The sequence below is a fragment of the Triticum urartu genome, chromosome 5, assembly GCF_003073215.2.
Source record: "Triticum urartu cultivar G1812 chromosome 5, Tu2.1, whole genome shotgun sequence".
In the NCBI taxonomy this organism is placed as follows: Eukaryota; Viridiplantae; Streptophyta; class Magnoliopsida; order Poales; family Poaceae; genus Triticum; species Triticum urartu.
Genome location: NC_053026.1, coordinates 302,082,413 through 302,152,858, shown reverse-complemented (window position 1 = coordinate 302,152,858; position 70,446 = coordinate 302,082,413). Strand labels below are relative to the sequence as shown.

The 70,446-nt window shown below is 45.7% G+C and overlaps 5 protein-coding genes across 10 annotated transcripts; 4 read left to right on the top strand and 1 right to left on the bottom strand.

Moving 5' to 3' along the window:
• Positions 1 to 32,798: 32,798 nt before the first annotated feature.
• LOC125508709 (protein NUCLEAR FUSION DEFECTIVE 4-like) lies at positions 32,799 to 38,053 on the top strand. Its single transcript, XM_048673486.1, has 3 exons — positions 32,799 to 33,311; positions 36,340 to 37,220; positions 37,314 to 38,053. Exons 1-3 carry the CDS (start codon positions 32,949 to 32,951, stop codon positions 37,810 to 37,812), a joined length of 1,743 nt encoding a protein of 580 aa, XP_048529443.1. The 5' UTR covers positions 32,799 to 32,948; the 3' UTR covers positions 37,813 to 38,053.
• Positions 38,054 to 38,488: 435 nt separating this feature from the next.
• Positions 38,489 to 39,654, bottom strand: LOC125508714. Of its 2 annotated transcripts, none has more exons than XM_048673496.1 (3): positions 39,513 to 39,654; positions 39,336 to 39,449; positions 38,489 to 38,943 (listed from the first exon to the last, which is right to left on the bottom strand). In XM_048673496.1, exons 2-3 carry the CDS (start codon positions 39,424 to 39,426, stop codon positions 38,825 to 38,827), a joined length of 210 nt encoding a protein of 69 aa, XP_048529453.1. In that variant the 5' UTR covers positions 39,427 to 39,449; positions 39,513 to 39,654; the 3' UTR covers positions 38,489 to 38,824. The 2 variants fall into 2 exon arrangements, with proteins under 2 accessions (XP_048529453.1, XP_048529454.1); XM_048673497.1 differs by having other exon boundaries at positions 39,336 to 39,446; positions 39,513 to 39,640.
• On the top strand, positions 39,653 to 43,831 carry LOC125508710 (protein DETOXIFICATION 44, chloroplastic-like). 4 transcript variants are annotated; one of them, XM_048673490.1, is made up of 12 exons: positions 39,653 to 40,127; positions 40,495 to 40,641; positions 40,719 to 40,879; positions 41,525 to 41,660; positions 41,872 to 41,968; positions 42,091 to 42,191; positions 42,321 to 42,484; positions 42,569 to 42,640; positions 42,747 to 42,863; positions 42,960 to 43,055; positions 43,162 to 43,273; positions 43,366 to 43,831. In XM_048673490.1, exons 1-11 carry the CDS (start codon positions 39,749 to 39,751, stop codon positions 43,243 to 43,245), a joined length of 1,554 nt encoding a protein of 517 aa, XP_048529447.1. In that variant the 5' UTR covers positions 39,653 to 39,748; the 3' UTR covers positions 43,246 to 43,273; positions 43,366 to 43,831. The 4 variants fall into 4 exon arrangements, with proteins under 4 accessions (XP_048529447.1, XP_048529445.1, XP_048529444.1 ...); XM_048673488.1 differs by having other exon boundaries at positions 39,655 to 40,127; positions 40,740 to 40,879; positions 43,152 to 43,273; XM_048673487.1 differs by having other exon boundaries at positions 39,657 to 40,127; positions 43,152 to 43,273.
• Positions 43,832 to 51,126: 7,295 nt separating this feature from the next.
• Positions 51,127 to 53,905, top strand: LOC125508713 (macrophage migration inhibitory factor homolog). Of its 2 annotated transcripts, XM_048673493.1 has the most exons (4): positions 51,127 to 51,363; positions 53,172 to 53,372; positions 53,462 to 53,520; positions 53,639 to 53,905. In XM_048673493.1, the coding sequence occupies exons 1-3, from the start codon at positions 51,253 to 51,255 to the stop codon at positions 53,513 to 53,515; spliced, it is 366 nt and encodes a 121-aa protein (XP_048529450.1). In that variant the 5' UTR covers positions 51,127 to 51,252; the 3' UTR covers positions 53,516 to 53,520; positions 53,639 to 53,905. The 2 variants fall into 2 exon arrangements, with proteins under 2 accessions (XP_048529450.1, XP_048529452.1); XM_048673495.1 differs by lacking the exon at positions 53,462 to 53,520.
• Positions 53,906 to 57,094: 3,189 nt separating this feature from the next.
• On the top strand, positions 57,095 to 58,235 carry LOC125508712 (PRA1 family protein B2-like). The gene has a single exon (XM_048673492.1). It carries the CDS (start codon positions 57,354 to 57,356, stop codon positions 58,032 to 58,034), a length of 681 nt encoding a protein of 226 aa, XP_048529449.1. The 5' UTR covers positions 57,095 to 57,353; the 3' UTR covers positions 58,035 to 58,235.
• The last annotated feature ends 12,211 nt before the right edge of the window (positions 58,236 to 70,446 follow it).

Below are 70,446 nucleotides of genomic sequence, written 5' to 3'. Positions count from 1 at the left end.
AGCTAAAAATTGTTAGTTGCCTATTCACCCCCCCCCTAGTCAACTATATCGATCCTTTCAAATATAATACCTCCTTTCTTCGGTGTTGGCTTAGGAATTGGTTCATGAAGCGTCCAATCATTATCATTACTCAGTATATTATTCAATAGCAATTCAGCTTGCTCAATAGTTTGTTCCCTAAAAACACAACCAGCACAACTATATAGGTGGTCCCTAGAAGCATCGGTTTGTCCATTATAAAAGATATCAAGTATTTCATTTTTCTTGAGAGGATGATCTAGCAAAGCATTAAGTAATTGGAGAAGCCTCCCCCAAGCTTGTGGGAGACTCTCTTCTTCAATTTGCACAAAGTTAAATGTTTCCTTTAAAGCAGCTTGTTTCTTATGAGCAGAGATTTTTTTAGAGAAGTAGTAAATCACATCCTAGGGACTACGCACACAACCAGGAGCAAGAGAATTAAACCATAACTTGGCATCACCCTTTAACGAGAAAGGAAACAACTTAAGAATATAGTAATAGCGATTTTTTCCACATGTGCAAATAGGGTGGCTATATTATTCAATTTAGCAAGATGTGCCACAACAGTTTTAGAGTCATAACCATGGAAAGGATCGGATTCAACCGAAGTAATAAACTCGGGATCGACAAAGAATTCATAATCCTTATCAGTAACAAAGATAGGTGAAGTAGCAAACTTAGGATCATATTGTATTCTAGCATTCAAAGATTTTTCTTTCCACTTGCATAATAATTTCTTAAGATCATCTCTATCTTTACAAGCAAGAAAGTCCCTAGCTACCTCTCCATCCATAACATAACCCTCGGGCATAACAAGGAGTTCATATCTAGGAGATCTAGTATTATCAGGTGTTTCAAAGTTTTCAATTTCAACAATTTCAGAAATATCATCATCTTCAGCATAATCAATAGTTCTAACTCTAGCAAGATGTTCATGAAGTAATTCACCCAGTGGCACAATTTTATCAAGCAAAGTAGTAGCATCATAAGCATCATTCATAGTAGAAGTAGCATCATCAATAACATGCGACATATCAGAATCAATAGCAGGTGTAGGTGTTGCAAGCTTACTCAAAACAGAAGGTGAATCAAGTGCAGAGCTAGATGGCAGTTCCTTACCTCCCCTCGTAGTAGAGGGAAAAATCTTGGTTCTAATATCTTTCAAATTCCTCATAGTGATCAACAGATATAAATCCCAAGTGACTCAGAGAATAGAGATATGCTCCCTGGCAACGGCGCCAGAAAAAGGTCTTGATAACCCACAAGTATAGGGGATCACAACAATTTTCGAGGGTAGAGTATTCAACCCAAATTTATTGATTCGCCGCAAGGGGAGCCAAAGAATATTCTCAAGTATTAGCAGTTGAGTTATCAATTCAACCACACCTAAAAGACTTAATATCTGGAGCAAAGTATTTAGTAGCAAAGTAGTATGGAAGTAACGGTAATGGTGGCAAAAGTAACAGTAGCAGTTTTGTAGCAATTGTAACAGTGGCAATGACAAAGTAACGTAGCAAAGATCAATATGTGAAAAGCTCATAGGAAATGGATCAATGATGGATAATTATGTCAGATGGCATTCGTCATGCAACAATTATAACCTAGGGTGACACAGAACTAGCTCCAATTCATCAATATAATGTAGGCATGTATTCCGAATATAGTCATACATGCTTATGGAAAAGAACTTGCATGACATATTTTTTCCTACCCTCCCGTGGCAGTGGGGTCCTAATGGAAACTAAGGGATATTAAGGCCTCCTTTTAATAGAGAACTGGACCAAAGCATTAGTACTTAGTGAATACATGAACTCCTCAAACTATGGTAATCACCGAAAAGAATACCAATTATTATCACCTTGGGGTATGCGGATCATAACTCGTAATAGGTGTCAACAACTTGCAAGATAGGATCAAGAACACAAATATATTCATGAAAACATAATAGGTTCAGATCTGAAATCATGGCACTCAGCTCGGACCCTAGAGACAAGCATTAAGCATAGCAAAGTCATAGCAACATCAATCACAGAATGTAGTGGATACTAGGGATCAAACCCTAACAAAACTAACTTGATTACATGATAAATCTCATCCAACCCATCACCGTGCAGCAAGCCTATGATGGAATTACTCACGCACGGGGTGAGCATCATGAAATTGGTGATGGAGGAAGGTTGGTGATGATGATGGCGACGGATCGCCCTCTCTGGAGCCCTGAATGGACTCCGGATTCGCCCTCCCGATGAAGAACAGGAGGTGGCAGCGGCTCTGTATCGTAAAACGCGATGAATCCTTCTCTCTGGTTTTTTTCTCCCCGAACATGAATATATAGAGTTGGAGTTGAAGTTGGGGAGTCTCCAGGGGACCCATTGAAGGAAATATGCCCTAGAGGCAATAATAAAGTTGTTGTTTATATTTCCTTATATCATGATAAATGTTTATTATTTATGCTAGAATTGTATTAACCAGAAACTTAGTACATGCGTGAATACATAGACAAAACAGAGTGTCTCTAGTATGCCTCTACTTGACTAGCTCGTTAATCAAAGATGGTTAAAGTTTCCTAACCATAGACATGTGTTGTCATTTGATGAACGGGATCACATCATTGGAGAATGATGTGATGGACAAGACCCATCCGTTAGCTTAGCATTTTGATCATTTAGTTTTATTGCTATTGCTTTCTTCATGACTTATACATATTCCTCTGACTATGAGATTATGCAACTCCCGAATATCAGAGGAACACTTTGTGTGCTATCAAACATCACAACATAACTAGGTGATTATAAAGATGCTCTACAGGTGTCTTCGAAGGTGTTTGTTGAGTTCGCATAGATCAAGATTAGGATTTGTCACTCCGTGTATTGGAGAGGTGTCTCTGGGCCCTGTCGGTAATGCACATCACTGTAAGCCTTGCAAGCAATGTGACTAATGAGTTAGTTGCAGGATGATTCATTACGGGATGAGTAAAGAGACTTGTCGGTAACGAGATTAAACTAGGTATGATGATACCGACGATCGAATCTCGGGCAAGTAACATACTGATGACAAAGGGAATGACGTATGTTCTTATGCGGTTTGACCGATAAAGATCTTCGCAAAATATGTAGGAGCCAATATGAGCATCAAGGTTCTGCTATTGGTTATAACCAGAGATGTGTCTCGGTCATGTCTACATAGTTCTCAAACCCGTAGGGTCCGCACGCTTAACGTTTGATGATGATTTGTATTACCAGTTATGTGTTTTGGTGACCGAAGTTTGTTCGGAGTCCCGGATGAGATCACGGACATGACGATGAGTCTTGAAATGGTCAAGAGGTAAAGATTAATATATTGTACGGTTATATTCGGACATCGGAATGGTTCCGAGTGATTCGGGTATTTTTCCGGAGTACCGAGGTGTTACCGGAACCCCTCGGGGAAGTGTTGGGCCAACATGGGTCTAAGGGAGAGAGAGGGAAGCCCGCGGAGAGTGGCCACGCGCCCCCCTCCTAGGGAGACCGAATAGGACAAGGAGGAGGGGGCGGCACCCCCCTTCCCTTTCCCTCTCCCTCTCCTTCCTATTCCTTCTGGTGGAGAAAGGAAAGGGGGGCGAATCCTACTTGGACTAGGAGTCCAAGTAGGACCCCCCCCCCATGGCGCGCCCCTCCTGGCCGCCGACCTCTCTCCCCCCTCCTTTATATACATGGGCAGGGGGCACCCCAAAGGCACACCAAGATTTCTCTTAGCCGTGTGTGGTGCCCCCTCCATAGTTTACTCCTCCGGTCATAGCGTCGTAGTGCTTAGGCGAAGCCCTGCGCGGATCACATCACCATCACCGTCGTCATGCTGTCGTGCTGACGGAACTCTCCCTCGACCCTCTACTAGATCAAGAGTTCAAGGGACATCATCGAGCTGAACGTGTGCTGAACATGGAGGTGACGTACGTTCGGTACTTGCATCGGTTGGATCGTGAAGACGTTCGACTACATCAACCGCATTAATCTAACGCTTCCGCTTTCGGTCTACGAGGGTACATGGACACACTCTCCCTGTCTCATTGCTATGAATCTCCTAGATAGATCTTGCGTGATCATAGGATTTTTTTTGAATTGCATGCTATGTTCCCCCACAGTGGCATCCGAGCCAGGTCTATGCATAGATGATATGCACGAGTAGAACACAAAGAGTTGTAGGCGATAATAGTCATACTGCTTACCACCAATGTCTTACTTTGATTCGGCGGTATTGTTGGATGAAGCATCCCGGACCGACATTACATGACCGCGTTCATGAGACTGGTTCTATCGACATGCTTTGCACGCAGGTGGCTGGCGGGTGTCTGTTTCTCCAACTTTAGTTGAATCGAGTTTGACTATGGCCGGTCCTTGTTGAAGGTTAAAACAGCACACTTGACAAAAAATCGTTGTGGTTTTGATGCGTAGGTAAGAGCGGTTCTTGCTAGAAGCCTGTAGCAGCCACGTAAAACATGCAACAACAAAGTAGAGAACGTCTAACTTGTTTTTGCAGGGCATGTTGTGATGTGATATGGTCAAGACGTGATGAGATATAAATTGTTGTATGAGATGATCATGTTTTCTAAAAGTTATTGGCAACTGGCAGGAGCCTTATGGTTGTCGCTTTATTGTGTGAAATGCAATCGCCATGTAATTGCTTTACTTTATCTCTAAGCGGTAGTGATAGTCGTAGAAGCAATAGTTGGCGAGACGACAACGATGCTACGATGGAGATCAAGGTGTCAAGCCGGTGATGGTGGAGATCATGAAGGTGCTTTGGAGATGGAGATCAAAGGCACAAGATGATGATGGCCATATCATGTCACATATTTTCATTGCATGTGATGTTTATCTTTTATGCATCTTATTTTGATTAGTACGGCGGTAGAATTATAAGATGATCCCTCACTAAATTTCAAGGTATAAGTGTTCTCCGTGAGTATGCACCATTGTTACAGTTCGTCGTGCCAAGACACCACGTGATGATCGGGTGTGATAAGCTCTACGTTCACATACGACGGGTGCAAGCCAGTTTTGCACGTTCAAAATACTCAGGTTAAACATGACGAGCCTATGCAGATATGGCCTCGGAACACTGAGATCGAAAGGTCGAACGTGAATCATATAGTAGATATGATCAACATAGAGATGTTCACCATTGAAAACTACTCCATCTCACGTGATGATCGGACATGGTTTAGTTGATATGGATCACGTGATCATTTAGATGACTAGAGGGATGTCTATCTAAGTGGGAGTTCTTTAGTAATATGATTAACTGAACTTTAATTTATCATGAACTTAGTACCTGATAGTTTTTGCATACTACTACCTCTTGAGCATGCATTGGTTTCCCTTGAAAAGGAAAGGGTGATGCAGCAAAGTAGCGTAAGTATTTCCCTCAGTTTTTGAGAACCAAGGTATCAATCCAGTAGGAGATAACACGCAAGTCACCTAGTACCTGCACAAACAATCAAGAACCTTGCAACCAACGCGATAAAGGGGTTGTCAATCCCTTCACGGTCACTCGCAAAAGTGAGATCTAATAAACATAGTAAGATAAATATTTTTGGTATTTTTGTTGTATAGATTGGAAAGCAAAGATTGCAAAATAAAATAAATAGGAAACTAGAATTGTAGATCGGAAACTTATATGATGTAAAATAGAAGATTATATGATGGAAAATAGACCCGGGGGCAATAGGTTTCCCTAGTGGCTTCTCTCAAGATAGCATATATTATGGTGGGTGAACAAATTACTGCCGAGCAATTGATAGAAGAGCGCATAGTTATGAGAACATCTAGGCAATGATCATGAATATAGGCATCACGTCCGTGTCAAGTAGACCGAAACAATTCTGCATCTACTACTATTACTCCACACATCGACCGTTATCCAGCATTCATCTAGAGTAATAAGTTCATAAGAACAGAGTAATGCATTAAGCTAGATGACATGATGTAGAGGGATAAACTCAAGCAATATGATATAAACCCCATCTTTTTATCCTCGATGGCAACAATACAATACGTGCCTTGCTGCCCCTACTGTCACTGGGAAAGGACACCGCAAGATTGAACCCAAAACTAAGCATTTCTCCCATTGCAAGAAAGATCAATCTAGTAGGACAAACTAAACTGATAATTCGAAGAGACTTGCAAAGATATCAAATCATGCATATAAGAATTCAGAGAAGAACCAAATACTGTTCATATATAAACTTCATCATAAATCCACAATTCATCGGATCTCGGAAAACACACCACAAAAGAGTATTACATCGAATAGATCTCCAAGAACATAGAGGAGAACTTTGTATTGAGAACCAAAAAGAGAGAAGAAGCCATGTAGCTAATAACTATGGACCCGAAGGTCTGTGGTAAACTACCCACACATCATCGGAGAGGCTATGGTGTTGATGTAGAAGCCCTCCGTGATCGATTCCCCCTCCGGCAGATCGCCGGAAAAGGCCCCAAGATGGGATCTCACGGGTACACAAGGTTGCGGCGGTGGAAAAGTGGTTTTGTGGCTCCCCCTGATGTTTTTAGGGTATAAGAGTATATATAGGCGAAAGAAGTATGTCAGTGGAGCTCCGTGGGGCCCATGAGGGTGGTGGGCGCGCCCTCCTGCCTCATGGCCACCTCGCGGAGTTCCAGACTTCAATTCCAAGTCTTCTGGATTGCTTTCGTTCCAAGAAAGATCATCTCGAAGGATTATTCCGTTTGGTATTCCTTTTCTGCAAAACACTGAAATAGGCAAAAAAATAGAAACTGGCACTGGGCCTTCGGTTAACAGGTTAGTCCCAAAAATAATATAAAAGAGCATATTAAAGCCCACTAAACATCCAAAACAGATAATATAATAGCATGAAACAATCAAAAATTATAGATACGTTGGAGACGTATCAAGCATCCCCAAGCTTAATTCCTGCTCGTCCTCGAGTAGGTAAATGATAAAAACAGAATTTTTGATGTGGAATGCTACCTAACATATTTTCCAATGTAATTTTATTTATTGTGGCATGAATGTTCAGATCCAAAAGATTCAAGACAAAAGTTTAATATTGACATAAAAATAATAATACTTCAAGCATACTAACTAAGCAATTATATCTTCTCAAAATAACATAGCCAAAGAAAGCTCATCCCTACAAAATCATATAGTTTGGCTATGTTTCATTTTCATCACACAAAATGCTCCAATCTTGCACAACCCCGATGACAAGCCAAGCAATTGTTTCATACTTTAGTATTCTCAAACTTTTTCAACTTTCACGCAATATATGAACGCGAGCCATGGACATAGCACTATAGGTGGAATAGAATGGTGGTTGTGGAGAAGACAAAGAAGAGGAAGATAGTCTCACATCAACTAGGCGTATCAATGGGCTATGGAGATGCCCATCAATAGATATCAATGTAAGTGAGTAGGGATTGCCATGCAACGAATGCACTAGAGTTATAAGTGTATGAAAGCTCAACAAAAGAAACTAAGTGGGTGTGCATCCAACTTGCTTGCTCACGAAGACCTAGGGCAATTTGAGGAAGCCCATCATTGGAATATACAAGCCAAGTTCTATAATGAAAAATTCCCAGTAGTATATGAAAGTGACAACATAAGAGACTCTCTATCATGAAGATCATGGTGCTACTTTGAAGCACAAGTGTGGAAAAAGGATAGTAACATTGCCCCTTCTATCTTTTTCTCTCATCATTATTTTTTTTGTTTGGGCCTTCTCCTCTTTTTTTATGGTATCTTTTTTTCTTTTTTTTGTCTGGAGACTCATCCAGACTTGTGGGGCAATCATGGTCTCCATCATCCTTTACTCACATGGGACAATGCTCTAATAATGAAGATCATCACAGTTTTATTTACTTACAACTCAAGGATTACAACTCGATACTTAGAACAAAATATGACTCTATGTGAATGCCTCCGGCGGTGTACTGGGATGTGCAATGAATCAAGAGTGACATGTATGAAAAATTATGAATGGTGGCCATGCCACAAATACGATGTCAACTACATGATCATGCAAAGCAATATGACTAATGAAGCGTGTCATAATAAACGGAATGGTGGAAAGTTTCATGGCAATATATCTCGGAATGGCTATGGAAATGCCATAATAGGTAGGTATGGTGGCCGTTTTGAGGAAGGTAAATGATGGGTTTATGGTACCGGTGAAAATTGCGTGGCACAAGAGAGGCTAGCAATGGTGGAAGGGTGAGAGTGCGTATAATCCATGGACTCAACATTAGTCATAAAGAACTCAAATACTTATTGCAAAAATCTACAAGTCATCAAAACCAAGCACTACGCGCATGCTCCTAGGGGGGTAGATGAAGGAAATATGCCCTAGAGGCAATAATAAGGTTGTTATTTATATTTCCTTATATCATGATAAATGTTTATTATTCATGCTAGAATTGTATTAACTAGAAACTTAGTACATGTGTGAATACACAGACAAACAGAGTGTCACTAGTATGCCTCTACTTGACTAGCTCGTTGAATCAAAGATGGTTATGTTTCCTAACCATAGACATGAGTTGTCATTTGATTAACGGGATCACATCATTAGAGAATGATGTGATTGACTTGACCCATTCCGTTAGCTTAGCATTTGATCATTTAGTATATTGCTATTGCTTTCTTCATGACTTATACATGTTCCTATGACTATGAGATTATGCAACTCCCGAATACCGGAGGAACACTTTGTGTGCTACCAAATGTCACAACATAACTGGGTGATTATAAAGGTGCTCTACAGGTGTCTCCGATGGTACTTGTTGAGTTGGCATAGATCAAGATTAGGATTTGTCACTCCGATTGTCGGAGAGGTATCTCTAGGCCCTCTCGGTAATGCACATCACTATAAGCCTTGCAAGCAATGTAACTAATGAGTTAGTTGCGGGATGATGCATTACGGAACAAGTAAAGAGGCTTGCCGGTAACGAGATTGAACTAGGTATTGAGATACCGACGATCGAATGTCGGGCAAGTAACATACCGATGACAAAGGGAACAACGTATGTTGTTATGCGGTTCAACCGATAAAGATCTTCGTAGAATATGTAGGAGCCAATATGGGCATCCAGGTTCCGCTATTGGTTATTGACCAGAGAAGTGTCTCGGTCATGTCTACATAGTTCTCGAACCCGTAGGGTCCGCACGCTTAACGTTCGTTCATGATATAGTATTTATGAGTTATGTATGTTGGTAACCAAATGTTGTTCGGAGTTCCGGATAAGATCACGGACATGCTGAGGAACTCCGTAATGGCCCGGAGATAAAGTTTGATATATATGGGATAATAGTGTTTGGTCTCCGGAAGGGTTCCGGAATTCATCGTAAGGGGTTCCGGATGTTTCCCGAAATGTTTGGGTACGAGAACACTTTATTTGGGCCAAAGGGGAAAGCCCACAAGGTTTTTGGAAAGTGCAAAAGGAAGTTTTGTAGAGTCCAGGAGCCAGACGCCAGGGTCCCTGGCGTCTGGGTCCAGACGCCGAGAATCCTGGCGTCTGGCCCTGGAGTTCGAGAAGGACTCTTGCCTTTCGGGTGAAACCGACTTTGTGGAGGCTTTTACTCCAAGTTTCGACCCCAAGGCTCAACATGTAAATAGAGGGGTAGGGCTAGAACCCAAGATAGATCAAGAAACACCAAGACGTGTGCCGGCAACCCCGCCCCCTCTAGTTTATCCTCCGTAATAGTTTTCGTAGTGCTTAGGCGAAGCCCTGCGGAGATTGTTCTTCGCCAACACTGTCACCACGTCGTCGTGCTGTCGGAACTCATCTACTACTTCGCCCCTCTTGCTGGATCAAGAAGGAGAGGACGTCATCGAGCTGAACGTGTGCTGAACGCGGAGGTGCCATACGTTCGGTACTTGATCGGGACGGATCATGAAGGTGTACGACTACATCAACCGTGTTGATAAACGCTTCCACTTTAGGTCTACGAGGGTACGTAGACATACTCTCCCCTCTCGTTGCTATCCATCACCATGATCTTGCGTGTGTGTAGGATTTTTTTTGAAATTACTACGTTCCCCAACAATAGATTGGTAGGAAAAGACTATCGCTCGTCCCCGACCGCCACTCATAAGGAAGGCAATCAAAGAAACACATCATGCTTCAAATTTGTCACACAACGGTTACCATACGTGCATGCTACGTGACTTGCAAACCTCAACACAAGTATTTCTCAATTCCACAATTACTCAACTAGCACGACTCTAATATCACCATCTTCATATCAAGTATCAAACTTCTCATAGTATTCAATGCACTCTATATGAAAGTTTTTATTATGCCCATCATATTAGGACTAATTTTATAACCAAAGAAAATTACCATGCTGTTCTAAATGACTCTCAAAATAATATAAGTGAAGCATGAGAGATCAATAATTTCTATAAAGTAAAACCACCACCGTGCTCTAAAAAGATATAAGTGAAGCACTAGAGCAAAATTATCTAGCTCAAAAGATATAAGTGAAGCACATAGAGTATTCTAATAAATTCTGATTCATGTGTGTCTCTCCCAAAAGGTGTGTACAACAAGGATGATTGTGGTAAACTAAAAAGCAAAGACTCAAATCATACAAGACGCTCCAAGCAAAAGACATATCATGTGGTGAATAAAAATATAGCCTCAAGTAAAGTTATCGATAGACGAAGACAAAAGAGGGGATGCCTTCCGGGGCATCCCCAAGCTTAGGCTTTTGGTTTTCCTTGAATCTTACCTTGGGGTGCCTTGGGCATCCCCAAGCTTAGGCTCTTGCCACTCCTTGTTCCAAAATCCATCAAATCTTTACCCAAAACTTGAAAACTTCACAACACAAAACTTAACAGAAAATTGAGCTCCGTTAGTATAAGAAAAAAACCCACCACTTTAAGGTACTATAATTAACTCATTCTTTATTTATATTGGTGTTAAACCTACTGTATTCCAACTTCTATATGGTTCATACCCCCCGATACTAGCCATAGATGCATCAAAAAAGCAAACAACACGTGAAAAACAGAATATGTCAAAAATAGAACAGTCTGTAGCAATCTGTAGATTCCGAATACTTCTGTAACTCCAAAAATTCTGAAAAATTAGGACGACCAGGAAAATTTGTATATTGATCTACTGCAGTTGAATTGCTATATTATCGCTCTCTGGTAAAAATGAAAATTATTTTCGTGAGCGCATACTTTATGTTTTTATCAGCAAGATCAAACAACAATCACCCAAGAAGATCCTAAAGGCTTACTTGGAACAAACACTAATTAAAACCTAAAAACACAATCATAACACAGGCTAGATGAATTATTTATTACTAAACAGGAAAAAAAAGTAAAGAACAAAAATAAAATTGGGTTGCCTCCCAACAAGCGCTATCGTTTAACGCCCCTAGCTAGGCATAAAAGCGAGAATAGATCTAAATATTATCATCTTTTGTAAGCAATTATTCAATTGAACACATATGACCCTTAGGAGGTTCTTTGGTTTTATTAATGATCAAACTCCTAGGCAAGAAATCAAGAAATTCATTTGTAGCAAAAGGTTCCTTAATGATATCGAAAAAATTGGGGTGAACACCTATTGATTTGAGGTCTTCATTTTCTTTACTAGAAGATTCACCCTTATTTTTAGGAACATAGATAAACTTGGCAACTTTGGTAGGAGGAGGATTTGAGGTATTTTTTATGGCAGAAAAAGCGGATCCCAGGTTGGTAATAATATCTTCGAGTTTATCAATTCTAGTGGAATCTTGGTCTATCTTCTCATTAACTATGGGTTCCTTTTCCCTAAGATTTTTCAGAGTAACTCCTACCTTAGATCCATATTGGGTAATGTGATTGTGGATATTTTTATCCAATTTTTTTATTAACTCTACAGTGGTAATTTTATTTTCAATGATATCAAGCCTTTGCATCACATGTTCCAAAGTTAAAATAGTTCTATTGACCAAAAGAGGTGGTGGGCCTAACAAATCTATCATAGAATTATAAGAATCAAAAGTATGGCTCCCCAAGAAATTCCCTCCGGTAATGGTGTCAAGAACATATCTATTCCAAGGAGTAATGCCTACGTAAAAATTGCGAAGAAGAGCGGAAGTGGATTGCTTTTTAGTAGATCTATTTTGAGCATTGCAAATTCTATACCAAGCATCTTTTAGATTTTCTCCCTCCACTTGTTTAAAATTGAGAACTTCATTATCGGGAGTATTACCAATGATAGGTGGGCTAGCCATGATGGCGAAACAAATGATCTAACACATGGACACACAAGAGGCAAGCGAAAAGAGGCGAACGGAAAAGGGGCGAACAAAAGGCAAAGGTTTTTGAAAATCGTTTTAGAAGTGGGGGAGAGGAAAATGAGAGGCAAATGGCAAATAATGTAATGCGAGGGAGAAGAGTTTGTGATGGGTACTTGGTATGTCTTGACTTGAGCGTAGACCTCCGCGGCAACGGCGCCAGAAATCCTTCTTGCTACCTCTTGAGCATGCATTGGTTTCCCTTGAAGAGGAAAGGGTGATGCAACAAAGTAGCGTAAGTATTTCCCTCAGTTTTTGAGAACCAAGGTATCAATCCAGTAGGAGATAACACGCAAGTCACCTAGTACCTGCACAAACAATCAAGAACCTTGCAACCAACGCGATAAAGGGGTTGTCAATCCCTTCACGGTCACTCGCAAAAGTGAGATCTAATAAAGATAGTAAGATAAATATTTTTAGTATTTTTGTTGTATAGATTGGAAATTAAAGATTTCAAAATAAAATAAATAGGAAACTAGGATTGTAGATCGGAAACTTATATGATGTAAAATAGAAGATTGTATGATGGAAAATGGACCCGGGGGCCATAGGTTTCACTAGTGGCTTCTCTCAAGATAGCATATATTACTGTGGGTGAACAAATTACTGTCGATCAATTGATAGAAGAGCGCATAGTTATGAGAATATCTAGGCAATGATCATGAATATAGGCATCACGTCCGTGTCAAGTAGACCGAATCGATTATGCATCTACTACTATTACTCCACACATCGACCGCTATCCAGCATGCATCTAGAGTATTAAGTTCACAAGAACAAAGTAATGCATTAAGCAAGATGACATGATGTAGAGGGATAAACTCAAGCAATATGATATAAACCCCATCTTTTTATCCTCGATGGCAACAATACAATACGTGTCTTGCTGCCCCTACTGTCACTGGGAAAGGACACCGCAAGATTGAACCCAAAGCTAAGCACTTCTCCCATTGCAAGAAAGATTAATCTAGTAGGCCAAACTAAGCCGATAATTCGAAGAGACTTGCAAAGATATCAAATCATGCATATAAGAATTCAGAGAAGAACCAAATATTGTTCATAGATAAACTTGATCATAAATCCACAATTCGTGGGATCTCAGCAAACACACCGCAAAAGAGTATTACGTCGAATAGATCTCCAAGAACATCGAGGAGAACTTTGTATTGAGAACCAAAGAGAGAGAAGAATCCATCTAGCTAATAACTATGGACCCAAAGGTCTGTGGTAAACTACTCACACATCATTAGAGAGGCTATGGTGTTGATGTAGAAGCCCTCCGTGATCGATTCCCCCTCCGGCAGATCGCCGAAAAAGGCCCCAAGATGGGATCTCACGGTTACAGAAGGTTGCGGCGGTGGGAAAGTGGTTTTGTGGCTCCCCTTGATGTTTTTAGGGTATAAGAGTATATATATAGGCGAAAGAAGTACATCGGTGGAGCTCCGTGGGGCCCACGAGGGTGGGGGCGCGCCTACCCCCCTAGGCGCGTCCTCCTTCCTTGTGGCCGCCTCGCCAGACTTCAACTCCAAGTCTTCTGGATTACTTTCGTTCCAAGAAAGATCATCGCAAAGGTTTCATTCCGTTTGGATTTCGTTTGGTATTCCTTTTCTACAAAACACTGAAATAGGCAAAAAAACAGAAACTGGCACTAGGCCTTCGGTTAATAGGTTAGTCCTAAAAATAATATAAAAGAGCATATTAAAGCCCATTAAACATCCAAAACAGATAATATAAGACCATGGAACAACCAAAAATTATAGATACATTGGAGACGTATCACATACTATGTTTTTGTAGATCAATGGCCCGTGCTACCGTTCCCTTGAATTTTAATGCGTTCCTAGAGAAAGCTAAGTTAAAATATGAGTGTAGCAACTACACGGACTGGGTCCGTAACTTGAGGATTATCCTCATTGCTGCATAGAAGAATTACGTCCTGGAAGCACCGCTAGGTGCAAAACCTGCTGCAAGAGCAACTCCGGACGTTATGAACGTCTGGCAGAGCAAAGCTGATGACTATCGATAGTTCAGTGTGCCATGCTTTACGGCTTAGAATCAGGACTTCAAAGACGTTTTGAATGTCATGGAGCATATGAGAAGTTCCAGGAGTTGAAGTTAATATTTCAAGCAAATGCGTGAGTTGGGAGATATGAAGTCTCCAACAAGTTCTATAGCTGCAAGATGGAGGAGAATAGTTCTGTTAGTGAACATATACTCAAAATGTTTGGGTATCATAACCACTTGACTCAGCTGGGAGTTAATCTTCCTGATGACAGTATCATTGACAAAGTTCTTCAATCACTACCACCAAGCTATAAAGGCTTCGTGATGAACTATAATATGCAAGGGATGGAGAAGACTATTCCCGAGCTCTTCGCGATGCTAAAGGCTATGGAGGTAGAAATGAAGTAGGATCATCAAGTGTTGATGGTTAACAAGACCACTAGTTTCAAGAAAAGGGGCAAAGGGAAGAAGGGGAACTTCAAGAAGAACGGCAAGCAAGTTACTACTCAAGGGAAGAAGCCCAAGTCTGGACCTAAGCCTGAAACCGAGTGCTTCTACTGAAAGGGACTGGTCATTGGAAGCGGAACTGCCCCAAGTATTTGGCGGACAAGAAGGATGGCAAAGTGAAAGGTATATTTGATATACATGTTATTGATTTGTACCTTACTAATGCTCGTAGTAGCGCCTGGGTATTTGATACTGGTTATGTTGCTCATATTTGCGACTCGAAACAAGGATTACAGATTAAACGAAGATTGGCTAAGGACGAGGTGACGATGCGCGTGGGAAATGGTTCCGAAGTCGATGTGACCGCCGTTGGCACGCTACCTCTACATCTACCTTCAGGATTAGTTTTAGACCTGAATAATTGTTATTTGGTGCCAGTGTTGAGCATGAACATTATATCTGGATCTTGTTTGATGCGAGACAGTTATTCATTTAAATCAGAGAATAATGGTTGTTTTATTTATATGAGTAATATCTTTTATGGTAATGCACCCTTGATGGGTGGTCTATTTTTGTTGAATCTCGATTGTAGTGATACACATATTCATAATATTGAAGCCAAAAGATGCAAAGTTAATAATGATAGTGCAACTTATTTGTGGCACTGCCGTTTAGGTCATATTGGTGTAAAGCGCATGAAGAAACTCTATGCCGATGGCCTTTTGGAATCACTTGATTATGAATCATTTGATGCTTGCGAACCATGCTTCATGGGTAAGATGACTAAGACTCCGTTCTCCGGAACAATGGAGCGAGCAACTAACTTGTTGGAAAGAATACATACTGATGTATGTTATCCGATGAGTGTTGAGGCTCGCGGAGGGTATCGTTATTTTCTGACCTTCACAAATGATTTGAGCAGATATGGGTATATCTAATTAATGAAACATAAGTCTGAAACATTTGAAAAGTTCAAAGAATTTCAGAGTGAATTGGAAAATCATCGTGACAAGAAAATAAAGTTTCTATGATCTGATCGTGGAGGTGAATATTTGAGTTATGAGCTTGGTCTTCGTTTGAAACAATGTGGAATAGTTTCACAACTCACGCCACCTGGAACACCACAGTGTAATGGTGTGTTTGAACGTCGTAACCGTACTTTATTAGATATGGTGCGATCTATGATGTCTCTTACCGATTTACCACTATTGTTTTGGGGTTATGCTTTAGAGACGGCTGCATTCACGTTAAATAGGGCACCATCTAAATCCGTTGAGACGACACCATATGAACTATGGTTTGGCAAGAAACCTAGGCTGTCGTTTCTTAAAGTTTGGGGCTGCGATGCTTATGTGAAAAATCTTCAACCTGATAAGCTCGAACCCAAATCGGAGAAATGTGTCTTCATAGGATACCCAAAGGAAACTGTTGGGTACACCTTCTAATACGATTGTCAGGCCAGAGAGGAGGCCACTTTGATCAGGATCAATAAGTAGTTGAATGATTTTCTAATACGATTGGAAAGAAGTTTGGCGAGAGCTTTAGCAGGAAAATTTTGAAGGGAAATCAGCTTTAAATTTTCTCGGGTCGAAGCGAGAGTCCCTTTGGAAGCAAGACAATGTGTGCCCTATTTAGGCAGGAGATATTTGCAGCTAGATTGAATAAGGAGAGGGAAAGCTAGATAGTATGTTTTTAATGGGCCAAAAATTCCGGTAGAAAACCGGGCCAAATCCATCTGGGCCTCGGCTGGCAATTTGGTTCATATCCCTAAAAGTGTCCCCTAAAAGAGTCATGTATCTCATGTCTAGAAAGGGGGTTATAAAGTGGAGCTAGTTCCAGAGTGACAGAAGGGTAAAGGTCTCAGAGATTGAAATCCCAAGTAGGTTGATCATGGTGCCAAGGATTGGGGGGGGATGCTGGTAAGGATCGACATCTTTGGGTTGTGGGAAAAAAACTTGGTTTTTATAACAGAGAGATGTGATTTTGTTGTTGTTGTACCAATGACGGTGAAAAGCAGAGGCATGAAGAAGTGACAATTCTCGTCACAGTCAATTGTCGTTTCAAATTTTGATCTTTGGTGCCTATATGACATTTTTCTCGTATTGTTCGGTGAAGAAGTTTTATAGTCACATTCTAGGAGATTGATCACCAACTTGCAGTTATTTTCACGAGCGCTAGTTGATAAAAAAATAGCCAAGTTTTGAGAGTGAAGCTTAATTTTTTTAGTGTGCGAACTAAAGTTGGAGGCACGTTTGAAGCCTCATCCCATGATTAAGAAATTACGATCCACCAGGCTAGATTGACAGCCCAACTTGGTTCAAATCTAAAAAGCGCGGGATAGGGAATTTTGGAGCTAATCAAAATGATAACCAAAACATGACCAGAGATAAATTGTGTTAAGCTTGACATAGATGAGTATGGGAAAAGACTATCCCATGTATGATTATTGAAGACACGGTCAATTCTCTCTAAGGTGGATTCATCGTGATTATTCATCCAAGTAAACACAAGGTCCAGAAGAGGAAGCTCAATAAGTCCAGAGTGATTGATTGTTTGATTGAACATGTTAGCTTCGTTTTGAAGGAGGGAAGGTTTGTTTTTATCTTGTGCATCTCTCATGAGATTGAAATCACCAAGGATGATTTAAGGTGATTGCGAGGAGGGGCAAGGGAGCTGATTTTTTCCATGAACAACTGCTTAAGGGCATGGTTAGTAGGGGCACATACACTTGTGATATGAATCATGAATCAAGAGGGGAAGATAGAGAGGTGATGGCAAACATTAGCAAGAAACGTGGAAATAGTAGAAACGAGGGTGAAATGAGAGGAGGACAGAGCGTACAAGGAACTCGATACTTTTCATGGTCTAAGAGAACGTAGATGATGACAATCATGATCTAAGTAGTAGGGCATAATCACTAGTGTGATGATCATAAGTACTTCACATTATTGTTACCAAGTTTTTAAGGGAGAATAATGACTTTATATGCTAGTTCCTTAGAGGTTCAACTGATAAATTAAGAAGTGCAAGTAAAACGATAAAATAAGTATTCTATCCAATTAGAAATGCTTTTCATGAGATTCTCACGAGGATTATGTTTAGCTTACATGTCACATGAAACAAAAGTGTGAGATGGGCATTTAAACATATTTCGATGACAAGGGACAAGACAAACAAAGTCATGATTTTTTGAAAAAGAGGAAATAACACTCATTTATGCTTGCCTAGTTGAAACAATTATGAACGAGGATATAGAGCTATGGCTTGTTCACTAGAGAACCGAGTGATATTGTGTGTAAGACTTCATGATCATCCTCATGGTGAAGATGAACTATCATGTTCTTTTTATCCCTACTCGTTTCGGTAACCGATGATGGACTCATGCCTCTATAAATATCTGTATCTCATAAACCCCAAGTTGACCTTGTTCTTTATAAGCTATGGTACTTGCTCGGGGATGCAAACTTAATCTTGGGGAAGTTGATGAGTCCAATTTATGTGATGATTTGATAGTTATTCTGTGCCTACATGGTAGGCTTTGTGGAATTTTATCGCTTTCATGCACTACTTTTTGTCGGTATTCCACAGGTAGCGTCTTTTGAAACAAACAACATTTTATGGAAGGAATCCCAGGAATGGTGGTGGAATCACGTTATTTATTGTGATAATCGACTACCATAAAAGAATGAAGCAAAGGGACCAAAGGAGGAGCTCATGGGACGGCTCTAGAGCAAAAGACGGTGAATCATACGAGCGTGCCCACTCGCATGCGGTCGTATGAGGTGTCGAAGTTGTCTCCTCGTCCACTACTTCCACCCCATGAAATCAGATCAGGGATCCGACGAACACACACACACACCAGAAACACGTCCAGGAGGCAGAACCCTAGCCTCCAGAGCGATATGGAGGAGGGGTTGGCAAGGAGGAGATCGCCATCTTCACCATCAAGCGCAAGGGGACATCAGCATCATTACCATTGTCATCATCATCAACATCATCACCTTTGTCATCATCAACATCATCCACGATCCATCTCATTGTAATATCAGGAACCCTACTAGATCGTCTTGTGTGTTATGTGTGTGATCCATTCATGTTTACCATTACCACCCTCATGATGTTTGTTGTCTCCATGTGTGAGTAGATCCCCTAGTTCTCGGGGATATGGATGAACCTTGGTATGTATAGGATCTAAAACATTATATTGGATATGAGATCCTCTCCTGAATGCTTAGTTTAATAAACTTCATGAATATTGTGAAGGGGGCCCACTTAGCACCGATGGAAGGCCCTGAAGTGTGTCAATGTCGTTGATAGTAAAAGTTTTTGCTTCTAGCTTTTGCAATTGATAGGGGATTTATGGAGAACCCTTAGAGGGGATGCGTCCACAGGGTAACCCTTAATTACCTTAGTCGTAACCTGCAGAGGGAGACTACAGTAGTGACATGCATGGCCGAAGTCTACCTAGAGTAGAACATGTTCTGTACCCAGCTCCACCTAGAATAATCGTTAAGAGTGACTCAAGTATCCAGACTAACCTATGCGGTTGCATAGGTTGCGTTAGAAACATATAAATGGTAATTCCAAACCCCCTGAGAATGCCTTACTCCTCTGTCACTTCCAATTGTTATTCATGCTGCTGTTTTCTTATTACTTTTATGCTATTTACTTTCAGTTTGCTCTACACCAAAGCCATTATATATTTCCGCCCTAACTTTGTCTTAATTACTTACAGGCACAAATCCATAATTCACTGCAAGAGGCAACGCTTAATTTCTGTGCTCCCTGTGGGATCGATAATCTTACTTCGAAAAGGTTACAACTAAACCCTGTGCACTTGCAGACTATCATTCAACACAAGTGTTCTTCTAACACTTTGTATTCAAAGTTGTCGGCATCCTCATTACACTAACTTATGCCCATGATCAGGAAAACAAAATCATCAAGCAACACTTGAGGTAGTCTTAGAGGTGAGACTAAGAATCTATTTTACTATTTATTATTTCATACATGCATATGATTTTTCCTCTAAGTCTCTTGGATATACATACTCGAGAATCATTGCAATTATAACATAGGACATAAACATCAATTGCAAACTTTTAAATAAATAATAGCATTTATTATTGCCTCTGGGGCATATTTCCAACATGATCAGCTCGAGAGGCAGCACAAAGAGATAGGGGAGACCGGCGAGGTAAAGGAACTCTCCACAGCAAGTGCCGGAGGACAATTTTTGGCTAGGGGGAATCGTACATCGTATGGTTTCAATAATCCACGACGAGCGATGGCCATCTAGGTCGAGCCGTGCATGTAGAGATAGGTTAAGATCAATGGATGGGGCGTCACAGGTCGGCCGGTTTACACACAGTACAATATATACGCCCACTCCATGATTTCCTGTTGATTTGGTTGCATATGCAGTAGGTAGTACGTATGCATGATTAGTATGTTAGTTTTTTTAGTAACACGCTACAAAACACAGATGTTTACATAACACAGATGCCCCCTCATCCCCCTCGTGTCACCCCCGCGGGCGACCCAAAGGGGAACCCTAGCCGCCGTCCTCTTGGCTCTCCTCCCACCTCCACCTCTCATCGCTATCATCTGCAGCGCCGCCGGGCAAAGCTTGGCCGGTTGGGCGGTGGCGGGGCGTCTCTCCCCCTTGTCCATCACGGCCGGTGCAGGGCAGCTAGATCGGGCGGGGCACCGGACTAGCATGGGGTCGGGCGGCACGGCGGGCGGGTTTCTTGGCGACGTCGTGCGCGGCGTGGTTATAGTTGCGTGGTGGGCAAGATCGGTGGCCGCAGGCGCTGTCGGGTTCAGATCGAATCCAATCTGGGTCTTGGACTTGAACGCCGCCAGCCGCCGCGAGGTGGTGGTGGTCGCCGCTGACCACGCGGATCGTTGGATTCGGCGCCTGGAGATCTACGATGGATTCTTCTCGATCCTCCTTCATGGCGGGGTTGAACCCCATGGATCTCTCATCTCTCTAGGTTCCGCTTCGTGGTTCGTTGCCGGATCCAAAGCTGATGGAGTTTTGGTGGTATAGGATGGGGACCGCAGGAAACTTTGATTGGCTTGCTCGGTCTGGCATCGGCGACGTCTCTTGACGCTGTTACCCTCTGTGAAGGCGATGTTGAGGTCTCTCCTATCCACCACTAGACCCCTCCTGGACGAAAGTCAAAAATTCAGTCTGGATTGGGCGGCGGCGGCGTCCTTCGCCTCATACCCTCCATGGAGGCGCCGTTTTGGGAGGTTCTGTTGTTCGGCGGAGAGATGTTGTGGGTGATGGACTCCATGTAGCTCCAGCAGTGGCGACAGTGTGGAGGTAGCTAGGAGGTGCGGCGTTGTTTCTACTGCGTCGATGACAACGAGTATTGGCGTCATGGTGCAGCTGGATATCGATGATAGATGCGGCTGGATGGACGAGTGCGGGGCAGTGCGCTGTCTGGCGTCATGGTGGCGTCGACAGCTGACCTGGCAATGTCTTTGCGTCGGTACCTTCTCTAAAGATGGTTAGGTGGATGACGGTTGCGGTAGCCTCGGTGAGTGCGCCGGACCGGTGTGTGACCCATTCCCGGTAAGTGGCTGGGATGGGGCAACCGGTATTAGATGCTAGGTTTTGGTACGATTTCTGTTTGGTATTAGGCTCGGACATTTAGCACCCCTGCATCAGGAGTAGCGACAGGTGTCGTCAAGATGGTGGCTTTAGGCTTATTGATGTAATGATTTGTAAGGTCTCTGGGAATAATTAATAAAATGGCTGCATGCATTGCTCCGATGCAGAGGCCGGGGTAATTCTCCTTTTCTAAAAAAAGTTTAAATAGCACATAAATTCATCTTTATGAAGGTACACATGTACGCCCTATCTCTATGATTATCTTCGAGAGATTAAACCGACACATCTTAATCATGTGAGCTACGCTCAATTCATATAATTAATCTTTAGTAACCAAATGAAATGTTTAATCAATATACTATTATTTGTCCCATGGTCTATGAGCACCTGAGTTGTCAGGCCAACAACATTTACATGCTTACTTATACACAGAGGAATTAAAGGGGAGAAAAATTTTTGGTTCATGGAGTCATCGATGATTTGACCATTGATTAAATAGCATCCTAGCTAAGCAAGAACAAACATCATCGTTCTCGTGCACAAGTATATATAGGGAGAGGGGAAAAGGCCGGGAGAGGAGAGGAGAGCAGAGGAAGGAGGGAGAAGCATCCTTTAGTCATATCCCTATCCGTCAAGGGGAGAGGGGGAAAGGGTTGGTCGATTCGATGTACAGCCGCTTCGGTTGCCGGCCAAGAAACATTGCGGTTGAAAGAATGTAATCCCAGTGGTATATGTAACTAAAAAGTTAGAACAAAACGAGGATTATGTGTGAGATGGCATAATATGTCGTACCATAGTAAGGGCATGGCAAAGTTAATGAATTTGTAATCCAAAAAACCATGGGATGGATTTTTTTTGAAACAAGGCAAAAGATTTGCCATTTCATTGATTAAGGAAGAAGGTTTAGACAATGCCACAAAGCGGCCAGAAAATAAAGGCCTACTCTCGCGCCATTACAATACTCAAGTGCTTGGCGCCCGCCAAAGCCCAAAGAGACAACTCCTCTTTAATCTTACTAACAAGGACCGCTGATGGAGCAGCCGTATTGTGGAAAATTCTAGCATTGCACTCCGACCAAATCTCCCAGGAGATGAGCATCATCAGTGAAGCAATCGCTTTGGGGGATTCGCTACGGATATGAATGTTTCCTGTCCACCATTCCCTCACTGAGACCCTCGTCATCCAAGCTGCGGTGTTGATGTGCTGCAAGCCGAGCCACTGGAGAACACCATTCCGCACGCGAAGGGTGAAACGACATTGGAAAAGTAGGTGGGCCGCCGATTCCTGACTTTGCTTGCAAAGGGGGCAAAGACCGCAGTTGGGCCATCCACGGCGAAGAAGGCAGTCTGATGTCCAAATCCTGTTTTGAAGAGCAAGCCAAGCAAAAAATTTGCACCGCGGAGGAGCCCACACCTTCCACATCGAAAGAACCATGTCCGACGTAGTAAGGCCCTCAAATTGCGCCTTATAAGCCGAGGAGGCAGAATACAAACTGTCCTTGGTGAACTTCCAAATAATGGAATCCTCCATATCCTCAACAAGTGTGACCTGAGCAACGTTTTCCCAAAGGTTGGCAAACTGTTGAACGTGGTCGATGGTTAGACCATTGGAGATGTCGATGTGAGAGATCCAAGTGTTGGTTGATAAAGCTTGCTGGACCGAGCAGTTTTTCTTTTTGGATAGATCAAAGATGTCAGGTGCAATATCACGCGGGCGCAAACCATTCAACCAAGAGGAGTTCCAGAATCTGGCCATACGCCCATTGCCAACCGTGACTATAGTGGCAGCTGCAAACAAATCTTTGTCCTTGTCCGTACATGGCGTGCCCATACCAATCCATGGTTTTGTGGGCTCTTTCCATTCAAACCAGAGCCATCGAAGCCTAAGAACCTTGGAAAATTTGTCCAAATTGAGCACACCCAGGCCACCATGTTTCTTAGGCTTGCAAACAAGGTCCCAATTAACCTTGCATTTCCCACCCAAAACCTTGTCGGCTCCCGCCCAAAGATAGGCGCGGCGAAGATGGTCAATCTTCTTGAGAACCGCCATCGGGATATCAAGAGGCGTAATATGGTAAATGGCGATGGCAGTGAGGACAGCTTTGACAAGAACAACCCGGCCAGCAGTAGCGACATGTCTTCCTTGCCAAGGAGGGAGCTTGCCAGCGACCTTATCCTCAAGGTGTTGAAAATGGATCCTCTTGAGACGCTTGATGGACAGCGGGAGTCCAAGGTATCTCATCAGAAACGAAGAACGGACAGCCGGGAAAGCAAGTAGAACATCATCAAGGTCAACATTTTCACATCGAATAGGGGCGACGAGGCTTTTGTCATAGTTGGTGACTAAACCGGTAATAACTCCAAAGGAGGCCAGAGAGGAAGCAAGGAATTGAACATCCTCTTTGATGGGCTTGACAAAGATGGCAGCATCGTCCGCATAGAGTGAAGCATGGATGGTCGTGACTCTACCACAGAGAGGATGGATGTGCCCTAGCATTGGGCCGTGGCTTTGTTGAGAAGATGGTGTAGAGGATCAATCGCCAAAACAAACAGCAGGGGGGATAGAGGATTGCCTTGCCTAAGGCCACGGCCATGCTTCAACGGATCACCCAACACACCATTGATCAAAACCCTCGACGAAGCCGTGGAAAGGAGGGCCGAAATCTAGTCGCGAAATTTGCTTGGGAAGCCCAGATGCCTTAAAAGATCCAAAAGGAAATCCCATCTCATAGAGTCGAAAGCTTTCTTGATATCGAGCTTGAAGAGCAAAGTCGGGGTCTTGTTGCGATGCAACTTTCTCGCCAGGCCTCTCACATACATGAAATTATCATGTATGCTCCTTTTCTTGATAAAAGCACTTTGGGCATTTGAGACAAGACTTTGCATGTGTGGTGCGACACGCGAGGCCATCATCTTAGCTATAATCTTCGCAATGGCATAGATAAGACTATGGGACGGAAATCGGAGATGCACTCTGCCCCATCTTTCTTAGGAATGAGGGCAATGTTCGCTGAGTTGAGCCAATGGAGGTTGGAGGTGTGCACGCTCGAAAAGTGGTTGACAGCATTCATAATGTCTCCTCTGATGATCTCCCAACATTCCTTGGAGAAGGCACCGGTGAAGCCGTCCGGTCCTGGAGCTTTGTCACTTGGTAGATCGAAGATTGCCTTCTTGACCTCCTCCTCCGAGAAGGCATCCCCAAGGTTTGAGAGATCGCAAGCGGGGACAGGGATATTATCCCAATTGATGTCAATGGTACGGGGCGCACCCTGTTGGAAATATGCCCTAGAGGCAATAATAAATTGATTATTATTATATTTCCTTGTTCATGATAATCGTTTATTATCCATGCTATAATTGTATTGATAGGAAACTCAGATACATGTGTGGATACATAGACAACAACATGTCCCTAGTAAGCCTCTAGTTGACTAGCTCGTTGATCAATAGATGGTTACGGTTTCCTGACCATGGACATTGGATGTCATTGATAACGGGATCACATCATTAGGAGAATGATGTGATGGACAAGACCCAATCACTAAGCATAGCACAAGATCGTGTAGTTCGTATGCTAAAGCTTTTCTAAATGTCAAGTATCATTTCCTTAGACCATGAGATTGTGCAACTCCCGGATACCGTAGGAGTGCTTTGGGTGTGCCAAACGTCACAACGTAACTGGGTGGCTATAAAGGTACACTACAGGTATCTCCGAAAGTGTCTGTTGGGTTGGCACGAATCGAGACTGGGATTTGTCACTCCGTGTAAACGGAGAGGTATGTCTGGGCCCACTCGGTAGGACATCATCATAATGTGCACAATGTGATCAAGGAGTTGATCATGGGATGATGTGTTACGGAACGAGTAAAGAGACTTGCCGGTAACGAGATTGAACAAGGTATCGGGATACCGACGATCGAATCTCGGGCAAGTATCGTACCGCTAGACAAAGGGAATTGTATACGGGATTGATTAAGTCCTTGACATCGTGGTTCATCCGATGAGATCATCGTGGAACATGTGGGAGCCAACATGGGTATCCAGATCCCGCTGTTGGTTATTGACCGGAGAGTCATCTCGGTCATGTCTGCATGTCTCCCGAACCCGTAGGGTCTACACACTTAAGGTTCGGTGACGCTAGGGTTATAGAGATATTAGTATGCGGTAACCCGAAAGTTGTTCGGAGTCCCGGATGAGATCCCGGACGTCACGAGGAGTTCCGGAATGGTCCGGAGGTAAAGAATTATATATAGGAAGTGCTATTTCGGCCATCGGGACAAGTTTCGGGGTCACCGGTATTGTACCGGGACCACCGGAAGGGTCCCAGGGGTCCACCGGGTGGGGCCACCTGCCCCGGGGGGCCACATGGGCTGTAGGGGTGTGCGCCTTGGCCTATATGGGCCAAGGGCACCAGCCCCAAGAGGCCCATGCGCCAAGAGATAAGGAAAAGGGAGAGTCCTAAAGGGGGAAGGCACCTCCGAGGTGCCTTGGGGAGGATGGACTCCTCCCCCCCCCCTTGGCCGCACCCTTCCTTGGAGGAAGGGGCAAGGCTGCGCCCTCCCCCTCTCCCTTGGCCCTATATATAGTGGGGGGAAGGGAGGGCAACCATACCTAAGCCCTGGCGCCTCCCTCTCCATCCCATGACACATCTCCCTCCTCCCGCAGCGCTTAGCGAAGCCCTGTTGGAATCCCGCTACTTCCACCACCACGCCGTCGTGCTGCTGGATCTCCATCAACCTCTCCTCCCCCCTTGCTGGATCAAGAAGGAGGAGACGTCGCTGCTCCGTACGTGTGTTGAACGCGGAGGTGCCGTCCGTTCGGCGCTAGGATCATCGGTGATTTGGATCACGACGAGTACGACTCCATCAACCCCGTTCTCTTGAACGCTTCCGCGCGCGATCTTCAAGGGTATGTAGGTCCACTCCTCCCTCGTTGCTAGATGACTCCATAGATAGATCTTGGTGACATGTAGGAAAATTTTGAATTTATGCTACGTTTCCCAACACACCCCTCTTGGTGACTTCTCTGAAGTGGTTTTGTATGATGGACTTCTTGTGCTCATGGTCGGTGACCCAACCGTTATTGTGCTTAAGACGGTGGATGAAATTCTTTCGCCTTCTATGGTTGACCCGGAGGTGAAAGAAGCGAATGTTAGCATCTCCATCTTTGAGATTGGTGATCCTCGAACATTGTCTTTTCGCGCGCGTTCAAGCACGGATAAACTAAGCACCTTGTGCTTGAGTCTCCTACGAATGTCCCGCTCATCAGCACTTAAAGGTCGGGATTCTTAGGCCACGTCCAAGCGAAGAATGATCTCGAGGGCCATGTGAATTTGCACCTTTGAATGCGCAAAAATCATCTTGCTCCACTTTCTAAGAACATGACTTGTCTTTTTCAGCTTCTGGAAGAGGATGTGGTAAGGATCAAAATGGTTCACCTCTTGGTTCCAAGCACCTTGGACAACATCCTTGAATCTGGGCATTTTGATCCAAAAGTTTTCAAATTGGAACGACTTGGTCCTCGGAGGCCCTTTATCATTAGCAAGGAGGAGAGGGCAATGATCAGAGAGTGATGAGGAAATAGCATGCAGGAGGTGTGTGCCGAACTGAAGGTCCCAATCTTCATTGCAAAAGTAGGAATCAAGCTTGCTCAAAGTTGGATCGTTTCGCTCATTACTCCAAGTAAATTTCCGGTTTTTAAGGTGTACCTCTTTTAACTCACACGCATTGAGGGCGTTGCAAAAGCGAACGATGCGACTCCGATCAACATTCGCACGGTTCTTGTCTCTAGCCCGGTATATTTGGTTGAAATCACCATTGAGCAGCCACTTATCACCATGGGGGGCTTCTCACTAACTAATTCTTGGAAGAAGGTGTCTTTTAGATTGCTTCGCTTCGGGCCATAAACAGTTGTTAGCTTGAAGGATGAACTCGTAGAGGTGATGGTGACCATGGCCGAAAGGAAAAAGGCTCCGATGCTAACATCATGGACAGAGACAAAATTCTCGTCCCAAAGAAGAAGGATGCCCCCACGGGTGCCCAAAGCTGGGCGCTCAGCAAAGCTCTTCAGTCTATATCCACCTAGAAATGCAGCAATGGAAGGGCCAACAAGCTCGAGCTTGGTCTCTTGTAAACAGACAAGGTGGCATGGAGTAGCAGCGATGGTCTCATGAATAGCAGTACAACGGTCAGGACAATTCAAGCCACGGACGTTCCAGCTCAAAATATTCAGGTTTTGTTCTAACATAAATGGCACCAGCATACTTCAATAGATCTACACTTGGCAGGGCCAGCACAAGAAGCAGAGTACATCAACACCAGGAGGAGCAGCACGCTAAGCAACATCAAACAACAGCCACAACAAACACCCCTGTGAGCCACGCAAGGGTAGATGGCAGCGGCCACCAGCACCGGCAACCAACAAGGGAACAAGAACCATCTACAGGTTGTATCTAACATTAAGAACAAAGTACATCGGCTGGAACAAACACAGTCCAGGTCATGCCGCCTCATCGGAGACCTCCTCTCCCGTCGTTTGCAGCTCCAGCCCGGCTTCTCCGCCATGTTCCACAAGGGCATCTTCAACTGCCTTTGTCAAGTCACAATCAAGGTTGAATAGGGCTCGAAGGGAAGAAACAGTGATGCCGGGGAGCCTTCCCTGGAACATGGCAACAAACCTGCCAATGGCGTCTTCGGTGAGCTGCTGGCCTTCATCAATGATGCCCATGCACTGACAGAGTAGCCTCTCTGCCATCTGTGCAATCGACATCGTCCTCTTTTTGGCACCTAGCCGTGGGCTGCACCTGGTCAGATTGAAGCCTGAGACGCCCGCGAGTGTCTTCCTCCTTGGCGCCGGCTGTCGAGGTGGAGGGGAGCTTGGATCAGCTAAGAGTGGCGGCTGACGGGCGACGAATAACGGGGAGCGTGGCGGCGACGCTGTCGGGCTTCCAGGTTGCGTAGACATAGGTATGTGGATCAGGGTGACCGGAGGGGAAGGAGTCTCTTCTGGAGTGGAAGTCACCATGAGCTCATCAGCAGAGCCAGACAACTCGGCATGTTGGTGCAGCGGCGTGAGGGAGCCAGGCGAAGGAGCAGTCTGGTGGATCGGCGTGAGGGGGCTTGGAGTCCGGGAGGGTGCACGCTGGAGCAGACGAGGCGACGACCGAGCAGGACAACCCGGTGGCGTGTCCTCCGGCAACACCAGCAAGCCCATACACGGAGCTACGCGACGCAGCCAGGCAGGGGCAGTCGGTGAAGGACGCAGCTCGATGATGTCTCGGTGAGTAGTGCAGGGGGAAGGCGGCGACGATCTTCCGCAGTTCGTAGGGGCCGTCGGGGAAGGCCGTAGCACAATGATGTCATGTTGTGTACTGCGAGGGGAAGGAGGCGGAGATCTTCCACGGTTCTCTTCGTTGCGCGGGATGATACACCTAGCTCTCGGGCGCGCACACCTCGCCATCATATCAGCTGGGCGGTCTCGGGATCTCCTGCCCGAAGCCGGGATGACTGTGCCATCATGGAGGCGTTGCGCACATCCAATGTTGATTCTCCGGGCGTCCGTGCTTGGGAGCTGCAGACCACGGCGCCTGACATCTTCTTGATGGCCACAAATATCACTGTCTTTTCCGCGCGAATCCCGGCCTTGAACTTTAGCATGTCCAGGGGGAGCTCTTGAGGGTTGGCGGACACAAAGCAATGGCTGCGAACGTAGGCGAAGAGGAATCCTTTCGGCATCATCATCCGAGGAGGAGGGCAGCAGGGGTGAGGGATGGTTCTGCAGTGCTGGTGGCGGGAGACGGACTTGCAGTGGAGGCGGCGACTTGCTTCCGCACTGACGAGCACGGTGCCCGCTCTGTCGATAGATCAGGCATTTCTAGGGATCACGACAGTCAACTTTACAGTGTCCCTGCTCCAGGCAGCGATGGCAGGTCCTGTGATGGAGCTTGACGAATCTTCTGCCGGTTGGAGGGGAAAACGAAGGCGAGGATCGTCGGGGTGGCTGTCGGTGGTCGGGAGACAGAGCTCTTCACCAGTACGGAGCTCGAACAAGCTTCCAACCCTCCTCCGAGTTGACATCCCCATTGGACGGCGCAATCGAAGAAGCACGCGGCGATGCAGGGCTGGAAGAAACGGGCATCGACGCCACACACCGGCCGGCAGCGAAGCGCGCAGACAAGGATGCCTTGAGGCATGACTTGGGAGCGCCACAGACGAGCCAAGGGGAGCTGGATGCAGCAGAACTTCAGCAGCAGCAAAGCAGACCTTCCAGGGATTTGAAGCAACAAGAGCAGCAACCGCAGATGGATCTTCGAGGATCGAATCCCGGCCGAAAGAAGAGCCTGAAGTGGGAGGGAACCTCAGCGGAGGGACTGGATCTGGCGTGGATCCAGCCAGCTGCGGGAACAGAGAGAGCACGAGGCCCTCCCGAGCAAACCTTGGCGTGGGGAACCCGGGGGGGGGGGGGAACCGCTGCGTTGCAGGGAAGAGGCGCGGCTGGTCAAGGAGCGGAGACGGTGGCTGCGGGCGCCGGAGCGGCGCGGCGCAGGAGCGTGGGCGAGGGGAGCGGCAGCATCTCTTTTTTATGGGATGGATTTGCAATGCGACAGAACATGTAGACGAAGATAGTTGAACGGATGTAAAAGGAATTGGAAAAGAAAACGATCAAAGAAGCGGAAGAAATAGACATACGACATGAAAGAGAAGAGTGCTGCAACGTTGCACTGCAGCAGATCAACCAAGAAAGAAAAGGTACAAGAAAGGTACAAGAACAACGGATAGAAACCCGATTGAAAAGAGGCACCGAGTGAGAACAACAAAGGGAAGACAGACAAAACATTAAAGAAAAGAGACGTAGAAGAACAGATGGACCAAATATTAGTACAGCCCTAAACCCTGCTGGTTGGCGCCGCGAGACTACGTCCACGGGCTGTGCCGAGAGGATCATCGCCACTGCAGCCCCGGGAAACCGCAAGGGCACCAAGTCGATGCTGGCCCTCATTGCGTGACATATATGGTTGGAGAAAAACTCTTGCTTCTTCAGAGGGAAACAGTCAAATGAGCGATACATTATCGAGGCATGCCGCCGGGACATGGAGCAATGGCGTTTGGCAGGGGCCAAATGCATAGAGCAGCCCTTTAGGGATATGACGTGAGATATCGCCATGATCACATTCTACTGGGAGCTCGGCGTTCCCAGTGATCCGTTGTAATTTCTCTCATTCATCTGATCACTTGATCGGAAACATTATGTCGCTTCCTCCTGCTAAATCAATGAAACACCAGCCAAAAGCTGGTTTTTTCAAAAAAAAAATTAGTACAAAAATATACTATGATGTATTCGATTCCTCGTTTTCATCTATGTCCGTGTGAATTTTCGGCATACAATGCATGCTCTGCGCGCGCTGGTTTGTCCCGCTGTGGTTTGCACTTTGCACCTGCACCTTGTTTGTTGGTTTAGCACGACCGTAAGCAGACGAAATCCTTGATTAAGTATGAGTTTTCTAAATGTCCTACCTAGTACAACGATGACACACATCATGTATGCATACTGGCGTGGCATAGATTAATCATGAGTTTGCACCTGCGCTGGCTTTCAGTCACCCAGGACGACCACACACATGCACGCATCACGACAGGTCGATGGCCAGCCAGATGGAACCACGCCCACATGATGGGCCAAGACGGATGGTAGAGGGTCACAGAGGTCGGCAGATTTATAGTACTATACATAGTAATTCCTCTATAAAGGAATATAAGAGCATCTCCAGCCGTTGTGTCCATCAGGAGGCCTTTTTTCCACCTCTTGGGGAGGCCCCGACGGAATATTTGCACTGGGGACGAAAAGTTTTCCAGTCGTCCTGCCACCCAGCCGGCACCATCGCGACCTGGTCGGCGAGCGCAGGCGGCGAGGAGGCATGACGAGGGCGCGCGGGCGCAGCGAGGAGGCGTGGCCAAGGCCGAGAAGGCGCGGGATAAGGAGAAGGCGCTCAGCGCTCGGCGGGCGGCTCTCCGCACCAGGTTGGCCAGCCGACGGAGAAGGAGAAGATTCGTCTGCCTCGACGAAGACGAACTGGACTCTGTGCCACTGCCACCGCTGCCACCCAAGCCTACCTTCGGCGATTTCCTCGCCGTTGCGCTCTACAAATCCATGCAGAGCAAGGCCGTAGTGGTTGAGGCCGTCCTTGTCTCCGTCGCGGTCCCGGAGGCAGCCGAGCAGATGCCGGAGGCGATGGAGGCCGCCCTTGTCTCCGTTGCGGCCCCGGAGGCAGCCAAGCAGAAGCCGGAGGTGATGGAGGCCGTCCCTGACCCCGTCGCGGACTGGAAGGTGGCCAAGCTCACGTTGCTCTGCGAGGCCATCGCCCGTTGCCTCTTCCCGCGCGACTTGGACTAGAGCTAGCGGAGGCGAAACCGGAGTCGGGCGCCCGCGCATGCCGCGGCTCCACGCAGTCCAATCAAAGCCTTCCACCCCGAAGCAAGCAACACAGCCACCAGAGCGCGGCGGGGGAGGCGACCTGGCGGAGGGGGCGAGCGCGAGCCAGAGCGAGGCGGGGGAGGCGACCTGGCGGCGGGGGAGGCGACCTGGCGAGCGCAGCGGGGGAGGCGACCTGGCGGCGGGGGCGAGCCCGGCGGAGCAGAGGAGGGCGCGAGCGCGAGCCGGCGGGGGAGGCTGCGGGGGCGGAGGCGAGCACGCGGGCGGAGCAGGCGGGGCGGGACGAAGAAGGCGAGGCTGGGCGAGGGAAAAATTCCCACATGCACGGGTGGGCCTAACATGAAAAGGAGGAGAGAGAGTGAGGAGAGAGGCTGACATGTGGGGGTTTTGCATGCAAAAAAGAGTGCCGGCGCTCCCAAGTGCCTCCTGGCTTTTTGGGTTTGGATCGGGACCGCTATTTGAGCTCTTGGGGTCCCGGCTGAGAGAAAAATTAAGCGCCGGCGTTCAAAAAGTGCTCGTGGGGGCATCCTGTGGGCCGGCTGGAGATGCTCTAAGGATGTTTAGATTATTGATCACTAAAATAATAATCTAAACGCTGTTATATTTCTTTACGGAGGAAGTTCAATATATACGCCCTCTCTCCATGAGTTCAATATGTACGCCCTCTCTTCATGATTTCCTCTTGGTCTGGTTGCATATGCACTAGGCAGTACGTATGCATGATATAGTATGTTAGTAAGGAAAACTGAATCTTCAATCAGCGAGTATTATTAGTGCCATGGTCCATGAGCAGCCGGGCCAAGAGCACCCACGGTTTCGCGTTTGCTTACGTGCACACAGAGGAATTGAGGGGGACACGAATTGTTTTGTTTCTGGAGTCATCGACGATCTGACCATTGATTAACGTAGCAGCCTGGGCTAGCTAAGCTAAGCGAGGACGAACATAAATCGTTCTCCTGCCGGTGCACGGCACAGGGTATATATAGGGGAGCGAGAGGGGAAAAGGCCGGGAGAGCAGAGGAGAGGAAGGACCAAGGACGGACGGAGGAAGAAGCATCCTCCTGTCCCATCCCTATCCGTGGAGGTCGAGGGGAGAGAGGGAAAGGCCGGTGGATCCGATGGACAGCAGCTTCGGCCGCCGGAGCAGCAGCCATGGCGGCGTGGACGGCGAGTGGCGGCGGTGGGCGGTGCTGGTGGCGACGGTGTGGGTGCAGGCGCTGACGGGGACCAACTTCGACTTCTCGGCCTACTCGTCGGCGCTCAAGGCGTCTATGGGCGTCTCCCAGCAGTCGCTCAACTACCTGGCCACCGCCTCCGACCTCGGCAAGGCCTTCGGCTGGTCCTCGGGGCTGGCGCTGCTCTACATGCCGCTCCCGGCGGTGCTGCTCCTGTCCGCCGCGCTCGGCCTCGCCTCCTACGCCCTCCAGTACGGCATCCTCCTCCCCTCCTCCACGCTCGCCGCCACCCTCCCCTACCCCGCGGTTCGTCCTCATCTCCGGCCAACCATGCATCTCATCTCCTTGCTCATTGATATTTTTTCATGCATGTAACTATCTTGTTGATTAAGTGAACACCATACGCTATCACAAAAGTTACACGTAGCCATCGTCCACTGGAGAACCGATCCCCGCTTCTTCTGCCGTCGCTAGCAGCACATCAATGGCAAAGGAATCCATCCTACATGATGACTGATGTGCGCGCCCGTCGCCGTCGGCCATCCACGGCCACACACGCGAGGCGGAAGGATGCAGATGGAAAGGCTGGAGTGGCTGCCGTCGACGACCGTCCGGGGCCGCAGGTTTATTTTGAGGACCTACGGCTGCCACTCTTGCTTGCCAGCCTCAAAATCAAATGGCTTCCCGGCCGGCCATTCTCGCATATTTGTCGTCTTTACAGCGGCATGCGATTGTGTGGCTGCTAACTGAATTACTCCCACTTCACTCGTCTGCAAGTCTGCAACTGCAAGCAACTTGTACCGAGCTTACTCTTTGGAGTGTACTGCCTGCCCTTTGACTTTGTGGCTGGGATGTGGGCCCGCGCGCTAACCAGCCAAGGTTAGAGGGCGATGTAGGTGACAGGAATCGTTGACATTCTAGAATAGCTACCTAGATTATGCCAAGTAGTAATTTTAATACTCCCTGTTAACCAACACGGCGTCCGGGGCAGCATCAATCATGCGTGGCTCACTGAACCGCAAGAATGCTGCTGCCCTTCTTTGTTTTTCCAAAAGACTAGTATTAGCAACCGTAGTACTCCTATATACTAGCAGCCAATGCACGTGCAACACCCCAGAGAAGAAACTCAATCTTATTGCAAGATATTTTTTTTTCTAATTGGAGGGGTTTGGTTGGTTCTAGATGTATGAGGGAGATTGGGATGAACCGGTGAAGTGGGGTGGGGGGGGACTCACCACCAACAACACCAGCTATAATTTAGTACTATCATTTATCAGCTTTGCTAAAGCACATAAGTATTGCACATCTAAATTCTATGCCATTGATCTTACGCGAAGATTCGTGTAAGTATTTTTTTAATTTTTATTCTTTTTTATGTTTAATTAAGTTACTTAGATGTGCAATAACTATAGCACATCTAGACCCATAATTTATATAAAACAAAAAAAAGTACATATAGAGAAACCGATAGGTAAAACCGAAAGAAAAGGTTGTGGCATCCATGCATGCCAAGTCGTCATGCCCATCCTGCCTCCATCTTTTTCGTCCAACTTAACTTGATGCTTGTCTCCTCTTCTCTTCCAACCTACCGGCACGCACACCTGCCATTCTTCTACACCACGCCCTCACCTTACAAAACACATGGCATACTACTCCCGAAAATGCATGGCTGTAAATGGTGCCATGCTAGGATGGCGTATCATCCCCGGCCGTTGCCACGTGATTCGTGCAGTTTGTGTACAAGGGCCGCACATATCAATTTATCCACACCACATCAACGTTAATATATTTCCTGTATTGATAATGCCACCAAAGCAAATTTAAAACAAAACATTGAATAGCTCTTGTCAATCCATGTGAACTAACGATAGGAGGCAGCGTATTTAAAACGCGTGCCCCAGAAGCTCCTTCAGGCTGCCCCCATACGTTTGATGGGCTGCAAGTTTTGCTGTAAATGGTTGGCAGGACATCAAGGCTCCAAACATCTTTTAAATGCAACATGCAGACCATCCCTTATCCAGCCCGCAACTCATCTCTCATTCATCCTGCTTCTATAGTTCTTCCACTTTGTTTATGTGCATAGCTAGCTAGAACTCATCCATGGAGATGTATTGCAGTACACATCCCCCCTCCCTCTCTCTGAGCTTTGATTGTTCATGTGTCACTCGGTTCACCGGCTCCTCCAACACCAGTACATTATGTTCATGTCCCAGGTTCGTTTATCAAAGGGATTAACATGCTCGAGCAAAGCAGGAAAAAAAGATGCCTAGTCCATTGATTTGCCAAATTAGCCCATGGTATCATTTGGTAAATTCGCTCTAGTATCAAGTGCTAATCTCATAGCACAGATGGACTGCCCAGATTCCATCCTCTTGTGGCACCATGTCCGCAAAAGTTCACGTCCGTACCACTATCTCGATTTTCAATATGTAAAGCGTGCTATTTTATTTCGTTAGACGAAGATTTGACAATCAATTTATTGGTGTGTGACATGGTTGGTGTCACTAGATTAGTTATCCAAAAGTATTTACTTATATACTACTTGTTGAATTATACTTCCCCAACAATATCTAGGAGGGAGCACTCAGTACTAGGACAGCATCAATCTAATTAATCCAGCGTGCAGTATCATCAATTCTGAGGGTGACATGACATCCATGGGAGGGTGATCGTGTTAAAGCCTCAATCTAATTGACCGCAGAATGGTACGTCAATCTGCCTTTTCCCATATCCGATGGCCGCACTAAGAAGTCATAGGCTCCAAATTCTGAAGAAAGCAACAACAAAATGTCGAGATCGGCCAAGACAAGGACCCCACACGGCAAAAGTCACTCACAACCGCATCGCCCAGACCTGATACCGGAAGATCGGAGCAGCATCGCACACGCATGCTGCGTTGCATCCCCAGAACAGCACCGTCCACCTGCTTCTTATCTTCTCCTCTTCACCATATCCAGCAAGGCAAATAACATGCAAGATACACAGCACATAAGATGCCAAATTTTTAGTAACAGATTATTACTTCCTCCGTTCCATAATTCTTGTCGTGGTTTTATTTCTATAGTGTTTACCTGAGCAATTGCGTCACTAACTAGTCATCACTGTGCAGTACTCGCACCAGATGTTCGCTTCCAGTTCCAGCTTGAACAAGCAAATCAGTATTGCCACTCCACCTTCTGTACCCATGCATTGCATATCACATAGCATTCCCCCAAAAATAACTTACATTGGACTGATCATTGCTTGGAAACTTTCCTGGACAGGCAAACTGTTTCTGAGCTGAATTTAATCAAACGATCGAGCAATTCTGATTAACTTGTTGCATTGTTCGCAGGTGTTCTTGATCTGCCTGGCAGCAGGGTGCAGCATCTGCTGGTTCAACACGGTCTGCTTCGTGGTCTGCATACGCAGCTTCTCCGCAGCCAACCGCCCCCTGGCCCTCTCCCTCTCCATAAGCTTCAACGGGCTCAGCGCCGCATTCTACACCCTCTTCGCCAACGCTCTCTCCCCTTACTCACCATCCGTCTACCTCCTCCTCAATGCCACCCTCCCCCTCGCCGCCTCCATCATTGCGCTCCCAGCGATCCTCCTCTGCCACCCACATGATCACAGCAGCCTCCACACTTTGCCAAAGCATGACAGGCGTGTCTTCCTCTGCTTCTACACCATCGCATTTGTCACCGGCATATATTTAGTGACCTTCGGTTCTGTCACCACAACCAGCTCTGCTGCAAGGGCCGTCCTCATGGGCGCCATGGCCCTCCTCACACTTCCTCTCATCATCCCTGCCGCCTCGAGCTGTTCTAGTGTGGGCACACATGATCCTGACACTGAATTGACACTCAACCACAACGATCCACAGAAGCCGCTCCTTCTCAACCATGATGACCACACGGAGACCAACGGCAGCATGGCACATAAAACAGTGGAATGGCAGCCCAAGGGCTGTTGCTGTGGGACGATACTGGACAAGGGCTGTGTGTTGGTTCTTGGTGAGGAGCATAGTGCAAAGAAGCTCATCCGATGTGTCGATTTTTGGCTCTACTACACAGCGTACTTCTGTGGTGCCACTGTTGGGCTGGTGTACAGCAACAACTTGGGGCAGATTGCGCAATCGTTGCAATGTCAACCACAGCTCACCATGCTTCTTGCAGTTTACTCCTCTTGCTCCTTCTTCGGCCGCCTTCTCTCTGCACTCCCTGACTTCCTTCACAGGTATGTCTGTCTTAATCTAGCTACATACAGATAACTAACCTCTCATCAACTAGCATCCTAGCTAACTATACCATATATGCAATTTGCATGCAGGAGGGTGTCATTTGCTCGGACAGGGTGGCTTGCGGTGGCATTGGTGCCCATGCCAGTGGCTTTCTTCTTGATGTGGAAATTGCACGATGTAAACACTCTGATAGCAGGAACGGCGTTAATTGGCCTAAGCTCAGGTTTCATCTTCGCTGCGGCAGTGTCAGTGACATCCGAGCTCTTCGGACCAAATAGCATCGGTGTGAACCACAACATCCTCATCACCAACATCCCTCTTGGCTCACTCCTCTACGGACAGATTGCTGCCCTGGTATATGATGCAAATGGCCGAAAGAGTACGGTACTGGACAACCTCACTGGCACGGTTGACACCACGATAGTGTGCATGGGTGCGAAGTGCTACTCAAACACATTCTTTGTGTGGGGTTGCATCACAGTGCTGGGCTTGGCATCAAGCACAGCCCTATTCTTGAGAACAAGACAGGCCTATGCTACTGCTGCTGGTCAATCTAGTTGTAAGCACCATAGCCAAGTTTTGAGTTGAGAAAGGAACTCCTTGTTTGTTCCTCGCTGTTCTGAAGTCATGGCTAAGCTTGTACAAGTTTTGGTTCGGTTCTGGGTGGACTGGGTTAGATACAATACATGTAATTACTACCATCACGAGATTCAACAAGGGGGCAGCAAATTATGAGATTAGCAGCCCTTTGTAAAAGGTAGAACCATTGTTCTGTTTACAGGGCACTAATGTCAACTTGAAGGCGCAAGGCGGTTGCCTTAGCTTACTACTGATGTTTCTTTCTGACCTCACATGAACTCATCAATTTGTCCATGTTTGCTACTGTAAGTATGGTGGAGTTGAAATTGGGTCTGTCTAAAATGCTAGGCTTGGGAAATACTCCCTCCATTCACAAATATAGGATGTTTTGGATATTTAAATATGGACTATATACCGACTGAAATGAGTGATCAAACACACTAAAACGTGTCTATATACATCCGATTCAGAAAAAAGTTAGAACATCTTTTATTTACGAACAGAGGGAGTAAGAAAGTAGTTTCTTTCAGTTATTTACCTACATGACACAGCAAACAAGACAAAAAAAATCTAAACAATATTCCATGAGAAATAAACGTTTATAATTTGAATTAATGGGCAAGCTGGGGTACCCCAGATATCTTTGATCACAAAATTTAGCATCAACTCACAGAAAAGACAGTCCTTGAATGGAAGATATAGATTGGTTTGACCTCTGCAAGTCTAAAATTCTTTGTTACATTGCTAAACATAGCAGATACTGAGTGTGAATGGCATTCAAAATGGACGCATATGCGTGGAAACAGTAAAAGAATCCTTGTTAGCAAGAAGACTTGTGGATATGATATGAGCATAACTCTTTTAGAACATTGCTGGAAGCTATCGTCCAGCAACCCCAGAGAGACAGGTTCGAACAACTACAAAAACGCCACATCCCTATTACCTTGTTCAAGGGGTTACGATACAATGGAAGGGTGGGAATGCAATTACTTGAAAGGAGGACCGATGAGCCTATCATTGCCTATTTTTTCTCCTGCTCATCACGCTTCTGCCACGGATTCAAGGCTTCTCTCATAGCTTGTGCTTCTGGACTGCTTTCCCAAGCTCGTTTTTCTGACTCCAGTACCGTTACCTTCTCATCTGTAGTAAACAGAAAGCATCATTAACGTTGTTATGCACCAAACGAACCAAAGAACTTGACAAAATGAATGAGATAGTACAATGTAAATTTCCATGGGCACCTAAAAGTACAAGTTTGTGTTGTTAGTTGTTACAGATGGAAATATTTCTTCACCATTCCAGTTCAATTACTTCAGGAGGGGATGCTGAGATCCTCGGCTAATGATGTCTAGAGGCCCCATTGAGTTCACAGCAACAACTGACAACTTAACGCTAGAGCTAAGTGTAAAATTTTGAGGAGACTTGACACGCGCAGAGATGAAATTTGTCTACAGTGCATCTACCCTAACGATTTCATTTGAACCAGCTAATTACAAGGGGTTGGATGTTGAATGGAGGAGGGAGGGACTCACAGAAGCCGGTGTGGATCATGAAAAGCTCCATGGCGGCGCCTATGGCCGCGCCGCCGACGGCGATCTTCAGGTACCACCCCGCGAACCTCATACGGCACTGCTGGCCGCAAGCTTCTGCGTCCACAAAGTCCGATCAGCCGTACATCAATCAAATGAGAGGGGAGAGATAGCCGGTACCTGTCAGGAGTCAGAGGACTGGTCGCCGGAGCGAGGAGGCGGCGGCGGCGGAGGAGGAGGAGGATCGAGGCACGAGCTGACCGGCCGAGGGGAGGGCGAAGAAGAGGTAGCGGGTTGTTACGGCCCAGTCCCCGAAGGCCCAACAAAACCGGCAAATTTCTCTGCCACTGAAGACTGAACCCACGTGCCGTACTCCCACCCACACACTCGGCTCGCGCGCGCGCGCGCTCAGACTCATGGCGGCGACCTCGCCGGCGCCGACGAGGGCCGCCGCGGCGCTCACCCTGGCCCCGCATCGAAGGGTCCACCATGTCCACATGCCTTCCGGCCGCCCCTGCCCCTGCCGCACTTCTGCCGCTCCTCGGCGGCGCGCTCCGCGATGCCGCGCGAAGCCGACAGTCAAGGGCGTGGTCGACGACGACGAGGACGCTTCCCGGGAATCGGAGCCTGAAAGGAATGAGGAGGAAGCTATGACTGCGACGGGCACGCTGCCGGGATGGCTCACGCTTGACACGGTTGGGATGGATATCCTGAGCATCGCCGCGCCCGCTGTGCTCGCGCTCGCCGCCGACCCCATCGCTGCGCTCGTCGACACCGCCTTCGTCGGCCATATAGGTAATATGGGTTCTTTCTTGCCATCCTGCACACATGGCTGATGCCTCTGGACTATGGTACAAGGCCGATCCGTCATCCATGTTAAGATGGTGTTTGAGTTTGAGCAACTTAACCAACAATATTCACAGCCAAATTATTCTACACTAGTACTTATTATTTTGCAGCATTGCAACCCAGAAACTAAAAGATTTTGTGCTAGAAATTTCGAGCCTTTGACATTCATGTGTAGTCAATCTGCAGAAGTTTCTCGAATGTAATCTTTATACTTAACCATCTCATGAATAAGTAAATATATTGGTTTTTTAAATTTACGTTTTGAACCGGAAAGATTGTTGATCTCTTGATCATTTTTTTACTCTATCATCAGGTTCAACCGAACTTGCTGCTGTGGGTGTATCGATTTCGATCTTCAATTTGGTGTCCAAGTTATTTAACGTTCCACTGCTTAACGTGACCACATCTTTTGTTGCTGAGCAGCAAGCAGTAGATGATAGTTATAGAGGAACAGGAGAAAGTAAGCTAATAAAGAGCTCAAAGATTTTTGGAAATTATTCCCATATTTTGTGTTACACTAATTATCTCACTTAAAAGATGAATTTCGAAGATCCCCAGATAATAAGTTGAGTGAAGAAAGGAAGTTTCTTCCGGCAGTCACGACATCTTTGGCTCTAGCTTCTGGTATTGGGTTGATGGAAACTCTGGCACTTATTTTTGGATCTGGAACATTGATGGATGTCATCGGTATACCAGTGGTATGTAGGACTACTTTATCGACAGTCACCAGGCTTAAACATTTATTATATCTACGTTTTGGCGCTCAATTTGTTATGTGCTTTGCTGCTAATGTTCAGATAAATGCCTTTTTTGTGTTCCTGACAAAATGAACCAAGTTAGGATGAGATTGAAGCAAATAAGCAATTATACTACCTGGAAAAGTGAGTTAGAATATGATCATATTTAGTGGTCAATCATGCTTTCTCATCTCTTGAATTAACTGTAGTCTATAAGGCTGGTCATAGTGGGGAGTAACTTATACTAGTGTCATACATATGACACTAGTCTAAATTACTACCTTCATAATGCAAAGTAACATAGTAGTAGTGTCATAGAAGACTTCATTAATTAGCTTGTAGACTCATCTTGTCTTGGAAAGCGCTATGTTACAGTAACATATTATGTTACCACTTCTCATTAACTACATGCCACATAAGCAAAAATTTCTCGAAATGCGTTATGTTACTTGCTAAGTTACTCCCACTATGACTAGCCTAACTAAATCGCCCCTGGAACACAAGCTTTGATTCGGCTGTAGTCATTTCAAGCCAAGTATTTTTGTCATGTATTGTTCTTATGTCAGATTACTCTTGAGTATAAGTTGTTCTTTGTTACATAAACAGGATTCCCCAGTGCGTATACCAGCCGAGCAATTTCTTACTTTTAGGGCATATGGTGCTCCACCTATCATAGTAGCACTTGCAGCACAGGGTGCATTTCGTGGGTTGATGGATACAAAGACACCTTTGTACGCTATTGGTAAGATATTGCAATTTCTTGTTGCTAAATTGCATAAATTTAATCATGTGTGTTTTTTATCATTTTGAGTATCTGTAACAAGCAAGTCTCAGGAACACATATGCCCTATATGCACTTCAGATATTATTTTTACCCCGAAACAGTATGAGAGGATCCTGCTGCAATATGTACATGAGATATTATCTTCTTGATTTGGATGTTTTGCATGCAGGTGTTGGTAACCTAGTAAATGCAATACTTGATGCGATATTTGTCTTTCCGCTTGGTTTAGGAGTAAGAGGTGCTGCGCTGGCGACTGTAACATCTGAGTATGTTAAAGCTATCATGAAAATCTAATGTACTTTCCTCATTGGTGTCCCCTAGCTCGTACTTTTAGTCATCTGCATCCATGGGGGCTCTAATTATCTGGAAAATATTTGCCTGCTGTCAGGTACGTGATAGCTTACATCCTCCTTTGGAAGTTGAATAGTAAAGTAGTAATCTTCTCAGGAAAGATCATTGGTGGTGGAATGATACGCTACCTGAAATCAGGTTGGAAGATATTCATGTTCTTTATTTCCAAGGACTTAAGAACATTGGTTTTGCCTACCTTATCCATGGATGTGATGTGACCTCGGTAGTAGTTCTCTTAAACACGTCAAATTGTGAACTGTTCTGCAGGTGGACTGCTGATCGGTAGGACCATAGCAGTGCTCCTCACCATGACACTGTCGACATCTCTTGCTGCAAGGGAAGGGCCTGTTCCAATGGCTGGCCATCAGTTATGCTTGCAAGTATGGTTGACAATCTCTTTACTCAATGATGCATTAGCTCTTGCTGGACAGGTTTGTACATTTATACAGCGGGGCATTTCATTTCTACCCTGTTAGCTTGGTATGTGTTCTTAAAGTATCCATAAAACAATGCAGGCTCTGCTTGCAACTGAATATACGAAAAGAAATTACAAGCAGGCGCGCATGGTTCTCTACAGAGTTCTGCAGGTTAGATACACATGTCATGGAAAAAGAAGTTCATAAATGCTGCTGAGGTTCTCTTTTTCCCTTACCTCCAGGTGTAAAATGTTTGTTCACATATTCTGTTACGCAGATTGGAGGGGCGACTGGTACGGCACTCGCTATAATCTTGTTTTTTGGGTTTGGGTCTTTCTCCTCGCTGTTCACAGACGATCCAGCAGTTCTGGGTATTGCCAAATCTGGTGTCTGGGTAATGAGATATTTAGGACTGTTGAAATAAACACCTAATGTGACAAGTGAAGTTTTGATGCCATGATACTCACTGCTCCAATATTAAATCTTGCAGTTCGTCGCCATCTCCCAGCCAATAAACGCTGTTGCTTTTGTGGTCGATGGGCTCTACTATGGTGTATCTGACTTTGCATATGCTGCCTACTCCATGGTCTGAACTGGAGCTCTGTTTGCACTCTATTCCCCGTCTTGCTGTCAATACTAAATGAGCTGCAAAATAACTAACAATATTTAAGTATCTGCTCAGTTCTTTGCAGGAGCCATATCATCGGCTTTCCTACTTGTTGCTGCTCCTGAATTTGGTCTTGGTGGCGTCTGGGCCGGTCTCATTCTTTTTATGAGTTTGCGAGCAGTTGCTGGGTTGTGGAGGTAGTGTAGACTATATAGGTTTCCATTGCCCTTCTCATGGAAGTTGGAATGGAGAAACCCTTGATGACTTCAGGTAATTTTCTGATGTGCAGATTAGGGAGCAAAGGTGGACCCTGGAACTCGATCTTGTCAGAGACTGACTTACGCGACAAAATATGATACCCTAGATAATTTTATGAGAAGATGAAAAGATAGAAAAATAAGACATATATTGGTTTTCTTGTATAGTTACTTGGCAAATACATGTACAGATCCAGTGGAAGTTGCAAACTTCATTTACTGCCAAGGCTTGTCACTAAAGTTGTAGCCGTAGAAGCACCTCTTACTTTGTTGTGGCATTTGTTGCAAATGCTACAGGTAGTTGGTTTGGCTGTTCTGTACACCTTCAGATCTACCCTAGATAATTATGAATCCTGTGAAATGTAGTTCTTACGTAGCTGATGTGTAACCGTAGAAGCATTCTCCACTTGGTTGTAGCCATTATTGCAAGTGCTACAAAAAGTTGGTTTTAGCTGTTTTGTACACCATGTGCAAGAAAAATATAGTTTGCTAGCCCAACATGTGCATGGAGTATTGCAACTTCTACTGTAAATGAGCTATGATGTGCGGCTTTTATGTTCATTTTGGCTTTCTTTTTTATGTAAATAGGTTGTTTCTTACTTCCAGTATTAGCTCAAAGCTTTAGCCTTTCAGGGGGGAAATGTTTCCTTTTTTTTTTTTGAAAGAAAGGGGGTGTCCCCCCCGCCCCCCCTGCCCCATTTTATGGAATGAAGCAGACCGCAACCAGTCACAGGAATACAAAGTTTTCGAACGACCTGAATACTACAAAGCATCTACCCTCGCCGGAATAACCTACAGCCAACATAGCAGTTTTACGTCTAGTGGCAACAAAGCATCATGTCCAAACCAATTATTACAGAGGTCCAACAGGAAGAAAGGAAACGAAGAAGATGGATCTAAATCCGATCCCCAGGGATGCTCCACCATCTCCATCGCCCCGGTATTCAGTTGGCCTCCTCCAGCCTCATTTCCAAGCAATCCAAGCAATCCGGAGGAGTTCCCCACGTCGTTTGTCCAGCAGCAGGATGCATTGCTGTAGAAGCTTCGCTTGTCCATCGTCGCACAGAACCATCCATTGCTGTAAAAAGCAGCTTAGTTTTGCAAGAATGCATTTCACATTTTTCCACTTGCGCCCCTGAAAGCAAAATTCATTCCTTAGTCTCCACAAGCTCCACAAGGCAGCAGTTGTTACCATATTCAAAACAGCTTTTTCTTTATGTCTATGCCAGAAGGACATAATTTTTGTAAAACAGGATATTCTATCAATATTAAACATATCTGCAACAAGACTCCACACTTGCTGGGCCACCACACAATCAAACAACAAGAGTTGAACGGTCTCAAATTCTGCACAGAACAAGCATGAAGGTTCTTCCACTTCCCTCCTCTTCGCAAGGTTATCTCTAGTAAGTATCTTGTTGTGAACACACAGCCACAAGAATATATGTATATTCCGTGGGCATAAGATTTTCCACATTTTAGGACTAATGCCCGAAACCACCCCACCAAAATTGATTTGTTTATAGAAAGACTTAACTGAAAATAACCCATTTGGTTCTAAACCCCAGATTGGGGTGTCCGTTTCATCTACTGGAGGGTGTTGCTTGACCATACAGACAAGCTGATCCCAGCGTTTCATCCCAAGATGGTTAACACACCTCCTAAATGTTAGTTTCAGCTCATTCCCGTCCCAAACCTGGGCTACAGTGTTGTCAGTCTGGTTACAGATGCAAAATAAGTCCCAGAACTGCACCTTGAGGGACCAATCCCCTATCCACACATCATGCCAAAAACTAATGAGTTTCCCATTTCCCAATTTCCAGGTATAAAAAGTTTTTGCAGCTGCCAGCGCCCAAGTAGTGCTCTTCCAGAAGGTAGAGCCCCCTTCACTTTTAGCCCAAAGGAGGTTAGGAGAATTAACACGATATTTATAAAGCAGAAGCTTAGACCAATCTGAATCAGGGTTATTAAAAAATATTTTTCCCCCAAGAAGCTAGTAAGGCCATATTATATTCTTTAATATTGGGAACCCCCAAACCTCCATATTCTTTCCTTCTAGTAATTAATCCCCAATTAGCTAGGTGGTACTTGTGTTGATCTCCCAGATTTCCCCAAAAGAAATGAGCCATCTGGGAGTTAATTGCATTAATTGCCCACTTAGGAAATTTGATCACAGACAACAAGTAAGCAGGGATACTGATCACACAAGCACAAAGTAGAATATTTTTTCCTTTATAAGTGAGGTATCTCCCCAGCCAGCCAGAGATCCCTTTAATGATTCTATCAATGATAGGCTGAATATCTTCTCTTTTTAAATTATCATAGTGCAGAGGCACTCCCAAGTACTTAATAGGAAAAGAACCATTCTTACAGCAAAAAATTTGAGCAAATTCCTTAGCATTTGCATCATCCATATTTATAGTCATGAGATCACTTTTATGGAAGTTGATTTTCATTCCAGACAGATTTTCAAAGCATGACAGAAGCCATTTAAAATTTCTTGCTTTATGGACAGATTTTTCCAAGAAGAGTATGGTGTCATCTGCATATTGCAGACTAACCACACCTCCAGGGATCACATGGGGCAGAAGCCCAGAAATTAGACTGTGCGAAGCAGCTTTCTTGAGCATTTTGGTAAAAACATCAGCAACTAGATTAAACAACAGGGGAGAGTGTGGATCCCCTTGTTTGAGGCCTTTTCCTCCTACAAAGTAGGGACCTGTTGTATCATTAATCCTCACACTGAAAGTGCTATTAACAAGAGTGCTTTTAATCCAAGAAATCCATTTTGAGCGAAAACCCCTCGAATGAAGCATGTCAAACAAAAACTCCCAACTAACTCTGTCATAGGCCTTCTCATAATCTAATTTGAGAACTAAGCCTTGCGATCCTGATTTTTTAATTTCATGGATCACTTCATGTGCCATCACCACACTCTCTAGTATGTATCTCCCCTTAATGAATGCAGTTTGATTAGAAGAAATCAATCTGCGCCCAACAGGGGAGACCCTATTGGTCATGGCCTTAGAAAAAATCTTAATCCCACAGTTACTCAGACTAATAGGGCGAAACTTCTTCATCTCCCTGGCATCAACTTCTTTAGGAATGAGCACAATCAGAGCAAAGTTTAATCGTTGTAAATCCAGTTTTCCTACTTCAAAGTCTCTCACCAGGGCCATAAAGTCATTTTTAATCACATCCCAAAAGGTTTGATAAAATAAGAAAGATAATCCATCCGGGCTAGGGGCAACATGGGCATAAGACCCAAATATTGCCTCTTTAATCTCCTCTTCAGAAAAGTTTTTCTGCAAGAGGTCGTTATCTTCCTGAGTAACTAACTCATTTTCCTCCCAAAAGGAAGGACCAAGACAGATATTATGCTTGTTTTCAAAACAAAACAAGTTTTTATAGTAGGTAGTATGTTTCCTTTATATTCCTCTAAAGAAACCAGTTGGTGGTGATGGTTCTCTCACCTTGGATGATATCAATCTGCTATCAATGGCTGAGACTGAGCTTTGATTGCTCACCACCCGCTTAAATTTATTTTGTAAAAACACCTCCATCTTCCTTGAATTGTCCGATACACCAGGCGGCATCTCAAATCAATTCAAATAATAGGTCTTGTAAACATGTATTCTTTCCTGTCCATGAAATGTATTGCTTTGGACTTAAAAAATAGTATTGTTGTTGTTGTAAAATATTTAGATTGGAAACTTGAAACTTATATGTGTTAAATTGTGTCAGAAAAGTAATCCAGAAAATTATTACAGTTTTGCTTTATTTTATGCATATACTATAAAGGAAAATACTCTCATCCGATTCGTTTTCTTAGGCCCATCTCAAAAAAATTGCATACCGAGGTACTCCCTCCGTAAACTAATATAAGAGTGTTTAGATCACTACTTTAGTGATCTAAACGCTCTTATATTAGTTTACAGAGGGAGTAGAATTTTTCACAATCCACAAAAAAGTAAGAGTTTTTCATAAATCCTGAACCAACAGATGCAGTTGTTAGGACGACATGCTAGCTGACGGAGCTGACAAGTCAGATGCATGTTCATTAGGGGCATATCAAATGATGCCATTGTTTAGTTTTTACATCAAATTCAGCCAAATTCTATGAATTATGCTAGTATTTAATGAACAAGTATGGTAGATGCACCACACTAATCTGAGGGCCTCTTTGATTTAAAGGATATTCATATGAATTTTAAAGGATTGAAATCCTCGGGATTTCTATCTATGTTGGCCGTTTGATTTGTAGGATGAATCATATATGATTTATTTCCAGGATTCATTTGTATATATTCCATAGAATTCTATCATCCACTTAAAACTCTGGGGAAGAATCCTTTATTTTTTGTGAGATGCAGTCAAGCAAACCAAAATCATGTAGGATTAAAAAAGGCATGCCATTTGTAGTCCTATTGTTCTTCCTATTCATGCGTTCCTTAAATCATGTGAATCTTTTTTTAGCGGGAAATCATGTGAATCAAAGAAACCCTTACAATCATATCAGATATAAGCCCAACGAACATAAGTCTAAGTTGGCCCTCTACTTAGTTTTCATGTTGTCCGGACGAATGGTTTTGCCTTGTCAATTTTAGCACAAATGGTCATACATAAGGGGTAAAATGTGAATTCACAAATAAAGAGGTAAAACATGGCATTTTCTTTGAAAATAGTATAATATGCTGGCACGAGATCTTCGCTATGAGGTAAAAAGTAAATTTTACTCTTACAGTAATTTTGAATATTATGCATATACTATAAAAATAACACGATGGTTTTAGCCAAATATCAAAGACAACGTGACATGTTGAAAGCATCACTCTTTTAATTAGGGAGTAGTGTGGTTTCTTACTTTGTTTGTAGCAACACACGTGTACTATGTTTGTTCTTTGTAGTTTGACATTAGGACTTAGTTTTCTCTTTTTAGGAAAAGATCCTTAGGACTTAGTTTTAATTAACGAAAAGAAAGTGTTAGTGTCACAAGCTTGTTTCAGAGGATCAGGTTAGTACAAGGGAGCATTTTGTTTTTGCCACTCTAAATTTTGCCAGTTTTTCTTATGCCACTCTAGATTTTGACATTTCATTTTTGCCACTCTTAGCTTTTGACAATTATCACAATTGCCATTCCGTGGCAAAAAGAAAATAAAATTATTTTACTTTTGTCACTCTTAGCATTTGAAAATGTATCACAATTGCCACTCTGAAATTTTAATTTTGCCACAGAATGACAATTGTGATAATTTGTCAAAAACTAATAGTGCATTTGAAAATGTATCACAATTGCCACGAAATGGCAATTGTGATAATTGTCAAAAGCTGATAGTGGCAAAAGAGAAATGACAGAGTCTAGACTCGCATATGGAGAATTGGCATAAGATAGAGTGGTAAAAACAATTTTTTCCCTTAGTAAAAATGTTGTCACACATTTGGTATGTTGCATATGTAAGAAAAATAGCATCGTTGGACAATATTTTATTTAAAAAAACAAATGTAAGACGTTTAGGTTTAAGTAGACATTAATTATCCTATTTAATAAAAAATCTTTTTTTTTGACACACACACAAGGTCGACCGGTTCTAGGAACGAGTGGTCAGGGTTTTGTCCTTCCTCGCCAAGGTCGACTGAGGTCTCCAACTCTCCATTACACACTTCCCCACCCATCCACCAAGGCGCAGACAGGGGAGAAGAAGAAAGCGGAGGAGGAGGAAGATGCCTTGCCTGAACGTGTCGACAAACCATGTTTTTGTTTGGTAGAAGTAGGACCAGAGTACCAATTTTGCTACAACCATCTTCGATTTTTTGCTGGAACCAATGAATTTTTTTGCTACCATGTCTTTTTGTTTGATGGAACCAGTGTACTACATTTTGCTACCATTGTTTCGAGTTTTGCTACTATCAGCATGGTCAATTGGTACATCCTTTTTTCACGACGCGCTGAGTTTTGCTTCTTGCTGGAACCAGCTTCAAGCCGGTATGGAAGAATAAGCTTCCATCCTGGAGAGAAAAAGTTTCAACCGGCTGTGGAAAAGCTTCATTCGGCTTGACGAAAAGCTTCAAGTGCCGCGAGAAAAAAGTGTCCACCACAGCAAAAAAAGTTTCAATGCTGAAAAAAGCTTCAACTGAACCCAGTGTTTTTTTTGCTGGAACCAATTTCTTCATGAGGCGAGGCATGTTTTTTGATTTTTTTTTGTTGCATTTGTGTTTTTTGCTGGAACCATCAACTGATTTTGCTACAACGACCTTTTAATTTTGCTGGAATCGCGAAGCGGAGCTAGGACCAGATTTACCAATTGATTTTTGCTGCAACCATCAAATCTGCGAGCGGCTCCATGGCGAGCCGGCGAGCGACACCACGAGCCGGCGAGCGGTCGCCACAGAGCTTCAAGGGGGAGGCCAGGGGAGGGGGACGGGGAAGCAGGAGGGTGAGGACTGTTGCAGGAAGGAGACGCGAGGTGGGGGGTGGGGGTGAGGGGGTGGAATCCTGTGGTCTGGGACCCGCGTATCGTGTGGCTGGGGAGCCGACCGGCCGAAATTTCGGCCGGTGCGCCGGTGCCTAGCAGTCGCCTATTTTATTTAAAAAACAAATATAAGACGTTTAGGTTTAAGTAGACATTAATTATCATATTTAATCAAAAAAATCTTTTATTTTTTGACACACACACGCATAGGGTCGACCGGTCGAGGAACGAGTGGTCAGGGTTTTGTCCTTTCTCGCCAAGGTCGACTGAGGTCTCCAACTCTCCATTACCACTTCTTCACCCATCCACCAAGGCGCAGACAGGGGAGAAGAAGAAGCGGAGGAGGAGGAAGATGCCTTGCCTAAACGTGTCGACGAACCATGTTTTTGTTTGGTAGAAGTAGGACCAGAGTACCAATTTTGCTACAACCATCTTCGATTTTTTACTGGAACCAATGATTTTTTTTGCTACCATGTCTTTTTGTTTGATGGAACCAGTGTACTACTTTTTGCTACCATCGTTTCGAGTTTTGCTACTATCAGCATGGTCAATTGGTACATCATTTTTTCACGACGCGCTGAGTTTTGCTTCTTGCTGGAACCAACTTCAAGCCGGTATGGAAGAATAAGCTTCCATCCTGGGAAGAAAAAGCTTCAACCGGCTGTGGAAAAGCTTCATTCAGCTTGAGGAAAAGTTTTAAGTGCCACGAGAAAAGAGTTTCCACCGCAGGAAAAAAGTTTCAATGCTGAAAAAAGCTTCAACTGAACCCAGTGTTTTTTTTTTGCTGGAACCAATTTCTTCATGAGGCGAGGCATGTTTTTTGATTTTTTTTGTTGCATTTGTGTTTTTTGCTGGAACCATCAACTGATTTTGCTACAACGACCTTCTGATTTTGCTGGAATCGCGAAGCGGAGCTGGAACCAGATTTACCAATTGATTTTTGCTGCAACCATCAAATCTGCGAGCGGCTTCATGGCGAGCCGGCGAGCGACACCAACGAGCCGGCGAGCGGTCGCCACCGAGCTTCAAGGGGGAGGCCATGGGAGGGGGACGGGGAAGCAGGAGGGTGGGGACTGTTGCAGGAAGGAGACGCGAGGTGGGGGGTGGGGTGAGGGGGTGGAATCCTATGGTTTGGAACCCGCGTATCATATGACTGGGGGCCGATCGGCCGAAATTTCGGCCGGTGCGCCGGCGCCTAGCAGTCGCCTATTTTATTTAAAAAACAAATGTAAGACGTTTAGGTATAAGTAGACATTAATTATCATATTTAATAAAAAAATCTTTTATTTTTTGACACACACGCATAGGGTCGACCGGTAAGGAACGGGTGGTCAGGGTTTTATCCTTTCTCGCCAAGGTCGACTGAGGTCTCCAACTTTCCATTACATACTTCCCCACCCATCCACCAAGGCGCGGACAGGGAAGAAGAAGAAGAAGCGGAGGAGGAAGATGCCTTGCCTGAACGTGTCGACGAACGTGAACCTGGAGGGGGTGGACACCTCCGCTGTCCTCGCCGACGCCTCCAGCACCGTCGCAACCATCATCGGCAAGCCGGAGAACGTACGCTCCTTGCCCCATCTCCCCCCTTTCCTCAACATCCCGCCTTGCCTAGGCCATCTTCCCTCTTCTCGCGGCGTCCGTATCTCCATGTCGATCCATACAGGCGTGGCCGTCCCCTGGATTCCGTCCGTCTCTTAGGTCTGGCCCTTCAATCTGTTAGGGTTTTGGGGAGTCGATTCGATGCTGGGGGTTTGTTCCCCTTCCTTTGGGCGGCTATTCATGTTTGCTTTGCCCTGGAAGATCTTTGTCCCACGACTGCTGAAATTGTGGATACGGGGTTTTGATCTGTAGGTTTGTATGACATTTTCATGTGTGGAGCAAGTTCAAGGTTGTGATCTGGGGTTATGTCCAGTTTAGGACTGTGTTTCTTATGGTCATGTGTTTGTTTGTTGGTGAATGTAGACCACACAGACGAAAAAATCAGTTTCTTGTCAAATAAACTTTGCAGTTTTATTTACTACCTTTTGTTCCTATATGTGAGACGTTTTGGCGGTTTAAATTGAACTGCCAAAACATCTTATATTTAGGAGCAGATTAGCATGCACGTGAAAATTGAAAACTTGGACTGAACCTGAACTGAATCAAGGTTCGATTTCTTGATGTTTGGTGGTCAAGTCGTTGTCTTCTTGGTTTGGATATTTTTTCGAATCAGTTACTCCCTCCGATCCGAATTAATTGACGCAGCCTCTATAGAATGTCCATTTTACATTGTCTGCGTCAATTAATTTGGATTGGAGGGAGTAGCATTTTTATATTTCTTAGCCTCAATATGATAAGCATGAAGGGTGTTTGATGTGCTATGACATGAATATGCTGAAACTTGAAATGGATGGGCAAGTTACTTGGTAAAGGGATGAATAGAACCAATCTGTCTCTCTACAGAAGCAATCAGACAATGAACATGCTCGACATCTTTAATATTTATTACGGATTTCTCTGTAAACATAGCATAAGATGGGGAACTTTGAGAGTACCATGGAGCATGGAATTTGTGTGTATCTTTCTCTCAAAAGAACTTTGAAACCTTCATATTTTCCATTTTTCTTGGTCATTGCAACACCAAAATGAGTTGATTAGGAGGTTATGATTAGTGTCTATTGCAAGTCTAGAGTGAAAACACTTTATTCTGTTTTAGAGATTTTGCTTTGGGAGGCAATATCTGAAAGTCTTTCCAGAAATACATGTTTACTTGTTTTGCTTGTCTTTCGAATGTAGAGGTATTTCACATCAACAAGATATGGCTGTTTTCTGCGTGTTCCTCTATAATTGCTAATTCAGAACCTCATGTATTGGAAAATTATAAAATATATGCACAGTACCATTAATCTGACGTAAATCTGGACTGCTCATGTTTAACTATTCAGAACTTTATTTGCTTATGTTTTTAGAGAAATACAGGTCATTTCCTTGATTCTCAAGTTGTTCTTTTCTAAATATACTGGAGTATTATTTTGGAAAGCTAACTGTACTTAGGTTAGTTGTTTTTAAGTGTAGAAATACATCAATTTTAACAGAAAAATGGCTCCAATAGCTACTTCTGTTGATATATCAGAGATAATTAAGATCAAAATGACTTGCCTGGTTATTTATATTTATGATACTGAAGCCAATTATAATGAAGCTCTTAGTTGGTGTTTCATTCTGTAGATTTGGAGATATGATATGATTGTATACAATGTCAGACACTCGAACTACTGGAAATTAGGCTGTGATAGTTTTCTGGTTTTTAGCTGACCGGGTAGCAGGTACACCAAAGTTCTTTCTCACCGTCTTTATCATTCAGATACTAACTTGAGTGCTTCCAACAGTATGTGATGGTTGTTCTCAAGGGTTCAGTGCCCATGGCGTTCGGAGGTACCCAGGAGCCTGCAGCCTACGGTGAGCTGGTTTCCATCGGAGGGCTGAACCCTGATGTGAACAAGAAGCTGAGTGCCGGCATTGCTTCCATCCTGGAGTCAAAGCTGTCCATCCCCAAGTCCCGCTTCTACCTCAAGTTCCATGATTCAAAGGCAAGCAGATATTATTTGCTGTCGACCGCTCATTCATGGGTCTTCATCAGGCATCATCATGTTCTCATTGCAATTCTGCTGTTTGTTAGGCCCATCCTGCACAAGAACATGCTCAATGTTTGCATGCTTTGCATCAAGAGTAGATCATGTAAATGTCCATCTGTCGTTTGAACTCGTAGTGTCATGTTAGCTTCCACAGTGGCTTCCTTTCTATGCTAGATGCTAATTATATGAACTCCAATTAAGCCTTTTTCTTTACCATGCAGCGCTCGGACTTTGGGTGGAACGGATCGACCTTTTAGACGCCTCATATGGCGTGGAGTCCTGTATGAACTTCAGAGTTCCTAATATTCTGTCCATTGCCTATTTAAGGAGAAACCGCTGCAGTAAGACGTCGTGTCAGTTTAATGGCCAGTGTTTATGAGTGCTGGAGTACTTGTGTGATCTAGTTGGTTTGGTTTCGGACTTGCCATGGCAAGGAAATATTGCAACTGCTCGGTTCGATTCGTAATCATGAATCCTTTCTGGTGTCCTCTGTGTTTGTCCAATTGTGCTGGTTGTTGAGTTCCAGTGATTTGCTGCATGAACTAAAATTTAGGATTTGCGTTAGGTGCACCCTCCAACTGTGGAGTACATGCCCTTGGAGGAAATAGGCTCTGTTTTTCTTCGACTTAGCTGCTTTTGATATGCAAATTTGCTTGATTGGGTGTTTGTTTTCCTTTAAAGAGGTTGCACGCTGCAAAACATATACCCCAATTTGAGATGAAAATGGGAGGGCGATCATGGCTGAGGACCAAATATGTCATCTTTACGGAACTCTATTCCTGGTCTGCATCACTACATACAACCTCTAGAAAGGAATTCTTTTCTCCTCTCCTCTGCCCCTGTTGGATATGTGAGAGGTGCTTGTTGTGCCCTTGTGTATAGCAGTGTTAGGGCATCTCCAACGCTGACCCGTAAACCGGACATCGTATCCGCCCGTGGATACGACCATTCTGCTGGCACGGATGCGGGCTGGCCATCCAAAGCTAGCAGCATGCATTTCAAATCGTATTTTAGCAGCATGCATTTCAAATCGTGTTTTGACAAATTTTATCAAACACGATAGAATTCATCAAAATTCAGATAGAAAATAGAACAAATCTTTATTCTTATAAAAAGTAGAGTTGATGATGATAGTGTGCTTGTCATCCTGCAATATAGGTTGCCCGATCTATATCTAACGGGTAGGAAGGAAACTATTACAATTTCTCTACTTTTATAAAAAAATAGAGTTGGTGATGATGGTGTGCCTGCCATCCTGCAATATAGGCCGTCCGATTTATATCTGACGGATAGGAAGGAAACTATGTCAATTTTGCAAAAAGATACCCACACCCCTATCCACATTTGCAAATAAGGCTTTTCCTCGTTCATCATTTTCTCTCACAAGATAAACTACTCATACAAATGCATCTTGATGTTCCGTGCAGCGCACGGGCATCTTGCTAGTACTCTTATAAAAAGCAGAGTTGGTGATGAAGGTGTGTCTGTCATCCTGCAATATAAGTCGCCCGATCTATATCTAACGGGTAGGAAGGAAACTATGACAATTTTCCCGCACTCCTCTCCACATTTGTAGATACGGCTTTTCCTTGTTCATCTTTTTTTCTCATAAGATAAACTACTCATACAAATGCATCTTCATGTTTCATGCAACGCACGGGCATCTTGCTAGTCATCCATAAATACACATGCAAATATGTCTAGTACAACAGTAGTTCCAATCAGTGGCGGAGCCAGGAAAATCCAATGAGGATGGCCAAACGTTGCTAAACCTAGTTGAGGAGGGCCAGTCCATTAAAATACTCTGTTTTAACAGCAAAAAGTTATGTGTTTACACTAGTATTAGTCTTAAACCAGCGGACATTAGGGGGGTAGGGCCCTGCTGGTCCCCCTGTCTCTGCCACTGGTTCCAATTCAACCAGGTGTTAGACAAGTTTTTCATGGATAGATCAAATTCAACAATACTAACTCCAGTTCTGGCACATGTTGTCCCACACATATTGTCCCTTGAGATTCATCCAACAATTCATGTGTGTGAATTGTCTGCCCCTTGACCCGTAGTACACTATGGCAGCGCGTGCAAGCTACACAACGTATAGAGCAACAATGAGTGAATGAATGAACCAATCAACATATAGAGCAAGAAAATTAAAACTTACAATCTCCATGGTTGTCGCGCGCAATGGCCACATTGCCGGCAATCAACTGCGACATAATACTTTATGGCAGAGTTCTGGATGGTCTACCATCGATAGGCTAACGACTTCACATTTCGTTCATGGATGATTTGTATGTCACAGGGCACAATGTGCTTTTGCGCATGAAACGAACCATGCACGTGCTGCCAAAGAACCTCCTTCTGCTCCTGCCTATGAAGTCCACAGATACGCCTAAACCATACATCACACAACAACTCATTCACCATGTCGAGTACCCCGCCATCGTTCTTGCTCTAAAACAACGACATGGAGTTCGAAAATAAGCTCAATGGCATTTGACCAAACACCTGTCATGCGTGGTGTCAACCATGGTTGTCGTTGTCGACAGGGGGACAGAGGTACATGGCTACGAATAGATCATGGGTGGACGATGCTGTAGTACAAGGCGAGCATGCTTGTGGGTGGTAGTTGCGGACACCTGGTAATCCCTGTGTGGCAGTCGGAGAGGTACATCGGTGGCGTCGGAGGAGGAGGACGCAGATGCAAAGCAAGGGGGCAGGGGCGGAGTGGAAGAGAATGGGACCGAGATAGGGGTTTCAGTGGGTCGGGGCTGTCGGAGTCCTACGTGGCAGTGGTTCGGACTCCCGCAACGCCCCTCGGTTTGCTCCCAATTTGAGGGGGAAAATCACGTCTAGCCCGGTCGACAGACTGATACAGGCCCGCGTTGGATGGCAAAACACATCCATACCGCGCGGTCCAGACGGATGCGGGCAGTTTGATGGTTCACTCTGAAGATACCCTTAGGCCTGTTGTTTCCTTAATGAAGTTTGGCGTTCTAGCGTCGGGGAACATGCCGCCGACATTCTCGAGCCACATCTTTGAGTGTGGGTCCATCCCTTTTGACTTTCTTAGTTTTTACAGGTTTTTGCTTTCCTTAGATTTTGTTTTCCTGGTGGCATGTTGTAACAAAGGTCTCTCTGTCACCTCCCTACCTCGACAACATTCGGTCTGGCGTTGGGGAAGGGCATGTGAAGGTAGGTGTTGTAGGATTTTGTTGGTTCTCTTTGGATCTTGACAGTTGATGTGTCAATTAAGAAAAATAGTTGGTTGACTCTTGATATGGCTATTTGGACCCACTCTTTCGATTTGTTCTGCAACATGGCTTGCTTCATCCAATCCTCTAGACAGTTGTTCAAAAATTGTAAAACTGCATTGCGTAGGGTAATGTCACAACTAATGTTTTTCCTCTTTTACTATGATTATTGTGTCTTCAAAGACTGACATGACGATGATGTTTACGGGTGTCTTCTTTTTATTGTTGGTTCAGTGCATATTTTAATTTGAGATGAACGGCGTACCATCGAACAAGAAGAAAACCAATTTTGTTTTATTTATGATTTTGTGTCTTGATGTATTCCACTTGTATGGACCGTTGTTTTTCTTGACAATTATTTTTTTATTAAGAAAAATACCATCTTTACCTACCGGAGTGGTAAGTTGACCAGTCTTGTATTTCACCAGCAATCTCAAACTGATGCCTAGTCTAGCCAAACTACTTATCAGCGTTTACAAATTCAGCTTGAATGTATATCTACCAGTTCAGGTCAAATTAGGAGACAGAAATGTCAACTCGGAGAGAGAGAGAGACCAGGCTGACCGTTGACCTTTGCTTGTTAACAGAGAGGGAAACGCGCGCCATCGTTCGTCTCTCCTAAACATTCTTCTCTCCCAGATAAAGAAAACATTATTCTCTACGGTGGTGGCATCCACCGACGCCATGGCCGCGGCTTCTCCTCCCCTCCTCCCCGTCTCCGTTATCCCGGCGGCCACCGCCGCGACCGCCACCATCGTCCTCCCCGCCCCGGACACCTCCTCGGCGGCCGACCAGCGCGCCTATCTCGCCCGCCTCCTCGACTCCGCCAAGCGCTCCCTCTCCGGCGCGCGCCCGTGGGCGGAGCTCCTCGACCGCGCGGCGCTCAGCCGCCCGGACTCCCTCGCCGACGCCACCGCCCGCGTCCGCAGGAACCTCGCCTACTTCCGCGTCAACTACGCCCTCCTCGTCGCGCTCTCCCTCGCCGCCTCCCTCCTGGCGCACCCGTTCGCGCTCGCCGCCCTGCTCGCGCTCCTCGCCGCCTGGTGCGCGCTCTACCTCCTCCGCCCCGCCGACGCGCCCCCGCTGGCGGCCTTTGGGAAGACCTTCTCCGAGAGGGAGACGCTGGGCGGGCTCTTGGCGGCGTCGGCGTTCGTCGTCTTCGTGACCTCCGTCGGGTCCATCGTCTTCTCCGCCCTCGCGGCCGGCGCCGCGCTCGCCTGCGCGCACGGCGCGTTCCGGGTGCCCGAGGAACAGCTCTTCCTCGACGACGACCTGCAGCCTGGCGCTGGAGGAAGAGCGGGCTCCTCCGTCGACCTGCTCTCCTTCTTCACCAACGCCGCGGGAGGAGGAGGCGGGCGCGGCTGAGGCGCCCCACGTCATGCCGTCGACTGATTCATTCTTGAGAAATACACGAGACACCATACGTGTTGCTAGTTAGCTACACCTACATACACTAAATGAAATTTTTTATTGCATTTAGGATTTTATACGATTCAAAATATTTTTATAGGAAATTTGGAGAAACAAAACATTCATGAATTATTTGTTTGTGGATTGTTCGATGCCTAAAATTGAATTATGTATGATTTTTTTCTAAGAATTTATTTGCATTGTGTTTCTAGGAAATGTTTCATCTATTCAAAACTCATGAAATGAATTATTGGTTTCTCATCTGGGGTAAGGGAATCTCCAAGGGCGACACTTGAATCGCCCGCACACACGTTCGGGCTGCGTTGTTCAGACCGGGAAACACATATCCAACATGGTCTTGTATAGAGCGGCCGGGACGTGTTTTCTTTCGCAAATCGGAGGCAAACATGGAGGGCTTTGTGGGCGTCCGGACAGTTGCCACGCCCGCTTCTGACCGCCCTGCCCACCCAAACTCGCTCCCTCACCTCTCTTGCACTTTCCATCCCACGCGTCGTGCCGCTTGCCGCATTGCATTCATGCTAGCCCAGAGCATGCAGCAGCCAGCATTGATGCCCATGATTTTGACCGAAAGGGAGGGCGGCGCAGACGGACGCAACCTCTCATTGGCAGCATTGAACAGGCGCGCCGGCCGAGGGTGTCGGCCGCTGCTCGCCCGGTTGAACACGCCTCCTTGCAGCATTTAAACGCCCGCAGACTGCCCGCCTTCCTCCATTAAGCCCTGCACCTGTGCTGAGAAACCTACTCCGGACAAACGTCTGTTCCCCCTCCCACCCGGTATTTAAATGATGGCAGACGTCGGGTAAAAATTGCACCACACTTCGCTCTTCTTCCTTGCACTCAATTTTCTCCACAAGCTCCATGGCATCCGGCGAGCACGAAGCCGAGTTGTCCTGCATACAAGCTGTCTAGGTGGCCCGTCGAGCCTACCGGATACGAGCTGGGCAACTCTTTGCTCTTCCTCCATCGACGGTCCAGGCGGCTGGAGGCCAGCTCGCGAAGGCAGAAACTTCAAGCCGACATGTCCATGAGCAACTCACCGCTCCAAGCCAGCTCGCCGAGGAGTGGCGTGTTGCTCTAGGCCGACAAGCGGTGGACCACGACGACACAATCTCCTGTGCTGCTGCTACTCGCGCCATCCGCCGTCAACGTGTCCGTGACTGCGCCCTGCTGGGAGAGGTCGGCGACGACGCGGCGTCCAGCACGTTAGCGCCCACCGAGGTCATCGAAAAGAAGTAGAACACGGAGGTGTCGTGGGAGTAAGTCTGACAATAGAATAGGGGGTACGTAGGAGGAGGCAAGATCCTAGCTACGGCGAGGTTATGCATGCAAGGTTTACGAGTTCAGGCCCTTCTCGGAGGAAGTAACAGCCCTACGTCTCGGTGCCCGGAGGCTTGGTCGACTGGATTATGCGTGAGTTACAGGGGGTGCGAACCCTTGTGCCAGAGGAGGGGTGGCTTATATAGAATGCGCCAGGATCCCAGCCATCCCATGTTACACAGGGTCCAATGTACATTAAGACAGGGCGTTACTGGTAGCGCTAGTTATAAAGAGCTATAAATGATCTTTAAGACTACAGAGTGAACACCTAACCGTTGCCATCCTGAGTGACTTTAGGCCTTCTGTATTCCGAGTGGTTTCTTGTATGGTCGAGTGACTTCATCTTGGTCGAACGAAATTGGGGTTTCCGAGTGAGGTTAGAGGTCGAGTGGATTGCACTCCTTGGTGAAATCAGTCGGTTTCTTCTGTTGTATCTTGAATGTCTTTGACTCTAGGGCAGTGTCCTTGGGTAAGGCATCTAGGTCAGGCCTATGACCCTACCCTAGGTACATGTCATCGTCATTAGCCCCCGAATGGATTGAGGTCCGAGTGAAGAAAGAGCTGAAGTTGATTCCGACTCGATTCCCTACTTCGGAGGTATTTTATCTGAGTCTGTGAATCATGTTGAAGCTTCGATCTTGTTTCAGTCGCCTCGATCGATTCAGAGGTCGTCGAGTGAACTAAACTGATAAACTTCGAGTGTTGATATGGTACGAAATCTTCGGCGTGATTGGTTACTCTGTGGTCCTCGGATCTCACGGGATTCGAAATTTTGGGGAAGCGCGCGGGACGGAGCGTGCCGTAGTAAACAGAGTGGATAGACGAGGACGCCTCGATCTTTGCGCCGCCTTTTCCACCATGTATCAGGCGAGCGCCTGCTGCGGGATGTGATTAGATCGCTCGGGCCCACTCGTCAGCCACTCAGAAGTGGCCTCATAAATAGCGCCCGGGCCGATGCAAAGCACAATGCGCCTCAATCGTACCCTTCTTCCCCTGCTTCTCCATCGCGCTCTCCGCCATCTTCGTCGTCTCCGTTCACCCGCGAGCACTCTGTCGCCATGGGAAAGGACAAGACGGCGGCCCTGGAGCGCAAGAAGGTGGCGGCAGTGAAGGGCAAGAAGACGAGTCGGGGGTCATCATCGAGGTCTCAACCGCGGTTTCAGTCTGCCTCCACATCCTTTTTTCCGGGGTTTCTTGAACTTTTTTGGTTCTCAACTTCATCACTTCTCCCCCAACACAATCACATATCTCGCCGCCTACATCTCTCTGTGTGAAAACTTCTTGGGCTGTCGACCGCATTGGGGTTTGTTCAAGCACATCTTTACTTGCCGCTCTCAGTCTGTGAAGAAGGCAAATCTGAATGACGAAAAGACACACGTGATCTAAATGTGCGAGGGTTTAGGGATTCATAGAGGGGTAGGAGTACTTTTCCAGCCATGACCCTTCCCGACTCAGTTAGAGGGTGGCAGTCGACCTGGTTCTACTGCCGAGATGTTCCGACTCCCGGTCAGTCGACCAGTCTTCCCCCCTTCACCATGGACCGAGTCCGCCAACCCTCTTCGCTTATCATGACTCCAGCAGAGAAGGGATAGGTGTCCATGCTAGTCGACCGGGTAGTCCAATTGGTTCGTGATGGCGTCACTGGCATGGATTTGTTGGAAGTGTTTCTCAGTAGACACATCCAGCCCCTTCAAGCTCACAATCATCCGATGTGGATGTATTCGGGCCCCAACGACATCGCTCGGGTCGGCCCAGAGGAAGTCTCCGAGGAGATGGTGGAGTAGTGGTTGCGGAGCATCACTGGAAATAAAGACAACCCCAGGGGGTCCAGGAGAGTTGTCCCATTCGATGTCGAAAACAAGCCGAAAAAGGTCTGACCCTTGTTATCGAGTGTATTTTTATTCTGACTTGCAACTGTCCTTGAATCTGATTGATGCCTGTTTGACTCCTTGCCTTGCAGATTTATACTGAGATGTACTCGATGCCGAACGGGGAGCAAGCCCAGGAGGGAAGGAGAGCACAGACTGGCAATTCCCCGATGACCATGAAGATGATAGTGACGACTCGGATGGCAGTGAGGAAGTCGAATCACCACCCCGCTCAGAGCATCGATCCAAACAATCTCAAAACCCTGCAGGCGGGCGAGTCAAGGCAGCCCCTCCAAGCGCACAAGTGCAAAAACGCACTCGGACTTCGTCTCTGGAGCCATCCGAAAAGGCCGCCAAGCAGCTCAAGACCGCCCCTTCAAAGCCTCGGAAGGCCTTGCCCAAGATCAAGGTGGATGTTCCCATCACTTCTGCGTAAGTGTCTTGCTTTCTCTCTTTTCTTTTGCGCCACTTGGGAACTTCCATGTTACCGTCAACTCATTCTCTTGCTTGATCGAGTGGGTTCTGAAACTTTCAGTGCTGCCACTTCCGGGACCTCCATGGACATTTACAAGAATGAAGATGATGAGGAAACTGAAGACGCGGCTACTTCCAAAGCGGGTACGACTCTTGCCTTCATTTTGCCAATGGAACCGTCGGTCAACCGAACTCTTATGGTCGAGTCTTTTGCAGCACCGCAAAATGTCATTGACCTTCCAGACGACAATGAAGATGAACCCCAGAAGACCACGGGAAGGAAGAGCAGTACTTCGAGCAGGAGGGTGCCTGCGAGCAAGGTTCCTCAGTTGACATCAGCATCAGAACCAGTGATCCAGCCATCCGGAGATCCAATTCGGGCTTTTGTTTCTTTTGCCGACCCTGTGTCGACTGATCGTCCTTCGGCGTCGACCGCTGAAATCTCTGCTCCATCTGTGCAACTCCATGCTTTAGATCCTCTGGCTCACTCGACTATTCCACCAGGTCCGCTCTTCGTTACCCATCATGTCCCAGAGGACCAGATTAGCGCTACTAAGGAAGCTATACACCAAGCAGGCCTTATGATGGAGCAGATGAAGGTGGTGCGCGAGGCCAGCCAGGCTGCTTATGATGCTAGCTCAACTCTCCAGACCAATGTTTAGGTTAGTTGATTTCCGACTGATCTTTAGCTTGACCCTTGCTCTGTTAGGATATGGTACTTGAAGACTGCTCCTTCATTATTCGTAAGATGTCCGTGGATGAACGTTGTCAAACCTTTAATGTGCATCTATCATGAGTCTGCTCCCTGCATCTGTTCACCCACTGGGTGCTTTAACTTTTAATGTATAGTTCTTGTATTTGAGTCGACTAGGTCGCGTCTAGTGTACTCTTGAATCAGTGGGGGCACGCAGAGTGCACCCACTGGGCGTAGTCCCCGAGACCGCGGTCGACTGCGTGTAGTCAGCGGTGGTCTGAGAATAATGTCGCTTTAGAGCTCTTCCACTCGGTCTAAACAGGTCGGGCTGAGTGGAATCCGGACCAGTGGGGGCACGTCAAGTGCACCCACTGGGTGTAGTCCCCAAAACCATGGTCGACTGCGGGCAGTCGGTGGTGGTCTAAAAGTAATCGATGTCTACCTTTTTTTTAACTGAACGGACCATGTCGAGTGGAAATTTGGACCAGTGGGGGCATGCCAAGTGCACCCACTGGGTGTAGTCCCCGAGACTACTGTTGAATGTTTGATTCGGCAGTAGTCTTAGAACTCTTTTTGCTGTAATGACCTGAACTTGTATCTTTTCACTCGGAAGCAATTGATCTTTATTCCTATCGACTGGCATCTCTTATTCGTTGATTGCAGAAATCTTGTGAACTCGGGGCTCAGTTTGCTGACTTAGAGAGGAAACAGATCCAGCTCAATCTCGACCTAGAACTGGCCAAGGAGAACTTGCAAAAGGCCAAGGATGAAGCGGCTGCCATGGGAGGTAATAACTTGTCGACTATTTGCCTTACCATATTTTCCTTTCATTTTTTGAACCGAGTGACTCTACTCGAACAGATGTGTGTAGTGAAAACAGACAACTCCAAGCTCGTCTGAAGAATGTTATTTATTTAGACAAAATGAAGCAGGCCTTGGAGTAGAAGGACCTCGACCTTGCAGCGGCGCAGAAGACGTCGCGAGAGAAAGCCAAACTTGCTGACAAGAAGCTGGCTTCAGTCGGCAAGTTGGAAGAGGAAAACGCCAAGCTGAAGACCGACATTAACAAAGCCAACAAAGAGGTCGTGCAGCTGAAGGACAAGGTGGCCTTGACTGACAAGGTGGGAGACCTCACTCAGAAGAGAAACGAACTGGAGGCTTATCTGGGAGGACTCGCCAAGAAGATGTTCCTTATGCTTGAAGGTACTATCTCTTATCTGACTGATTTGCAACTACCGACTCATCGTGTGACTGCCAACTCATCGTGTGACTGCCGACTCATTCCTTTCCTGTGTGTGTGTGCAGAATTCTGCCAAAACTTTGAGGAAGAGACTAGGTGGATTGAGACGAGCCTGGACCCCATTAACTCCCCCATCAAAGATGAAGCTGCGATGAATGTGCTGTGACTGAAATCCCGCCTCGCCGGCGTTGTGGAGTATCTTACACGACTGAAAGTGGCGATGTCACAGATCGACACAGAACTCTGGCCAAAAGTGTCGTTCCAAAACGACCTCGAGTCTCTGATGACTCGACTCAATGGAATCCTTGGTCGAGTGCAGGCGTGGAAGAAGTCTTCTGCCCAGTGTGGTGCTGACGTGGCTCTGTCTCTGGTCCGAGTCCATTGCAAAGAAGCTAGGGAAGAGAAGCTGGTGGTTATCAAGGTCGCCAATACCAAGAAGCTTCAATTCCAGTCCTTTATGGAGACCTTCATCGATGCTGCTACTCGCATCGCCGATGGAATCGACCTGGATGAATTCGTCGAGCCAGCCAACCCTCCTCCTGCAGAGTGAACACACTTGATGCTACACTTTTATTTGCCTCGGAATGCCGAGTGATTTTGTAACCGTTAAACTCCTTCGGGCTTGATGCCCGAGTACTTTCGTTTGTGGTTCTGAACCTTGCCGGATTTATCTGAACTTGATTTTCCTTTAAATATGGTTGCTTTGTTTCTACCATTTTCTGAATCAACCCCAAGGCCGTTGTACTTGTGTTGCAGCTCCGATGAGAGGGTCGCAGACATGAGCACCAGGTGTTGCATACGTCCTGCACCTCATCGTCCTTGCGGATCGGGATGGAGCGGACATTGTACTTGTGGCATAGCTCCGACGAGAGGGCCGCGGACATGAGCACTAGGTGCCGCACACGACCTGCACCTCGTCGTCCTGACGGATCGGGTTGGAGCGGACATTGTACTTATTTCCGAGTGGGAAGATTGCTCTCCACTCGGAGTGTTTTTGTAACTTAGGCGAGTACAAGGTCGCAGATAAGCCCCCGAGCGGGAGGATCGCTCTCCACTCGGAGTGATTTTTTAACTTAGGCGAGTACGGGGTCGCAGCTAAGCCCCCGAGTGGGAGGATCGCTCTCCACTCGGAGTAGTTTTTTTAACTTAGGCGAGTACGGGGTCGCAGCTAAGCCCCCGAGTGGGAGGATTGCTCTCCACTCGAAGTGTTTTTGAAACTTAGGCGAATCGGGTTCGCGGCTAAGCCCCCGAGTGGGAGGATTGCTCTCCACTTGGAGTGTTTTTTTTAACTTAGGCGAGTACGGGGTCGCAGCTAAGCCCCCGAGTGGGAGGATTGCTCTCCACTCGGAGTGTTTTTTTAACTTAGGCGAGTATGGGGTCACGGCTAAGCTCCCGAGTGGGAGGATTGCTCTCCACTCGGAGTGGTCTTTTAACTTAGGCGAGTACGGGGTCGTAGCTAAGCCCCTGAGTGGGAGGATTGCTCTCCACTCGGAGTGATTTTTTAAAACTTAGGCAAATCGGGTTCGCGGCTAAGCCCCCGAGTGCGAGGATTGCTCTCCACCCGGAGTGGTTTTTAACTTAGGCGAGTACAGGGTCGCAGCTAAGCCCCCGAGTGGGAGGATTGATCTCCACTCGGAGTGGTTTTTTAAAACTTAGGCGAGTCGGGTTCGCGGCTAAGCCCCTGAGTGGGAGGATTGCTCTCCACTCGGAGTGGTTTTTAACTTAGGCGAATCGTTTTCGCGGCTAAGCCCTCGAGTGGGAGGATTGCTCTCCACTCGGAGTGTTTTTGAAACTTAGGCCAATTACATTCGCGGCTAAGCCACCCACTGGGGGATTCTAACACATGTGTTTATTGGATAACAATCATTAAGATACTGCAAAAATCTTGTCTTTGATAAGCAAACTGAAGGATTCTTATTAAAACTCGTTGATCTGAGTGTTTAGGTATAAAAACGGCGGAGCAGCTCCGCATTCCATGAGCATGGCTCGTCTTTCTTCGTGGCTACATTATAGAGGTGATATGCCCCGTTGTGGAGCACCTTGGTGACGATGAAGGCGCCTTCCCAGGTCGGAGCGAGCTTATGAGGTCGCTACCTATGCATGATGTCTACTACACAACCTTCTTCTTGTAGACGTTGTTGGGCCTCCAAGTGCAGAGGTTTGTAGGACAGTAGCAAATTTCCCTGAAGTGGATGACCTAAGGTTTATCAATCCGAGGGAGGCATAGGATGAAGATGGTCTCTCTCAAGCAACCCTGCAACCAAATAACAAAAAGTCTCTTGTGTCCCCAACACACCCAATACAATGGTAAATTGTATAGGTGCAGTAGTTCGGCGAAGAGATGGTGATACAAGTGCAATATGGATGGTAGATATAGGTTTTTGTAATCTGAAAATATAAAAACAGCAAGGTAGCAAGTGGTAAAAGTGAGCGTAAACGGTATTGCAATGCTAGGAAACAAGGCCTAGGGTTCATACTTTCACTACTGCAAGTTCTCTCAACAATAATAACATAATTGGATCATATAACTATCCCTCAACATGCAACAAAGAGTCACTCCAAAGTCAATAATAGCGGAGAACAAACAAAGAGATTATTGTAGGGTACGAAACCACCTCAAAGTTATCCTTTCTGATCGATCAATTACACGAAGCTATTCTTTCCGTTCAATCTATCATAGATTTCGTACTAGAATAACACCTTAAGACACAAATCAACCAAAACCCTAATGTCACCTAGATACTCCAATGTCACCTCAAGTATCCGTGGGTATGATTATACGATATGCATCACACAATCTCACATTCATCTATTCAACCAACACAAAGAACTTCAAAGATGCCCCAAAGTTTCTACCGGAGAGTCAAGACGAAAACGTGTGCCAACCCCTATGCATAAGTTCACGAGGTCACGGAACTCGCAAGTTGATCACCAAAACATACATCAAGTGGATCACGTGATATCCCATTGTCACCACAGATAAGCACATGCAAGATACACATCAAGTGTTCTCAAATCCTTAAAGACTCAATCCGATAAGATAACTTCAAAAGAGAAAACTCAATTCATCACAAGAGAGTAGAGGGGGAGAAACATCATAAGATCCAACTATAATAGCAAAGCTCGCGATACATCAAGATCGTGCCGAATCAAGAACACGAGAGAGAGAGAAATCAAACACATAGCTACTGGTACATACCCTTAGCCCCAAGGGAGAACTACTCCCTCCTCGTCATGGAGAGCGCCGGTATGATGAAGATGGCCACCGGAGAGGGATTCCTCCTCTGGCAGGGTGCCGGAATGGGTCTAGATTGGTTTTCGGTGGCTACAGAGGCTTGCGGCGGCGGAACTCCCGATCTAGGTTTCTTTCTGAAAGTTTGGGGTTATATAAGAGGTGTTGGAGTCGGGAACAAGTCAGGGGGGTCCTCGAGGCGGCCATGAGGTAGGGGGCGCGCCCAGGGGGTAGGGCGCGCCCCCACCCTCGTGGTGGCCTCGGGACTCTTCTGGCCCATCTCCGATACACCGTGGGCTTCTTCTGGTCCAAAAATGATCTCTGTGAAATTTCAGGTCAATTGGACTCCGTTTGATTTTCCTTTTCTGCGATACTCAAAAACAAGGAAAAAACAGAAACTGGCACTGTGCTCTAGGTTAATAGGTTAGTCCCAAAAATCATATAAAATAGCATATAAATGCATATAAAACATCCAAGGTTGATAATATAATAGCATGGAACAATCAAAAATTATAGATATGTTGGAGACGTATCAAGCATCCCCAAGCTTAATTCCTGCTCGCCCTCGAGTAGGTAAATGATAAAAACAGAATTTTTGATGTGCAATGCTACCTAACATATTTATCTATGTAATCCTTTTTATTGTGGAAAGAATATTCAGATCCATAAGATTTCAAGACAAAAGTTTAATATTGACATAAAAACAATAATACTTCAAGCATACTAACCAAGCAATTATGTCCTCTCGAAATAACAAAGCCAAAGAAGGCTCATTCCTACAAAATCATATAGTTTGGCCATGCTTCACTTTCGTCACACAAAATGCTCTCATCATGCACAACCTTGATGACAAGCCAAGCAATTGTTTCATACTTTAGTATTCTCAAACTTTTTCAACTTTCATGCAATACATGAGCGCGAGCCATGGACATAGCACTATGGGTGGAATAGAATATAATGATGGGGGTTGTGTGGAGAAGACAAAAAAGGAGAAAGTCTCACATTGACGCGGCTAATCAACGGGCTATGGAGATGCCCATCAATTGATGTCAGTGCAAGGAGTAGGGATTGCCATGCAATGGATGCACTAGAGCTATAAATGTATGAAAGCTTAACAAAATAAACTAAGTGGGTGTGCATCCAACTTGCTTGCTCACGAAGACCTAGGGCATTTGAGGAAGCCCATTGTTGGAATATACAAGCCAAGTTCTATAATGAAAAATTCCCACTAGTATATGAAAGTGAGGACATAATAAACTCTCTATCATGAAGATCATGGTGCTACTTTGAAGCACAAGTGTGGAACAAGGATAGTAGCGTTGCCCCTTCTTTTTTTTCTTTTTTGTTTGGCCTTTCTTTTTTTATATTTGGCCTTTCTTTTTTCTTTTTTTTTCGGGACAATGCTCTATTAATGATGATTGTCACACTTCTATTTATTTACAACTCAAAGATTACAACTCGACACTAGAACAAAGTATGACTCTATATGAATGCCTCCGGTGGTGTACTAGGATGGGCAATGAATCAAGAGTGACATGTATGATAAATTATGCATGGTGGCTTTGCCACAAATACGATGTCAACTACATGATCATGCAAGACAATATGACAATGATGATGTGTGTCATGATGAACGGAACGGTGGAAAGTTGCATGGCAATATATCTCGTAATGGCTATGGAAATGCCATAATAGGTAGGTATGGTGGCTATTTTGAGGAAGATATAATGAGGTTTATGTGTGACAGAGCGTATCATATCACGGGGTTTGGATGCACCGGCGAAGTTGGCACCAACTCTCGAGGTGATAAAGGGTAATGTATGGTACCGAAGAGGCTAGCAATGATGGAAGGGTGAGAGTGCGTATAATCCATGGACTCAACATTATTCATAAAGAACTCACATACTTATTGCAAAAATCTACAAGTCATCAAAAACCAAGTACTACGCGCATGCTCCTAAGGGGATAAATTGGTAGGAGAAGACCATCGCTCGTCCCCGACCGCCACTCATAAGGAAGGCAATCAAAGAAATGCCTCATGCTTCAAATTTGTCACACAACGGTTACCATACGTGCATGCTACGGGACTTGCAAACCTCAACACAAGTAAACCTAAGGATGGTTTGAAAACCGCACCATACCTCAACTGAACCCACACGAAAATTTCTGTCAACCCAACCACAACTAAACCCGTTTAGAAAATTATCAACCCAACTAAAACCAAACCCACCCGATCTTTCCACCAAACTGAACTAAACCGAGTGCCCATCTCTGGGTTAAAACCATTTTCTAAATGGGTTGAAAACTGTTTGCTCTAATGGTTCAACACATCAGCTTGCAAGGTACAGTAGCATCAGGCGGTTCAGGAAGATGGGCACCCGCAAGGTCCTGTTCGAATTCATACCTGACAAGCTGCCATAGAACCTCTTCACCGTGCCCGCCGTCTAGCCATCAAACGCGAGCCCACCTCCTCACCCGCTGTAGAACATAGGAGCAGTAGAGGAGCAGAGTGATAGCGCGGTGGCAAGAGCTACGACGGCAAAGCAGCAGCAAGTGGCGATGCCTCTAAATAAGAATCAGGCGGCGGCTGGCATGGACGGACAGAGCCCAGACAGTCGTCAGTACTCCATGCGCTCCGGTATGTGTCCACCGGCACCTCCTGTAGCTCCGGTCTCGACGCACATAACACATGAAGCAAACCAAGGAAACTAGCGAAGATGCAGCGCGAGGGACGGTAGTGAGGGTGGGTGCGCGTGTACGACCGCGTCTCGCACCGTGCACATCGTGGACAGCCCGGCGGTGGCCAACGACGGGTTCATTCAGGCGCCGGGGAAACCGACCAACCAGTCCAAGTCTGGCGGCCTCTGTGACCTTTGCAGGGACACCGTCGTGCAAGAGGAGGAGCCGTAACTCCATCCACCGAGCGCGACGTAGAAGCCTTCGAGTGACTCCGGCCCCTCGCCGAACCTGGCAGCCGACAGGTCCCAGAAGATGTCAACCTTGCCGACGTCGACGTCGAGGCTCTTGGAGCCCTTCTTCTTGGAGAAGAGCCAGGGCTTGATGTCCACCTTGTAGAGGATCTGGACGCTGATGCTGAGGCCCTGCCCCATGAGACTCTTGCTCCAGGTGGCCGAGATGACGTGGGGCCAGCCGACGAACTACGTCTGGTAGAGGCAGGTGACCAGGTTCTGCGCAGCGCCCTTGCCGACGCTGCTCGAGGACGACGCCCTGTCCGCGATCTGGACGTGAAGTCCCTCATGGCTCGCTCGCGCTTTGTTTTTCAGCAAACACCTTGCGCGCAACCCCGCACCAACCATGTCCGCTGTTACGGGCAGCCGTGGAGCAAACAGGCCTAAACAGTTCTCACAACCTGGGTATGACCCATGGGTTAAACTGTTTGGAATCGGAACTGTTTGAACCCATACCTGATTATACCCAACCATTTGATACACAAAACCGAATTAAACTGAACCAATGTCAGAGTCAGCCCGTTAACACCCAAACTACACATACCCACATAG

Coding starts and splice junctions, on each gene's coding strand:
- LOC125508710 (XM_048673487.1), top strand. CDS start 39,749: ATGGCGGCGACCTCGCCGGCGCCGACGAGGGCCGCCGCGGCGCTCACC. Junction 42,192..42,320: donor GATACGCTACCTGAAATCAG/GTTGGAAGATAT, acceptor ACTGTTCTGCAG/GTGGACTGCTGATCGGTAGG. Junction 43,056..43,151: donor CATATGCTGCCTACTCCATG/GTCTGAACTGGA, acceptor GTATCTGCTCAG/TTCTTTGCAGGAGCCATATC.
- LOC125508709 (XM_048673486.1), top strand. CDS start 32,949: ATGGACAGCAGCTTCGGCCGCCGGAGCAGCAGCCATGGCGGCGTGGAC. Junction 33,312..36,339: donor CCACCCTCCCCTACCCCGCG/GTTCGTCCTCAT, acceptor CATTGTTCGCAG/GTGTTCTTGATCTGCCTGGC. Junction 37,221..37,313: donor CTCCCTGACTTCCTTCACAG/GTATGTCTGTCT, acceptor ATTTGCATGCAG/GAGGGTGTCATTTGCTCGGA.
- LOC125508712 (XM_048673492.1), top strand. CDS start 57,354: ATGGCCGCGGCTTCTCCTCCCCTCCTCCCCGTCTCCGTTATCCCGGCG.
- LOC125508714 (XM_048673496.1), bottom strand. CDS start 39,426: ATGAGGTTCGCGGGGTGGTACCTGAAGATCGCCGTCGGCGGCGCGGCC. Junction 38,944..39,335: donor CATGATCCACACCGGCTTCT/GTGAGTCCCTCC, acceptor TGTTTACTACAG/ATGAGAAGGTAACGGTACTG.
- LOC125508713 (XM_048673493.1), top strand. CDS start 51,253: ATGCCTTGCCTGAACGTGTCGACGAACGTGAACCTGGAGGGGGTGGAC. Junction 51,364..53,171: donor TCATCGGCAAGCCGGAGAAC/GTACGCTCCTTG, acceptor TGCTTCCAACAG/TATGTGATGGTTGTTCTCAA. Junction 53,373..53,461: donor TCAAGTTCCATGATTCAAAG/GCAAGCAGATAT, acceptor GCTGTTTGTTAG/GCCCATCCTGCACAAGAACA.